Consider the following 71,024-nt stretch of genomic DNA (forward strand, 5'->3'; position numbering starts at 1 on the left):
AGGTTCTGCCCAAGTTCCTGAGGTCCTCAGCCGGGATAGGTAAGATGTCCACAACTTGGGATCTGAGAGTCTTAGAGGCACCTACAGGTGGATTCAGCCTTCAGTTTCCCATGGAAAACACTTGAAGGAGAACTACCCTGGATATTTGGATAGAAGCACAGTGGTGAAAGTACAGCCAGAATGAATGAGAGTTGACCAAGTCCCTGAAACAGAAGCCCTAGAGAAGTGTCTCTTAGCTAAGACTGTGAAACCAGACAAAACACAGAGGGCCTAGTGGCAGCTTCAGAGGGAACATCTATCCATAGAGATGCAAGAGTGCACAAGCAAGATTCCTGGGTGGGTGCCCAGACCTCTCATAAAGTCCTTTATAAGAAGTGCTGAGTGCGACTGACCTCACAGATCTTTTTCTTCCTCTCTCACAAAGCCAATCTACCATTACTATGGCTTAAATGTATTCTGGACTTGATCATCACAGTGGGTCTCCTTTCTGGTGAAGGCTCACCGAACACCTGGTGCATGATGGCCTCCCAGAAAGAGCAGAGCCTGGCCTTTTGGTCTTCTGGGCCCCACTCACAAAGTGAGGAACCTGCCCCTCCCCATCCGGACCACTAAAGTTGTCCCCAACAATTTTCAAAAATCCACCCAGCTGAAAACTCTTTCCTGAATTTGGGGGCCCCTGGTCAAAATTCAGGAGGGTCTGTGAATCTGGATGAGGAAAATAAACTTTATTTTCACTAACCTGTAGCTGAAAGTGTTTCCTTCTGCTAAGCAGAATTAGCAGAACCAGTGTCTTGGGCCCCAAAGGAAACCACAAATGTTTTTGAGTCACATGACAAGCGCAGACACTAATCCGCTAATCACTATTTTTGGGGGGGCGGGGGTAACCAGGGATTGAACTCAGGGGCACTCAACCACTGAACCACACCCCCAGCCCTATTTTGTATCTTATTTAGAGACAGGGTCTCACTGATTTGCTTAGCACCTTGATTTTGCTGAGGCTGGCTCTGAACTCCCAATCCTCCTGTCTTGGCCTCCCTGAGTGGCTGGGATTACAGGTGTGAGCCACCACGCTCAGCCGCCTCACTACTTTTAAATGGCATTAGCTGGATCTCATTTCAAAAGGTAGTGAAGCATGTAACCTTTATTTCTCAATTATCAATACTATTGGTTTCTTGTTTTACTTGGGATTCTATTCCCAAGGACCAACGGAGAGAAACGCAGAATGGAAGAACCTCGGGACTGTCCGCTGGGACAAGCCCGGCGGGCATTCTCCCCTATTCGACCATTGCTGGCCAGCTCCTGGCAGTCAACAAGCTGCGGGATTGGCCGCTGAAACGCAAGGGGGCGCTGCGGCGCTGAAACTCAAGCCCTGAGATGCCAGACTGTAGGGTTCCGCCCTCCAAGTGCTGAGCTTCCATGCTTCCGCTTATTTCGCCTGGGGCAGGTTCCGCGTTGGGACGTCACCTGTATTTCGCCTGCAGGCTTGGTGCCCCAAGGTCTTAGGAAGCATTCTGCCAGGACCCCCCTTCCAGCGGAGTGCGCGAAGCTGGAGGCCAAAGGCCAGCGAAGTCTCATGAGCGCACAAGTCGGGCTGGCGCCGTCGCTGCTGCTGCTGCTGCTGCTGCTGTCTGAGCTGGTGCCAGAGCGCGCAGCAGGTGAGAGATCAAGATCGAGACAGTTGAGGGAGAGGAGGGGGGGCTCAGGGCCGACCCCATGTTTTCCACCCGGGTTTGGGATAATGAAGACTTGGAGAACCCATCCCCAATCCGAGAGGAGGCAAGCAGCCCTGGGCTGGACCCGGCTCCTGTTTGACGCCTCCCACTCTAGCTTCGCTAGCCCAGAACAGCCCTGCGGGTAGGGCCGCGGGAGGCCGAGGAGGAGCGTAGAATAGGTGCTGACGGTGACCCCACAGAAGTGTGACCTAGCCCGGGGCATAACTTCCGTAGGCCCCTCCCAGACAACGCAGCAAGGGCTTCCACGGGGCCGGGTGCTCCTGGAAGACCCTGGGAAAGCTTTGTTGGGAGGAAGGGAGCTTGGATGTGAGGGCAGCCCGCACTTTCCCTGCCACCCGCCTGAAGCAAGGGGCGGTCCAGAGAGGGGCTTCCAGGGCCCCTGTCCGGAAATAGCCCTCCTTTGCTTTCCCTGGCGGGGCTGGAGAATGAGAAAGAACATCAGGGGTTTTTCTGACCTGGTCTAGAATTTCCATTCTTTCCTAGTTTCAGTTTTGTGCGCAGAGCTGGCCGACCCAGCGCGCAGGCATGACCACTTCCTGAGTTCCCTACCGCACCACAAGGCATACCCACCTCAACTGCACAGATACCACAGGCCCAAGAGAAGTCCTAGCTGGTGTCCTTTATGCCAGGATCTGTCCTAAGTACTTTACCTACAGGAAGCCATTTCTCTCTTAGAACATACATTCATCCCTCGATATTTTGAGGACGCCCAATACCAAAATCCATGGATGCTCAGGTCCCTTAAATAAAATAAGATAGTATTTGCGTATAACCTGACTTATACTTTAAATTATCTCTTGATTACCAATAACACCTAACATAATGATATGTTACGTAGTTATGCTTTATTGTTTAGAAATTGAAAATTTATGTATATACATATTTAGTATAGATGCGATTTTTTTTCCCCCAAATAGTTTCCATCTGTGGTTCCTTGGTCAAATCCCAGGAAGCAGAACCCTTTATTAGGAGGGCCGACTTGTCTCAGTTTGCAGATGACTAAAGAGAGGCCCAGTGCAGACGCTAGGTGGCAGCACTAGTATATGGAGTCGGAGTTTCTACCCGTTTCTGAAAGGTGGAACTTTTCTCAGGGAACGTTTTCGCGTTCAATATGTAACGTGAAATACACAGGATTTCGAAGGAACCCAATTACGTTGCAATAAAGCTATTTAGTATTTTAGTTAATAAGATAATTTTTAATTAAAAAGGTAAAAGTGTGATAAGTAATGCATATTCCTCTAAGTAAACACATTAAATAATGCATTAAATTAACAATTTCCACCATTTGGAAGCAGTGAGAGGGTGAAGCATATTTCTAGATGTATACAGTAACTGTTATTGATTCAAAAGCACTCTGGTTTCTACCCAAGACCAGTGCACAGGTTCTACTCACCCTACTGTGCTTTGTCTTCATTCACCATGAGAGGAAAGACTAAATTTTGACTAGAGGTTAGTGAAAACAAAAGGTTATCTTTTCCCATCCAAGCTTAGGCTCTAGAACTTAAGATTTCAAGTTAACAAAGCCCCAGAGATCCAGGATCCCTCTCTCTATGGTCCCTACCTGGGATGCACACTCAGGTGATGCCAGTCTGATTGGTCAGGACTAAGCTGTCCCAAATCAAGAAGGAGAAAAAGAGCAAAGATCTAAAACCAGCCTTGTGTCGAAGTGTGGAAGGGAGATGGGAAGGAAGTGGCCAGGGTTCCCATTAGGGACTCAGATGCCAGATCAGAAAGACCAGGCTTTTTTCTTCAGGAGGTAGGGAGTGAGGAAGTGACATGGGGGAGATCCGCAGAGTGGACAGTCTCATTAAGGGAGCAGATATCATGAGTACAGCATCAGGGAAGTTCTGAGCCTCACTCTGTGATAAGTATTTGGCTATTATTCCCATGGTGAGACGGGGACACTAAGGCTCAGAGATTAACTGTCTACCGGAGGCTGAACAATCACATAACTAATTAGGATATGGACTCTAGCAGACTGACTCAGGGTCCCTAGCTTCATTCTTTAATTAGGAAATATCAGAGTTACTTCATTGGATTGCACTGCAAATGCCATGAATCAATAAGGTAGTTCCCCTTTATCTGTGGTTTGCTTTTCATGGCTTTAGTTATCCATGGTCAACTGTAGTTCAAAAGTATCACATAGAAGATTACAGAAATACACCATAAGTTTTTAATTGTTAAATGTTCTGAGTGAGAGTGAAATCTTAGTTTTTTTCTGCCCAGGACAGTAATCATCTCTTTGTCCAATATACCTATGATATATATGCCACCCACCCATTACAGTTATCAGATTGACTGTCATGGTGTTACCAAAAGCTCTGTCCTTGTTCTCAATGTCAATCCAATCATGAAGACAAGGTTTTGAAAAAAAAAGAAAAAGAAGTTATAGTTCTTTCCTAGCAAAGGAGAAAAACAGGGACTCCTGTCCCAGAGGCTATTAATCTGACCATCAAAGAGAGGAATAAAGGGCTTTTAAATAGGCAATTCAAAAGCTACATTCCAGATGTGCCTTATCAGGGGTGGTAATTCACTTGATGCCATCCCTTAAATCTAATTATTTCATTCCTGTGGTATGTGTTTGCTCAAGGACAGATAACTTAGCCTAGGATGGGAAGAAGGGTAATTTTGTTTTCCCTAAGGCTAGGGAGTGGGAGAGGGAGAAGAGAAAGTTTTCAAATAAGTGGCAGTGGCAGAGTAGCAAGGGTTATGTTCAAAGTATGAAGTAGACTCCTGCTACAATGGCATCAGTATAATATTTAATTGTCCTATTTACTTTTAGTTATTGTTAGTCTCTTACTGTGCCTAATTTATAAATTCAAGCTTATAGGTAGATATATATGAGGAAACATATAGTATATATAGGGTTCAGTACTATCTACAGTTTTGAAGCCAGATTTAAAGTTAGGTAGTCAGTGTAGTTAGGTAAATCGGGTCTAATATCGAGTGAAATCTAAAATGGAGAGCATGCTGAGAATGACTCAGGGGAACGCAGGACAACTCATGGAATGTTAATGAAGTCCTTGAAAAGGCCCTAGGCCAAAGTCCATCCCAAAGAAGTGATAATGAAGTCCTTCCGGACCAGATTACTTCTTTGGCCCACCTGTGTCCCACCCCTCGGGCCTTTCAACCCACATTCCATCACCAAAACTATAAAAAGGGGAAACAACCGCACTTCCATGGATTCCACCTCTTGGGTCCCCTTCTTCCTCCGGGAGGGGAGAAGTCTTTTCTGCTGTCCTTTAATAAACTTCTAATTTCTACTCTGACCTTGCCTCGTCACTGGTCACTGGTCAACAGCGGTATCAGTTTCATGCATCCACTGGGGGCCTTGGAATGTATCCCTCAAAGATAAGGTGGGGATGGGGACTACTGTGCTTATAAAACACAAGAACAAGGTCTTGCACAGAAGCCCAGAACTCAGGCCTGTTAGCTTTGCAACTACATTAAGATGAAGTTTCCAGTCTTTCCTGTGGCAAGGCCCCAATTTCCCGCCTTCCTTGGGACATGTCTCTTGCTATTATCTCATACCATCTCTCCCAGAAATTAAGAATATTTATGTAGGATATTTATGCTTTGACATTTCCCCTACTCCCCCCTTGCAGAGAGTCCATGGGGGCTGCCAGTAATAGCGGATGGCCCAGCTTCCTTAGCAAAGGTGGTGATGGCAGAACTGTCCAGCTTGAAGTTTGAAGAAAAAACATGGCCTGGAGGTAAGCACCCTCTGCCTGCCCACTGAAGAAAGGGTAGGATTGCAGAAGCCAGGATCCTCCAGATTGCAGGAAAGTACATTGGTGGGGGAGGCTGCATTTGTGAGGGAGGTTCTATCGGATAGGGGACACAGAGACTAGAGCTTCTGAAAGGTACCATGGGCTGGATCCTAGCCTCCAGTGGGTTGGCTCCTTGCTCAAGCAGCTTTCCTCCCTCCAGCACTCCACTTCCCATACCTGCCTCTCCCTAAGAAGACTAGGATTAGTGATGTCTGCAGAGCCCCTCCTCCATACCCTTATTCATTTCTTATAATCATTACCTCAGTGTTTATAGAGCTATAGAGCAGATTGTTTAATTCCTCCCACTTAAGGATGAAAAAACAAGGCCTAAACCTTTAAATACTTGAGGCCACACAGCTAGAGAGTGGCAGTGCCAAATGAATCATGGGGAAGTGGGATAGATGTAAATCTCCAGAGAGCAGTGGAGAAGGGGTTGGACACCTCCATTCCCAACACATTGAGGGAAAAGGGAGACTGTGCTTAATGGGCATGGAACTTCCACTTGTTAGAGAGTTTGCCACAAGGCCCAGTGACCAGGAATGGGCACTGGAGAACTGTTGACCCAGAAGAAACTGAGGCATCAATGGGCAGATGAACTAAACAGACATTTCTCAAAAGAAAAATTATAGATGGCTAACAAATACATATAAAAACAAGGTCAACATCCCTAGCAATCAGAGAAATGCAAATCAAAACTACACTGAGATTTTATCTCACCTTGGTCAAAATGGCAATTTATCAAGAATAGAAATAATAATAAATGCTGGAGAGGATGTGGAGAGAAAAAGAACTCTTATGTTACCGCTGTTGACCGGTCCTTGCTTCCCCAGTGTTGAAGAATAACACCAGAGAAGCACAACGAGGCAAGGTCAGAGTAGAAATTAGAAGTTTATTAAAGGACAGCAGAAAAGACTTCCCCCCTCCCAGAGGAAGAAGGGGACCCAAGAGGTGGAATCCTCTTGTTTCCCCTTTTTATAGTTCTTTCAGTGATGGAATGTAGGTTGGAAGGCGCGAGGGGTGGGATACAGGTGGGCCTAAGAAGTAATCTGGGCAGGAAGGATTTCATTAACACTTCTTTGGGGTGGGCTATCTTCAAATCTGCCTGGGATGTTTATTAACATTTCTTTGGGATGGACTTTGGGCCTAGGGCTTTTCTTGGGACTTCATTAACATTTTAAGAGTTGCTCAACTCTTCTGGAAATTTATTCTCAACATGGCCTCCATATTAGACCCGATTTACCTAACTACACTGACTGCCTAATTTTAAATCTGGCTTCACTTACATGATATTGATGGGATTATACATTAGTACAGCCATTATGGAAATAAGTATGGAGTTTCCTCAAAAGACTAGAATTTGGAGCCACTATATGACCTTGCTATATCATCGCCCTGTATTTTATCCAGAAGACATAAAGTCAGCATAATATACCACTAAATACATGCCTATGTTTATAGCAACATAGTTGACAATAGCCAAACTATGGAACCAGCCTAGGTGTCCATCAACAAATGAAGTAAATATACACAATGGAGTTCTACTCAGCAATAAAAAAGAACAAAATTGTGTCATTTTTAGGAAAATAGATGGAACTGGAGAGCATCACCAAGTTAAGTGAAATAAGCCAGACTCAGAAAGTCAGGTGTTTTTTTTTTTTTTTTTTTTTCTCATAAATGGAAGCTAGAGAGAAAAAAAGAAGTCTCATGAAAATAGAAGAGAGCTCAATAGGATAAAGGAAGAGGATCAACAGGAGGGGAGTACAAGAGAAGGTCCTAGGGAATGAAATTGAAATTGAACCAATCATATGCACATATGAATATATAACAATGAATTCTCTATTATGCATAGTTATTATGCATCAATAATTTTTTAAAATTACATTGCAAGACTTCCCTTATTTACTTATTTTTAAATTTTTTGTGGAGATCCCAGAGCCCTGTACTTGTTAGGCAAGTGCTCAGCCACTGAATTACAATAGGGTTATATCCCAGTAAAACCATTGTAAATTGAGAATACATTGTCAAAATGCATTTAATGCCTTAAACTACTGAACATCATAGCTTGGCAACTCAATGCATTGTAGTGTCAGTGATTTCCCCTTCTGATCACATGACTGACCACAAATCGCTAGCCGAGGAAAATGTCAAATTTCAAAACTCCATATGTGATTTCTACTGAAATCGCATCCCTTTCACACCATTTTAAAGCCATTAAGTAGGTTGGGGACTGACTAGATTTGTGTACCTGCTACAATGGAACTACCATGTGTTGTTTCCTTCTTTACCAGGCCTGACCTTGGAATTATTTGCTCTTTCCTGCCTTTCCCACACCTGGGGGGAAGCACATTAGCTTCCTTATCTCCTCTTTGCTTCAGGGGTGGGAGGATCATGGTTGCGGGCTCCCCTACTCTGTATTTCTTAGGCTGTGTCTCTATGTTGGCTTGGAGGTCCTGGACTCACCACAGCTTCCAGAGCAGGTACTCTCCCAGACCATGTGTCCTCTCTCCCTGACTTCAGGGCAGCATCAAAGCTCTTGAGTTTGAAATGACCCTGAAATCCACTAGATACTGTTGCTTTAATATAATATTATGTGTATTCATTTCCTATTGCTGCCAAACCAATGATCACAACTTGGTGGCTTAGAACAACATACATTTATTCTCTTATAGTTCAGGGGTTCAGAAGTCCAAAATGGGTTTCCCCCTGGCAAGATCAAGGTGTTAGCAGAGCTGCACACCCTCTGGAGGCTGTAAGGGAGAATCCAATTCCTTGACTTCCATCTTCTAAAGTTTCATTCCTTGTTCTGTTATTGGAATTAAGGGTCCTTGCTGCTTACAGCTCCACTGAAAACTTGGGGAGACAGAAATTACAGGAAGAGAATAGGTTTATTCAAAGGCGACTTTGAAGAAGAAGATAGAGACATTTTTATCTCAAATCTTCATCTCCAGGTGGAAGAAAAGAGGGTATTTTGAGTCAGTGGGCAGGAAATTCACAATGTTAGGTGGGAGTCTTCCTCTTCAAAGTGTACCTTTGTACCTCTGTGGCTCTGTTGACTTTCTCCCTCCTCAGAACATCAAAAGGAAATTCAACCTCCTGGGGCCACATTCTGCAGTCTGTTTTCTTACAGAGTTCTTCCTTTAAGTCAATTCTTGAGTTAAGGAACTGAGGAGAGAAGAGGGCGTTACCAGAAGCCTCTCTTCATAATTCAGAATACCATGAGAAAGAGATGGGTTATTAAAAGATCTAGGGAAAAGGATTTTTTTGGGGGGATGGGTAACAATTGTTAAACATCTTACAAAGGGAATTGCTCTGTTTCAGTCTCAGCATTCCTCTCCTTTAGTGCCAGCAATCTCCTATCACAAAAGCCTTAAATTAATCACACCTGTAAAATCCCTGTTACCATATAAGGTAATAATCACAGTCTCCAGGGATAACTTGGAGGGGAGTCTTTATTCAACCTACCACACTATAGAACAGGAAACACAGAATGCATGGACATCTCACTGCTTGAGAGGTCCAGCAGCAAAGCAAGGACATTTGCTCTCCCGCCTACCCAGGGGAGGCAGAGCTGCTGTAGATAGGAAACAAGGAATGGAAGATCAAACTTACAGTATGATGACTACAGTTAGTAATACTGTATTGCAAACTTGAAATTTGCTAAGAGAGTAGATCTTAAAGTAAAAACTAAAGGTAACTATGAGAAATATGAGTATGTTAATTAGCTTGATTATGATAATCAGTTCCATGATGTGTGTGTGTACATACACACACACATATATATATATATATATATATATATATATATATATCAAAACATCACACTGTAATACTTATACAGTTTTTTTTTCAATAAATCTTGGGGGGGGCAGTGGACAAAGCAAAAATAAAAACAATTTAACGTGTGCATAGGATTAGGTCATCAAGGAAGAAAAAATAAAACAGGGGCTGTGAGTAACTCAGTGATAGAGCACTTGCCTAGCATGTGTGAAACCTGGGTTTAATCCCCAGCACTGCAAAAAAAAAAAAAAAACTGAAGAAATGGGTCATGGTGACCAAAAGCCCCAGCCTTGGTTCCTACCAAGGCCTATATGCCTGTTCACCAGGTGCATGATACACTAAGTTTGTTGGGGTTTTTTTTTTTTTTTTGGGGGGGGGGTGGGGGAGGCAGTTCTAGAGGATTGAACTCAGGGACACGCAACCACTGAGCCATATCCCCAGCCCAATTTTTTGTATTTTATTTATAGACAGGGTCTCACTGAGTTGCTTATTGCCTTGCAGTTGCTGAGGCTGGCTTTGAACTCCAAATGCTCCTGCCTCAGCCTCCTGAGCCACTGGGATTATAGGTGTGCACCACCATGCCCAGCTGACACACTGATCTAACTCTGTATTTTTTATTAAAACAGCACCATGAGATAGACCCCAGTCATTTTGTTACTAGAATCAAAAGTTTTGCTGCATGCTGCTCAAAGAAAGTTAGAGAAGCAGAAGTTGATACAGGAAAACATGTTTATTCAAAGCCAGACTTGAGGAAGATAGAGATCTTTTCTGTCTCAAATCTCCAAGGAAAGGTGGGGAGGTCAGTGAGGGAACAGCATTTATTTATTTTTTGATTAATTTTATTAATTCTACTCCACTTGTGTACAATGAATTGAAGAACTTTCTGCTGTTATGTTTAACTGATCAGTGGAGTAGAATTTTTCACTTCTCTGGTTGTATGTGAAAGAGAGTCACACCATTTGTGCAATCATGGTACTTAGGGTAATGATGTTCATCTCATTCCACCATCTTTCTTACCCCCATGCCTCCTCCCCCCTCCCTCATCCAAATTTCCTCCACTCATCCATGCACCCCCACCCATTATGAATTAGCATCTACTTATCAGAGAAAACATTTGGCCCCTGGTTTTTTGAGATTGGCATATTTCACTTAGCGTAACATTCTCCAACTCCATCCATTTACCTGCAAATGCCATAATTTTATTCTCTTTTAATGCTGAGTATTATGCCATTGTGTACATATACCACAGTTTTTTTTTTTTATCCATTCATCTATTAAAAGGCATCTAGGTTGGTTCCACAGTTTAGTTATTGGAAATTCTGCTGCTATAATCGTTGATGTGGCTGCGTCACTGTAGTGTATTTATTTTTAAGTCCTTTGGGAATAGAACGAGGAATGGGATAGCTGGGTCAAATGGTGGTTCCATTCCAAGTTTTCTAAGGAATCTCCATTCTGCTTTCCAGATTGGTTGTATCAATGTGCAGTCTGACAAGCAATGTGTGAGTGTGCCTTTTCCCCCACATCCTCATCAACACTTACTGTTGCTTGTATTCTTGATAACTGCCATTCTGACTATAGTGAAATGAAATCTTCGAGTAGTTTTGATTTGCATTTCTCTAATTACTAGAGACGTTGAACATTTTTTCATATATTTGTTGATCGATTCTATATCTTCCTCTGAGAAGTGTCTGTTCAGATCCTTAGACCATTTATTGATTAGATTTTTGTTATTTTGTTGTTAATTTTTTTTTTAGTTCTTTACATATCCTGGATATTAGTGCCCTAACTGATGTGTGTGGTAAAAATTTGCTCCCAAAATGTAGGCTCTCTCTTCACCTCATTGTTTCTTTTGCTAAGAAGAAGTTTTTTAGTTTGAATCCACCCCATTATTAAAACTGAATCAGGAGGACATACACAATTTAAACAGATCTATTTCAAGCAAGGAAATAGAAGATGCCACCAAAAGCCTACCAATCAAGCAAAGTCTGGGACCAGATAGATTCTCAGCCAAGTTCTATAAGACCTGCAAATAAGAATTAACACCAATACTCCTCAAATTATTCCATGAAATAGAAAAGGAGAGGACCCTTCCAAACTCATTCTATGAGGCTAGTATCATTGTGATACCAAAACTAGACAGAGACACATCAAGGAAATAAAATTTCAGACCACTATCCATGATGAACATAGATGCAAAAAGTCTCAATAAAATTTTGGCAAATCACATACAAAAAAACATATTTTAAAAAATAGTGCACCGTGATCAAGTAGAGTTCATTCCAGGGATGCAAGTTTGGTTCAACATATGGAAATCAATAAAGGTAATTCATCACATCAGTAGATTTAAAGATACAATCATATGATATAATTGATGCAGAGAAAGCATTTGACAAAATACAGCACCCTTTCATGTTCAAAACACTAAAAAAAACTAGGGATAGTAGGAACATACCTCAACATTTTAAAAGCTATCTATGCTAAGCCCCAGGCCAACATCATTCTAAATGAATAAAAATTGGAACAAGACAGGGCTGCCCTCTTTCACCACTTCTATTCAACATAGTCCATGAAACTGTAGCCAGAGCAATTAGAAAGATAAAAAAAATTAAAGGGATACTAATAGGAAAAGAAGAACTCAAGGGCTGGGGATGTGGCTCAAGTGGTCGCGTGCTTGCCTGGCATGCGTGCGGCCAGGGTTCGATCCTCAGCACCACATACAAACAAAGATGTTGTGTCTGCCGATAACTGAAAAATAAACATTAAAAAATTCTCTCTCTCTCTCTCTCTCTCTCTCTCTCTCAAAAAAAAAAAAACCCTTAAAAAAAGAAAAGAAAAGAAGAACTCAAACAATCATTATTTGCTTAGAGGATCCAAAAAATTCCACCAGATAACTTCTAGAATTAATAAATGAATTCAGCAAAGTAGCAGGTTATAAAATCAATACCCATAAATCAAATGCATTTCTATACATCAGTGATGAATCCTCTGAAAGAGAAATTAGGAAAACCACCCCATTCACAATAGCCTCAAAAAATAATAATAATAATAACTGAGAATCAATTTAACAAAAGAGGTGAAAACTACAGAACACTAAAGAAAGAAATTGAAGAAGACCTTAGAAGATGGAAAGATCTTCCATGCTCTTGAATAGTCAGAATTAATATTGTCAAAATGGCCATACTACCCAAAGCACTATACAGAGTCAATGAGATTCCAATTAAAATCCCAATGTCATTTTTTTTTTTTAAAGAGAGAGAGAGAGAGAATTTTTTTATTTTTTAGTTCTCGGCGGACACAACATCTTTGTTGGTATGTGATGCTGAGGATCGAACCCGGGTCGCACGCACACCAGGCGAGCGCGCTACCACTTGAGCCACATCCCCAGCCCCACCAATATCATTTATTTTTAAAAAATATTTTTTAATTGTTGATATATCTTTATTTTTTATTTATTTATATGTGGTGCTGAGGATCAAACCCAGTGCCTCACACATGCGAGGCAAGTGCTCTGCCACTGAGCCATGATCCCAGCCCCCCAATGTCATTTCTTATAGAAATAAAAATAAAACAATCATGAAATTCATTTGGAAAAATAAAGAAACCCAGAATAGCCAAAGCAATCCTTAGCAAGAAGAGTGAAACAGGAGGCATCACAATACCAGAACTTAAACTATAGTACAAAGCTATAGTAACAAATGACATGGTATTGGCACCAAAATAGACGTGTAGACCAATGGTACAGAATAGAAGACATAGAGACAAACCCACATAAATACAGTTATCTCATATTAAACAAAGGAGCCAAAAAACATACATTGGAGAAAAGATAACCTCCTCAACAAATGCTGCTGGGAAAAATGGAAATCCATATGCAGCAAAATGAAATTAAACCCCATCTCTCACCTTGCACAAAACTCAACTCAAAGTGGATCAAGGACCTAGGAATTAGACTAGAGACCCTATGCCTAATAGAAGAAAAAGTAGGCCCAAATCGTCATTGTGTCAGATTAGGCCCTGACTTCCTTAACAAGACTCCTAAAGTGTAAGAAATAAAATCAAGAATCAATAAATGGGAACAGCATTTATGAGGGAAGAAAAGGAGATACAATGGGACAAAAGGCAAGAAATCCCTGTGCTGGGTAGAGGTTGCCTACTTCTAAGAGTGTCATGTCTTTTAGCCTCTGTTCCCTCTTCATCACACCAAAGGGAACCTCCTGGAACCAGCATCTGGATTTCCTTTTCCAAAGAGGAGAGGGTATTACAGAGGGCTCTGTGTGTGTGTGTGTGTGTGTGTGTGTGTGTGTGTGTGTGTGTGTTGCTGGGGATTGAACCCAGGGCCTTGTGCATGAAAGGCAAGCACTCTACCAACTGAGCTATATCCCCAGCCTAAGGGCTCTATATAGAATTTAGAATAATATGTAAAATAGAAAGGTTATTAAAGATTTGAGAAAAAAGGGCTGTGGCTCAGCGGTAGCGCACTTACCTGGCATGTGTGAGGTACTGGGTTTGATTCTCAGCACCACATATGAAAAAAATAAAGGTCTATAACAACTAAAAATATATTTTAAAAAAAGATCTGGAAGAGATCAGGGGAAGGGGGAGGTTGGGAGGGAAGGAGGAAGAAATAGCCTTTTAAATCATATTCCTGAGGGAATTTGAGAAAATAATTCTGTTAAAAAAATGAACTGCTCTGAATGAAAATGAAATGAATGAAAATGAACTGAACCATGACCCCTCTCTGACCCCCATGAAGTTTCTCCTGCTCTGAGGAGGTAGTTCTTCTTTTCTCTGCTTACAAAAAGGCAGCAAGATCTAGGGAGAGAATCCAGGCACCACCCCACCTCTTTCTAGTACTGTCTTTTTGTAAGCAGTGGCAGCAAGACCACTTGAATTCTAGCAATTTGGGTTAGAAAAGAGAGACAAGAAGGGTTAAAACAAAGGTAACTTCATCTTGGCTGGAACATACCTGATTTGTCTTAAGGTAATATCAAAGAGTTATATGCACCCCTGTTTTACACAGCTGGGGCGTTCTGGGAAACTGAGGCAGTGTGAAGACCCCCCTTCCCAAACCCAGATTCTTGCAATCAAGTCAGAAAAGTTTTCAGACATGTTGTTCAGAGTAACAAGAATGAGTTTATTGAAGGGATAGGAAAAGGAAAGAGGACACTCTCAAGGGAGAAAATGGGTCCTCTCAGAGAGGAGAGAGACAACTTGTCTCTCCTGCATTCCAATTTTATTTGGGGGGTCCCAGGGAAGTTTCCAGAGTCCTGCGCAAGTCCGCCTCTTGACTTTTGACTGACAAAGCAGGGTGACAACAGACTTTTAAGTACTTATTGCCATGACAATGCTAGGTTCTCTTGGTCCATGCTGAGCAGTTCTAATTAGATTTTTTCTTAATCATTTTTTACAGGTTTTGTGATTAGGAGGAATTATCCTTATCTTCCAGAATCTGGTCTGTGAAAAGGGTCACAAATCTTTCTCCCTTCAAAGTACCTTTTTGAGTTCCTCTTATCAATGTTATTTCCTGCCTGCATTTTCTTGTAGATAACAGGAAGTTTTGTGACATACCCTGTCCATGTAGGCTGGCAGGGCAGCAGATAAATTGCTTTTTTGGCAAAGAAAGCATGTGGGGTGAAGAAAGTATGTGAAGGTCAGCACAGTGGTTCCATTTTATAGAATTATTATCTTAATCTCACTTTCCCACCATCCTCATCTGTTTGTCCCCTAACACTGGAGCCAGAGTCTGGTTGTAAACCCCTACATAGGACTCTTAATGGTTCTATCTATCTTCCTTCCTTCAGGAAAACCAATAGAGTTACTGAAAAGCAATCATGGATTATGAATCAAAGTGGCTGCAGTCATGAGAAACTGAATCGTAACAACTCAGCCTCAATTACCTCATCTGTAAGATGAAGCCAATCATACCATCCTCTTAAATTCATTGTGAAGATTGTGATAGTGAATATAAAGCAGAGCAGTGGGGGTTCTATCATTCTATCAAGGGCACGAGCTATCATTCAAAAATTAGCACTTGTGATTTTTGTCACTTCCATTTATGCCTTCTTTTCCCCCCACTTCAACAAATGCAGAAAATAAGTGCTCACTATGAGCCAAGCATGACTTAAGGGGAAACAGTAGATGTATTACCCACTGTTTACCCCAGGGGTACAAATGCCCCAAACATACTGATTACCAATCCCAAAGAAGGAAATTGGAGGACTCAACAGAGAGGTTTTGGACATTAGATTATTCAAGGTCTCCTTGGTGGCTGTAGGCTAGAGGGCCTACACACCTCCATGGGGTGCCACCCCACACCTCAAGCAAGAGTATATGGGATAGGTTGCATGCTTACTGAACAGATGGATTTCTTTAGATGTTTCTTTTTTTTTTTTTTTTTTTTTTTTTGAGAGGGGGATAGTGGGGAATAAACTCAGGGCCACTTGACCACTGAGTCACATCCCCAGCTCTATTTTGTGTATTATTTAGAGACAGGGTCTCACTGAGTTGCTTAGTACCTCTTCATTGCTGAAGCTCTTCAGATGTTTTTTTTTTTTTTTTAAAGAGAGAAGGAGAGAGAGAGAGAGAGAGAGAGAGAATTTTAATATTTATTTTTTAGTTATCGGCGGACACAACATCTTTGTTGGTATGTGGTGCTGAGAATCGAACCCGGGCCGCACGCATGCCAGGCGAGCGCGCTACCGCTTGAGCCACATCCCCAGCCCTCTTCAGATGTTTTACGAGTACATTGAATACACTGTTTTACTTTACAACCAAAGTCACTCTGCTTTGTTCCTCACCTAAAGATTGGAGACCAGGGAAATAGGCAGCTCCCCGGTTCATTTCCTTCATTATCACATTCCTTCATGTTTATTTTACTGCCCAGAGGAGGATCTTTCTCAGGTAAGGACTAGTGTTTACTCAAACACCCACTCTCATAGAGGCCACAATCTTTGCAGAGAGCACAGGACACTGTTAAGGCCTCTCTGAAGGTTGTCAGACTGGAATCAGTAGGGAGGGCTTCCTGAAGGAAAAGGACACTTGAGCTGTAAAGAGAAGGATGAAAAGAAATTGACTTAGGCAAGAGAGGGAGGAAAGTTCTTGAGATAGAAGGAATAGTATGTTCAAAGGGCTTGGATGGAGTTTGGTATGGCTAGAACATCACAAAGAGGTAGTAAACAGCCTACCTCTACAGTGGAGATGTGTCTGACTTCTTCCACATGTGACTGTTTAAACATGGGCACTGACTGTGTGCCCAGTGCTGTTCTTGACAAAAAGTAAGAGATTATAATGTCCTTGAGTAGCTGAGATTGCTGGGGAGAGCCTGGCCATTAACAAGATAAACAAAGTGCATTTTGTAGATAGGATTGTAGTTCTCTGAAGAAAAAATAATGCAGAGATGGGAGGATAAGTATTCAATATTCAATGGAGTAGGCAAGAAAGCCCTCACTGAGAAGGTGACATGCAAGTAAAAATCCTGCTTAATTAGGTAAGGGAATGAGCCATGGATATTTCTGAGAAAAAATGTGAATTTTCTTTTTTTACTTTTTTGGGTGAATTCTCATGCCTGCTAAGCATATGCTCTACCCTTGAGCTATACCTTCAGCCCAGTGCAGTGACTTTTTAAAAAGATACAGCATTATTTTAATAGGTGGAGTCAAGACTGGCTGCTAAATAGATTTCATCTCTAGAAACACTGAATGGTTGAATTGAGGCTTCTGGAGACATGGTACAGAGTAACCTTGAGGCAGCATTTGAATTTCAGAACAGATGGACTAGCAATGTCTGCTGTGGGAGAAGAAGAAAGCAGGGAGTGGAGATCAAGATGCCACCAACTTGAGCTGGGGATGTAGCTCACTGGTGGAGCCCCTGCCTAGTATGAGAGATGTCCTGGGTTTAATCCCCAGCACTGTTTTAAAAAATAATAAACCACCAACTTGGCAAGATGGCTCAAGAAAAGAATGATGGATGGACTTGATCAAATTTCTCTGGAGAGTGTTTAAATAAATTAAGGTTCCAAACAACCAAGATTTTAAAAACCATGTTCTTTTAAATTGTGAGATGATCATTACTTACAGAGATGACTGTAAGATCTGAATAACTAGACCATGAATGAGATGCTGAGAACTTTCTAGGAGTAAAGTCCATGAGCTTTAATGCATGAACTTTAGTTTAAGTGTTTAATTGATCGACTGCTTAAGCTATTTGGGTACCTTTTATTGTGATAAAATACATAACAGAAATTTTAGGTATATAGTTAACGTGGCATTAAATACATTCACATTATTGGATAACCATCGTCACCATCCATTTCTAGAATATTTTCATCTTCTTAATCTGAAACTCTATACCCACTAAATATAACTCCCCATTCCATTCCCCCATCCTTTCTTTTTTTAACTGAAATTTCCAGTTTTGCATTTTTGGGGTGTGAGTATGTATGTATGTGCTTTGCTGAGAATTTAACTGCAGGCCTCATGCTGGCTAGACAAGCACTCTACTACTAAGCTGCCCTTAAAATTCCCAGTTTTTAATCTTGCTGACAGAATATTTTTTGGGTAGGTTTCTACCCTTCACTCCATCCTGTTACAAACCTCATACAGGTCCCAGCTGTGTGTGTGAACTTGAGACCATTTTTGTGTTTCTACAGGGACCCATTCACTTCACTACCACTACCTAACCCTGTCAGAGCCAGGCCCAGGCCTCCCCAAGTTTCTGGCTGTGGGCTATGTGGACGACCAGCCCTTCATCCGGTATGACAGTCGCAGAGGGAAGGCTGAGCTTCAGGCCCCATGGATGGCACTAGTGGATCCCCAGTACTGGGAGACAGAAACCCAGAAACAGAGGGCCTGGGAGAAGGTGCAGCAGGTGGAGATGTGGACAGTGATGGGCTACCACAATCAGAGTGGCGGTATGTGGATAACCCTAGCTGCTCATGGGAATTCTCTGGGTAGCTTTTTTTTTTTTTAAATGCCAATGCCCACCCCACCATTTGGAGGGCCCATAGGTGGCAGGCTTCTCCCTGGCTCATTACTCTGGCCTTGTGGACTTCAATAACCAGGGCCTTTTGGCCTACATATACAGGTACACACAGTGCTCAGCGCATGTTTGGCTGTGAGATCCGGGAAGATGGCACGTCCAGCAGCTTCTGGCAATTTGGCTTCGATGGACAGGACCACCTGTCTCTGGACCTAGAGACACTGAGCTGGGTGTCAGCAGAGCCAGTAGCTGTGCGGACCAAGCGCTGGTGGGAGATGGAGCGCTGCTATGCAGAGTATGACAAGGCCTACCTGGAAAGCCTCTGCCTCATCTCCCTGCGCAGGTATCTGGAGCTGGGAAGCCAGAGCCTCACGCGGATAGGTAAGGCCCAGTCAGCAGCAGCCATGTAAAGAGTGAGCCATATACTCCCATTCACAAGAGCTGTCCCATTTGACAGAGAAGCCTGGGAGAGAAGAAGGGATAAGCTGTGTCCTCTTGGAAGAGCTCACCAAGACGACACAGCTTATCCCTCCCTCCAAAGGGAGGGCCAATTAGCCAACAGTTTCCTCACACAAAACTGAACCTTGATCCCTTGCTCCAGGTGTGATAGAGTAAGGAATTTTGGGCTCTCTACTGACCCACAGCATTGTCTTGAGCAATGAACACCCTGTCTGTAGGCATACCCTAATCCAATTCAGTTCTGATACTGTCTACTTTGAAATAGTGCCAGATCACAGGTTGAGGGCTCAGTCCCCAGGTCTACTTTCCCCACCCCTATTTTAGATGCCAGTCACAAATCCTATGTTGTTTTACTGACCAACCAGCTATAAATTGAGTTTCTCACAACCCACTCCTTGGGTTTCGTTAATTTGCTTTGGTGGTTCACAGAACTCAGGGAAACATTTATGTTTATGGGTTTATTATAAAGGATGTTAAAAAGGGTACAGATAAATACATGTTTAGAATGTGGAAAGAGAGAAGAGGTGTGGAGCTTCCATGCTGTCTCTGGGCCTGCCACTCTCCAGGAATCTATGTGTGTTCAACAATGTGGAATCCCTCCAAACCCTGTCCTTTAGGTTTGTATAGAGACTCCATTACATAGGCACTAATGATAATAGACTGGGGGGGGAAACCCCCTATGGCCTGCCTGCTGCAGCATTTTTCTGGCCTCTTTGTACAGCATTCTTCCATCCAGGATATGGGGAAGGCCCTTTCTGGAATGAGGATGGTCTTATCTATTGGACAAAGATAGGTCAGAGAATTTCTTTATGGTCAGCTTCAATACAGATGGAGAAAGATTAGAGCTTCTATAACCAGCCATGGGGAAAAGAAATTCTAGCACACAATCCAGGATGGGACCATGCTAGGATATTGGACCTTGGGCTTCTACCCATGAGACATCTCATTACAATCGTGGCTAGAAGAGCTGGCCCTGGAGGCTGAGCACATGGAGAAACGCCCCAGTGGAGATGTCTTGGGAAGGGAGTTATGAGCCAGGACATGCTATATTTCAGAATAGCATAGTAATAATGATGCCCACTTTCCAAAACTCCATATTATGGTATGTTACACAATGATTGTTAAATTCTCACTTTGCACAAGACATGGTCTACATCCTTTACCAAGATCATCTTATTTTGAACAACCCTGAAAAAAAAAAGAATGATTAATCCCCCATTAAGCTTTGAGAAAATGAAGAGTTAAAGGGCCTCCCTCAGGTCACCAAGCTGGAAAGAAGTCATGCGGGGCTTCAAACTCCTCCCCATCCTAGTTTTAAGGTGAGGAAAGTATTATCATCCTTGCCTTCCTTTAACAACCACTTGTTAGGTACCTACTATGTGCTGGAAGTCAAAGATTAGGTATATAAAGTCTCTGGGGGAAAAAAAATCCTAGGATCTGTGAGTGTAAAAGTGGTGGGTATGGCCACATAGGACCCTACTCAGAGGTTGGGAATAGGAAATCACATCCCCTTTGGAAATTTTCAGGGCACTGCCCCTTTAGGATGATTAATAATGGGTCAGCTATGCCTACAAAGTTCCAACATGAGTGCCTCCCCTAGAGAGATCCTGTCCCTACCTTCTTCCTGTCCTCCACACTTGGAAGATCTCCATGGAGATAAAGCATGAGGAATGAATGAGCAGAGTAGGTGCTCACCAGCATTGTTCTCTCCTTTTCCTGCAGAGCCTCCCATGGTGCAGGTGACAAAGCACACCACCCAGGATGGGACCACGCTGAGATGCTGGGCCTTCGGCTTCTACCCACCAGACATCTCACTGAGCTGGTGGCTGGGTAGGAAGGAGCTGGTCCTGGAGACTGAGCATGTGGAGACACGTCCCAGTGGGGATGGCACTTATCAGACATGGACATCAGTTCAGGTGCCAGCTGGGAAGGAGGCCTGGTATACCTGCCACGTGCAGCACCCTGGCCTGAAGCACACACTCACTGTGGCATGGGGTGAGGAGCTAACCTTGAGGAGGAGTCAAGATGGGGAAGAGGGGGGTGCCAGGACACCTGTAGACAACCCCATGGTCTTGGACTCTTTTTTTTTTTTTTTTTAAAGATAGAGGGGGGGGGAGAGAGAGAGAGAGAGAGAGAGAGAGAGAGAGAGAGAGAATTTTTTAATATTTATTTTTTAGTTCTCGGCGGACACAACATCTTTGTTGGTATGTGGTGCTGAGGATCGAACCCGGGCCGCACGCATGCCAGGCGAGCGCGCTACCACTTGAGCCACATCCCCAGCCCCGGTCTTGCACTCTTTTCTCTGCCTTCCTTAGACTCATCCTCTATTGGCAATGGCAGTGGCAATGGCATACTACTTGGTGGGATCACGGTCCTGGTCTTTGTTGGGCTGGTAGCTGTAATTGTGATACTGAAAAAGAAGTGTCTTCAAGGTAAGTGAGGAAGAAACAAAGGTGTGAGAGTCCTCCTGGCTGATGCAGCCCTATAAGGAAAAATGAGACCATTTAGTCTGATCTTGGAAAGGGCCCAGAAAGAGAGGCAGAGGGCAAAGGTGGGAATTCAGGACTACTTTGCTTCCCTTCTCCCACCCCTGCCCACCACCCACCTCATCTGTTTTGTGTTCTTTTTTCCCCACACCAGAGAGAAGTTTTACAGGAAAGCTCCAGTTTATTTGTAGGCTGGGTGGGTTATATGTGGAAAGGAAGCCCCAATACTCCCAAGCATGGCTAAGATGCCTTAGAACCAAAGATGGTAGAGGCATTGGGACAGGCACTTCCTGTCTCTAGCCCTGTCCTCAGCCCCTGATCCCTCCCACTATCTTAGACCATCCCTGGCAGGAGCCAGCAATTCCAAGCATTGGTAGGGAGAAAACAATCTGTCATTTCCCTCCTTCCTCCCTGCAGGTGGAGAAGATAATCTTAACTCCCAAAGCCCAGGAAGGACAGAAGCTGCTCAGACTCTCTGCTGATTAAAATTCCCCATTACGGGGCTGGGGATGTGGCTCAAGCGGTAGCGCGCTTGCCTGGTATGCGTGCGGCCCTCAGCACCACATACAAAGAAAGATGTTGTGTCCGCCGAGAACTAAAATAAATAAATAAATTCTCTCTCTCTCTCTCTCTCTCTCTCTCTCTCTCTCTCTCTCTCTCTCTCTCTCTCTCCCTCCCTCGCCTCTCTTTTTTTTTTTTTTTTTAAAGAAAATTCCCCATTACAAAATCAAGGAAGTATTTTGTAGGGGCATTTTGGGTCTCCTAGAGAAACCCTAAACTAACTGGCTGATAGCTGTGATCTGACCACAAAGAGTCCATCCTATCTTCTTATTTCTACCAGCCTCCTTATACATGATATCTGCAACTGATATGGTTTTTCCATTCCTGAAGTCCTTCTAAAAAAATCTAATCATTTCAGGGCTCAGGATGTAGTTTAATTGTAGAACATTTGCCTAGCATATATAAGACTATGGGCTCCATCCATCAGCACTGTAAAAAAAGAATAGCAAACAAAAAATCTTAACATTTCCTGTTGGGGGCGGATAGAAGGGCAGTAATAACAGTTCCTCAGATCTGTTTCCCACTTGACAATTTGCAGAATGATTTCATTATATATATATATATTACACTTGAGCCTCATGGGCATCCTGTGGATTTGGCTATATTATTCTTATCCCCACTTCCCTGACTTGGAAACTGAGGCTCCAATCAGTTAAGGGAAAACTGGAACAACAGTTAGGAGGAATTATAGGGACAATGTCTTGGCATCCATCTGTTAGTACTGAGAAGAAATTTATGAATATGTGCCTATTTTTAGAAATATGTTCTTGTATGTATACATGACCCCCTTTTGTAAAGAAAATAGAGTGGTCAAGGTGAGAGTGTCTTGTTTATGTGGAAAACTCAAAAGGACAGATGCCCAGGAGCCTATTATTTACCTGCAGGCAGCTGGAGGATGGGAAACAACACACAGTCCTATTTTATTTCCTGTCCTTTTGAATGGTTTGAGTTTTGACAGTGAACACAAGTTACTTTCTACAATAAGGGAAATATCTGTTTTTGCTGTGTCATATGGAAATGTTTAAGTGTGAAACTCAGGAAAGGCTCTCAGCCTCACCTACCAATAGGGCAAAACCCTTATGTCTCCTTTGATTATGCAACAATAGCTGGCTGTGAGAGCACACACCTGTCATTCCGGCTACTGGTAATGCCAACTACTCAGGAAGCTGAGATAGGAAGATCATAATTTCAAGGTCAGACTCTACACCTTAGTGAGATCCTGTCTCAAAATAATTTTTAAGAAGGGCTGAGGATATAGCTCAGTGGTAGAGCACTTGCCTAGTGTGCACAAGGCCCTGGGTTCCATCTCAAGTTCCAAGAAAACAAAAACAGTTATCGTCTCATAGGCTATGTGATATGCAAGGGGCTAGTGGGTTGGAATGGAGAGGAAACCAGGGACCCGGGCAAGTTAGTGTTCCACTGTTGTGGGGTTGTTGGATTTCAGTGGATAATGGACTCATGGAGGAGCCTCCTCTGCCTCTTCATCATGTTCGTCCTCTAGCTAGGAGCCTACCGGATCCACAGGACCCATGACAGAGCCTTCTTACAGGAACTTCTGAAACTTCTGTGTTCTACTTCTCTGGGAAACCAAAGCCCGAGAATGTGAAAGACTTTTAGATACTACAAAAAATTTTCCAGCCTGTGCTGTGGCCTGCAGGGCCTCAACAGTGAGCTAGTAATTTAGATCTTATTGAAGGATGGCACTTAAATGTCTGTCTCAGTGACACCAAGGTTTTCTATGTGTATTATCAAGCAAGGTTCTAAGCACTTTACTTTCATTAAGCTGTTTAATCCTCCTAACATGCGTATGTGGAAGAATAATCGTGTGCTGTGGGTGAAAAACCTGAGGTCCAGAGAGGGTGAGCCATAGGCAGAGCTGTAATGAGACCAGGCAATCTGACTGCCATCTGTGTGATTCACCACTGCACCAAGTCTCAACGACAACTATGCTGTTCTGTAAATGTGCAGTTAAGTACAGATCTCCAATCCTTTACTTGCAATTCTAACATGCAAAAACATCCAAAAGCCAAGGGTTTTTTCCTAATTTGGGCATCAAACCTGACCCGAACTGAAGTGAGATCATTTATACCCTTAATTTCTTCTAGTGTGCCTTTTTGCAATTCTCTACAGAAATGCTAGTACATTCAACATCTGCCAGATAGAATCCTTTCTAATATGCAAGGAATTGTAAATACATTTGACCCAAAGGTTTCAGGTAAGGGATTATGGACCTGTATTAATAAAGTTTTACAGTAATAAACATGTTTTATTTTCACTGATAAAAACAGAGTTCTCTGGCTGGATGGTTGGAGTGGAGTCTAGCTGAAAGGCGAGTCTGGGCATGAGTGCCTAGGTACACCCAACCCTTCTTCCCTGAGTAGAAGGGGTGGCGGAAGTAGGCTGGAGGAAGCTGCTGGCTGTCCAGTCTTATTTCACATTGATACAGCTGTTTCACCTTTCTGTGCCTCTCTCCCAAGACTTCAGACTCCTCTGGATCCCCAGATCTACAGCTGATTTAATCTACCCAAAAACCCTACCCACTCAAAGTTAGATCCTTTATGGGTAAGGATAGGACTTAGGCTGGCGTCTTACATGGTTTCTTTCAGTACAGGGGGTTTATAGAAGGTCGGGGAGCTTTTAGACTGAGGTGGGCCTGTCCCTCTAGGATTGGTTTACATAAGTGAGAGCCCTGGGAATAAGGACATGGAAGTTCCTATCTAGATCTGTACTTTTCCATGTCCAGGACCCTAAATGCCTCTAGTGCTGAGGGCTTATAGGACCTTCTCTTCCAATGAGGAAAAAGGGCAGAGAGGCCATGGTCTGTACAGTCCCATGATAGCCTCCAGAGGATAGCAGCAGACCTCAGGCTGTGTACCACTATAAGGATAAGGTCACTTCAGTCTTCCTAATGGCCTTATTGGCTACTTATTTTAAAAACTGCCTGAACACATCTACAACTATCCTGGATATCTATCAGCAACCCTTGCTTTGGTACCTCACTGCCTTTTTATGCTGGCTTTCCCCACTTTGGTGGTCAGTGCAGGCCCCTCAGCTCACATGGTCTTCTCACCTAGGCATGACACCTGCATGGAAGCCACAGGACCTTAAGGGCAGGGGGATGGTGGACAGAAGAGCTCTGACTAGAAGGAGAGTAGATAGCTACTGTAGTGGCCTCCTGGCCTAAAGGACTTTCTTCCACTTAATCTTCAGTCTTATCCTCCCACTTCTGGAGCATCCCTCATCCTAACTTCTTGTTCTCAAGAGTCCCCCAAGGCACCCCAGACAACATCTGCCAGATAGAATCCACCATTCCTGCGCTAAGGGAACTGCTGTCCTGAGCTTCAGGCAGTGTCTACTACCTAACTGGATTATGAGACCCTTGGCAACTGGACATGACTTTGACTATTTTTTTTAATTGTATTTTACTTAGAGGTTAGTTCAGTGTTTTACCCATGGACCTATAAATACATTTTGGAATTTGAGGGATCCTAAAGCATCTCTATAAGCTTCTGATAACTTTGCACACTGATCCCCCACAACTTCTACCCAATTATCATGCTGCCTCCCTCCCATAGATTTTGCAGCTTTTCTCTGTGTTTTAGTCAGCTTTCCCTCACTGGGAAAATACTTGAGAAAGACAACTTAAAAGGAGGATTTTTGGGGGGCTTGTGGTTCCAGAGGTTTCAGCCATAGTCACTTGGCCCCATTGTTTTGAGACCTATGGCATAGCAGAATATCACAGTGGAGGAAACCTCATGGCAGCCAGGAGGCAAAAAAGAGGAAAGGACTGGGGTCCTAATGCCTGCCCCCAGGTGCACACACCCAGTCACCTAACTTCTTTCCACTAGGCCTCACATCCTAAAGTTCCACCACTTTCCAGCAACACCATAGACTGGCTACTACGCTTTCAAAACGTAGGTTTTTGAGGGACAGCCTCAAAAACCATAATATTATGTAAACATGTCCCTGCAGGGATGTTCTAAGACCCTAGCTTGAACATCAGCTTGCTGGGGGAATACCTGCTGCTGACCTGGTCACAGAACGTTCAAGGTACTCTGTGACTTTTGGTCAGGGTGTGGAAAGAAAGTGGAGAAAACTAGAGGACACTGCAGGACCCCCAAAATATATATAATTTTAGGAATGGGAGGTGAAGGGCAAGTGAGGAGGGCTCTGAGCACCTTTGGAAGCAGAGAAAAGGCCTGCAAATCTGGCAAGGTCATGATGAAAGCTTTGCAGTTTCTTCCCCCAGATCACAGACCCCTAAGAAAAATAGCCTTCCCACCCAGCAGGGCACATTGATTTAAGTGTCCTGAGGGTACCACCACTGGCCACTGCTGGCACTGCTTCCCTCCCTGTGCCCAGACTGGACTGGCCTTGGGATCTCGCTGTAGGAAGACAGGGGATCTCCCCAACTAGTGGAGTGCCAAGTTCTTGGACAGCCCTGAGATCTACCCCCTATTGGTACAAATCTCTCCTGCTAACCACTCGGGAGTTTAGTTTCAAAACAGCAACCGTTTGGGCCATCAGTATTCAGAGAAGTTTCTGGCTGCTCTGGTAGCTGGATGCTTTGTGATTATGTAAATGAATAATTGAATTTATTTTTTTAATTTTTTATTCTTTTTAGTTATATATGACAGTAGACTGTATAACTTCCCATTTCTATGGCTGTACATGATGTGGAGTTACACTGGTTGTGTATTCATATATGAACATAGGAAAATGTCTGATTTATTCTATTGTCAATGACTTTATTCATTACTGTCTTAATGAATTTATTCATGAACAATAGTGAATTCTAGACATTCAATGGATAATATCAAAATCCATATACACCAAATGGAAGCCTTTCTTATATCCCTACTGTTCCCTGACTTGGAACAAACACCTGTCCACCCTGTGGCCTTCTGGAATTCTCCAAGTCAGTTTCTTGCTCTTCCAAGATTCTCATGTGGTCTTTCTGGATATCCCTACTGTGAGATTCTCCATTGTCCATAACCACGTCTTCCATGGGGCCATCATGAACCTACCACCCAAGTCAGACAATGAAATCAGGGCCTAGGCCAAGCAGAGAGACAAGCACAAAGGCCAGCAGAATTCCTAAGCTTGTCTTTTTTTTCTCCTCTTAACTTCTTAGAAAAGCTCCAAGACCATGGTGAAAATGGAAGAGTAACTGAGGATGCAGGCTGTCTCACCTGTGTCTTTTTATTCTCTTTGCTACTGTACCAGCCCGACACCAAATACAATTGGCCCTCAATAATCACAAGTTCCACATCCATGGATTCAACCCACCACAGATCTAATATTCAGGAGGGAAATGCATTGGTGCTGAATATGTACAGATTTTTTTCTGGTCTTTAATCCCTAAACAATATAGTACAACAATTATTTGCCTAACATTTATAATGTATTAGGTATTAACAGCAATGTAGAGTTGATTTAAATTATCTGGAAGTATATACTTAAGTTATATGCAAATGCTATGCCATTTCATATAGAGGACTTGAGCATCTAACAATTTTGGTATAAGTGAGTAGTCCTGGAACCAATTCCCCATGGATACAGAGGGATGACTGTAGTAAGATCCAGAACAGAGCTCCAGAGCCTCACCTCAAGGTAAACAGCTGGGGAGAAGGAAGTCAGCTTTCCAGCTGCCCACACTTAAGGTTGAACTCCCTAGCCAGGTCTCTTTCAACCCTCTTCCTCCACAATAATGGAACTACATATTACAGCCTGTGCATTTCCCACAGTTTGTCCCTAGTAATGTGCATAATTATCAACTGGAGATTGATCTACACCCTCTCTCTCTCTCTCTCTCTCTCTCTCTCTCTCTCTCTCTCTCACACACACACACACACACACACACAAGACGGTAATTCTGAAACCGAACCAACCACTGACCAAGTCTGAGCATCAGGCACAAACACTTTCCAGCCTTCCTTTCTCTCCATGCCTCCAACTCCAGGTGCCCCAGGATCTAGTGGGGTAACCATACTACCAGAGTATCTTAAGTCTTCTCTTTGAAGGACGGATGCACACACACACACAGAGTGACACTTATGTGAGAAGTGTGCCATCCCCACATATCTTGTCAACTTCTGTTTTCTAGCTGTTCTATCCATAGCCTGCCAAATAAGAAGTCCTCAAACCTAACACCTAAGGGAGTTTTAAGGGTCTTACCAAAGGGAAGCACATTAGAAAAACAACTAAGATGAGGAATGGACCTTTCTTCTAGGCAGTTCCCTAAACCCACAACTAAAGATATAGACAAAACAGATAGCCAGTACCATTCTTTGGAAGAGACACTAAACATCATCTTCATATCCTCCTCCTCATCCCAGCAACTAGGATAAAAGTCCTCCTATTTTTATTTTCTTCCAGCCCTCCTTCCTCTCAGTGCCTCCAACTCCATGCTGGGGATTGAACCGAGGGCCTTATACATTCTAGGCAAGCACTTAACCACTGAGCTATATCCCAGCCCCTAGCCTTTCTCATTGTGAGCTGTCTTACATTGAGCAAACATGACAAGAAAAGCTAATGCTTATATAGTACTAGCATGTGAAACTGTAAAAAGTTCTTTTCATATTAACTCATCTCACATTCACAACAATTTGGTAAATATATTCTTATTCCTATTTTAGGATGAGGCAACTACAAGAGAGAGTTGCCATAGGGCTGGGTGTGTAGCTCAATGGTAGATTGCTGTCCTAGCATAAACAAAACCCTGGATTTGATTCCCAGCACTGCTGAGAGAGAGAGGAGGGAGAGAGAGACACATAGAAAGAGACATAAGCGCATGCCCAAAGTCCCACAGCTAGGGAGCATCAAGGCAGACAGCTAAGGTTGCTCCCCAGTGTCTCAGAACCTTGGTAGAAAACATTAGGTGCTCAAAACATGATAGCCAAGATATATAAATAATATAGATGAGAGGAAGAAACAGAAATAAATGGGTGAGTTGATGTCTACATATTTAAATACATAAAGGTCCCAAAGCATCTATGTAACCTCTCAGGGTTCCAGATCCCAGTTCTGTCACCTATCTGATCGTGTGACTAACCATTTTGTTTCTCAGTTTCTATATCTGTAAGATGGAGTAATAATATTATAAAGTTATGTGAGGATTATATGCCTTAATACCCATATGCAAAAGTGCCTAAAAGTTTTTTACACATAGCAAGGGCTATATGAATATGTAATTTAAAAATACATTTTATCATTGGAAATAAAGTTATATAGAGAGGTTTTTCTACTAGGAATAAAATGTGGTGGGTGACCTGGGCACTGTGGCACATGTATGTAATCCCAGTGGCTTGGGAGGCTAAGGTAGGAGGATCGTGAGTTCAAAGCCAGCCTCAGCAACTTAGTGCGCCCCTTAGCAAATTGGCAAGACTCTGTCTCTAATAAAATTTTAAAAAGAAAAAAAAAAAAGGTCTGGGGATGTGGCTCAGTGGTTAAGCACTTCTGGGTTCAATCCCCAGAACCAAAAAAGAAAAAAAATGTGGTGGGTGAACTACCACTTTCAGCCAAGATGAACCAACAGATAAGATTTACCTTCCCACTTGAAAAGAACAAAAAACTTTTTTTTAAAGATACTTGGCATCAAGCAAGGAAAACTGATCTGAGACAGGAAACAAGGCAAGCCCTATAATTGCCTCAACTTAGAGCCTCAAACAAGTGCAGGAAGGGGAAACCCAGGCAGAATCAGGTAGGCCCCTGAGTTGAGATGTAGCTCAGATTTCAGGCTGACCAAGACAGCTGGAGTTCATAGGACAGGATAACAGGAAAAGGCTATAGGATTCAGGGAATCTGCAGAGGGCACTGAACTTTAGTCCTGAATGCATCTCACTGCTGTTTCTTTCCCAGTGCCTCTTGGATAGTGGGCACATGTGGCCCTACGTGTGCCAGATGTACTTTAAGGGCCTGCTCCAAGAGCATCCTCAGCAGAGCTCCCAGCTGGGTTCAGGAGAAGGCTAACAGTCCTCCTGTGAATAGGACAGCTGCCTGATTGAAGAAATGGCAAGGTTGTGAGAGAATTGAAAAATAAGCCCCCCTTCGACCCTGGAAAATATCATCTCCCAAATTTGTGAGGGAATCTAAATGAAATCCCTCTTAAGCTGCCACTCAGATCTGGGCAGCGGGTGGGGGTCTTAGTTCTTTTTCTATAACAAAATAGTTGGTATGAGGTAATTTATAAAGAAAATATTTTGATTGGTTCATGGCTCTGGAGGCTGGAAAGTTCACAAGCACAAGCCAGGATCTGCTCAGCATCTGGTGAGGAGGGCCTTCTTGCTGTATCATAAATGGTGGAAGCCGTCACACAAACAAGGAGCAAGAAAGCCAAAGAAAGCTCACTTTTTTCCTATTGGTGCATTATAATTATAGAAAATAGTGGGATTCATTATGCCATATTCATATATACACATAATATAATTTGCTCAGTCTCCTTCACCAGTACTTTCCTTTCCCTCCCCTTTTCCCTTGCCCTGATCTACTTGCTCTGCTGCTCTCAAGATAACCCATTAACCATTAATCAATGAATGGGGTTCATCTAGAGCCCTCATAGCCCAATCACCTCCCAAAATCTTCCCACAAATCAACATTGCTATATTGAGGACCATGTTTCCAATAAATGCACTTTTGGGGGGACACATTTGAACCATAGGAGGTAGTAATTTCCAAGTGAAAGCAAGATGAAAAATGTATGCACTAAACTTTACAGATGCTCATTTGCCTAGGAATTCTTGAGAATGAATGTTTAAGTTCCATTTAGGCCCGTCTATCTTCTATTCTTATGCTTTCTCTATCCATCTTCTTCAAGTCCACCTTCTTGCTCTTTCCTTCAGTTATCCTTCTTCCTTCCTGAGCTCAGCACCTGTCTCTTCCCTCAGTCTTCTTCCTAACTCCTTCTCCCACTTCACTAACCTCACCCTTTTTGTGAAAAGCAGAAGTTGAATTAAGGTATAGGTGTAGAATTCTAGTTTGTTTTTTTTTAACCCTGGCGACTGAACCCAGGTTACTTTACCACTGAGATACATTCCCAAAATCTTTTATTTTGAAACAGGGTCTTGCTAAGTTGTTTAAGGATTGCTAAATTGCCGAGGCTGGCCTCAAACTTGCAATCCTCCTACCTCAGGCTCCCAAGTTGCTGAGATTATAGGCATGCTCCACCACACCTTGCTCAGTTTCAATTCTTGTTGTTCAGGTATCCCCCCACTTCACCTCATGGCTACTTGGGCTCAATCCTGATCTCCAGGAAGGCTCCCAGATTACATAATAGAAATTAAAAATAAAACAACATGAATAGGTGTTCCATTTTAGGCAGGTCAAGCCTGAGTTTTAATTCCTTTCTTTCCAGATATAAGGCCCTCAGAACCACTAAAATGACATGTGGTGAGCTATATATTACCACAATTTCCTTATCACTTCACTCTATTCTAAGTGGGAGTCTCTGAAGCCAATTTGTTACAGAAAAAGAAGACAGCTAGGTCATGAGAATATAGAGATAAGTCCAGAGGGCACTGTTCCACTTTATAGATGTCAATTAACCCTACTGCACAACAACCCATGAGGTGTGTGCTACAATCATCTTTTATTTGACACACAGGAAAACTACAGAACAGAGATGTTAAGAAATTAAGCCAAAGTCACGCATAGAGCAAGTGATAGAGTTAAGATCTGAACACAGCCTGGTACCAGCCTCAGGAAGAGTCTCCTTTAGGAGTCTATGTCTGGGCAGAGCTGAAGAATAATTAGCAATATCCAGGTGAAGTAGTGAGACAAGAGTCTTCTAGGTGGGAGAATGTTATAGTTTGGATCTTAAATGCCCCCCACTGAAATCCTCTGAATTGAAGGCTTATTCTCCAACCCATGATACCATAGGGAGGTGGTAAAACGTTTAGGAGGTGGGGCCTAGTGACAGGAATTTAGGCTCTTGGGAGCATGCCCATGAAGGGATATTGGGACCCCCCTTTCCTGCTTCTTTTTTGCCTCCCAGTCACCATAAGATGAGCAGCTTTGCTTTACTGACTACTCCCTGCCATGACATTCTGCTTCAACAAAGTAGTGACACCAGAGTGGGTACTGTCAGTGATAAAGGAGAGGGACAAGTTCCCTGGTAGTCGATGATAGACATGGAGGTTTGCTACTCTGATCTTCCTTCAAAAATTTGCCATTCACATTCAGGGGACTGAAGTGAGCCATTGGGATCAGCTCAGGGACTGCAGGATTTCGAGTAGAGTCGATATTCTCCCCACGTAGCTCTCAGCCAAAGACTAAGATTTTTATACTTTGAGTCCTTTTGTTCCAACAAAATCTCAGACAGAGCCTATTTTATAATGCAGATAAATCTGTTCTGATTGAAGTAAGAGTGGAAGACCCAGGATTCAACTTCCTATGTTCACAGCACTCCAAGGTTATTCAAGGTAAAGCTGGGGAAATGATTGCGAGCCACTGAAGGAATTTTTTTAAAGACTCTGAAGTAGTCAGACTTTAAGGTGAATGGTTCTGCTGCCTACAGAATGGACTTACATGAGAAGACGTGACTTTAGGAAATTTTTTGTGCAGTCTGAAACTCATGAAGTCAAACCTAGAATGATAAGAAGAAAACTGTAGCTCAATTTTATTTAGAGATGGGGTCTCACTGAGTTGCTTAGCGCCTTGCTTTTGCTGAGGCTGGCTTTGAACTCACAGCCTCCAAAGCCACTGGGATTACAATGGTACCACCACACCCAGCTGCTTGGCTCAGGCCCAGAGATAGAGAGGACGGGTTTCAGGGTGTGTTGAACAGTTCATTTGGGCAGGTAGCATTCCTTAACCCAAACAGTGATCAATTAGTGAGGGAAGCAATCAATCTAACTGGTCTAAATAGCATTTTACTGAAATCAAATGGAAAAATTTCAGAAGACTTAGATGCCTAAGGAGGTGGGGGGGAGTTTTCAGGAATTTTATTTCTGTTTGTGTGTTTACTAAATTAATATATAAAATACATTTCTTACTGAGATAAGAAGTAAAGGGAAGTGAAAAAACAAAGGGAAAAATCTTGTAAAACTTTGGGTGAAGGATGATCCTTAAAGTGACAAACCATGTTTCAACTCATTTTTGTGTTTCTATTCTGTGGAGAGATAGAAGTGGATGAATAAGTGGATGGACAGGTTCTGCTGATATGCTCGAGTTTGAGACCCCCAAAAGACCACCAGAGACCAAGCAAAGAGGCGTTTATTGTGAGCTAACTCAGTCCTCTGTACACACACCAACTGGTGACGCTGAGAGGCCCGGAGCCCAGGGTTTGCAGCAGTTTTATACACTCTTTGGGGAAGGCAGGGACTTCACATACATCACCGAATCTCTTAGCAAATCATCACACACGGCAGGAAAATCATAAAACAATTCTAAAACATGATTAGCACATTCACTGGCGGGAACAAGTTGGGTAGGGGTGATTGGTTAGTACAAGAGGGAGATTCGTTTGAACTGATTGGTTTAACCCATGGGGGTATAGGTGCTGAACTACATAGTTTCCCAACATGTTATCAACCACTGTAAACTACTGGGAGGGTCATCTGGCATCCCAGGTATTTTCCCTGTCTCATGCTGATTGGTGGTTGCTAGAGTGCTGCTATGGGTCCTCACCTAGCCTGACTGAGTCAGGGACACCTGGCGCCACAGATCTCTCCTATTATTTGCAGACAAACAACTCAGCAGGGTGGGTATGTGCCTAGGAGTGCTCTGTTGGTTTTTCCAAGGACAAGGGCCACCCCTCTTCCTTGGACAGGCTTTGCTCTGAGTTAGAGGCTGGTTTCTCAAAAATGGAGTCACATCAGTTTCTCGATCTCAATGAGTAGGCCCTGGATGACTATTTAGGTTCCCTCCCAAAGCCTTCCCACAGACTGTTTTTAAGTGTGCAGCCAAGTTCACAAACACTCTGATTCAGCATACATACTCAAGGATAAACATTTGTTTATGAGCATGCGCCCACTGATGTAACCTGCTGGCAATGTGCCTTCTCTGCTCTGCAATATAAAAAGGCCTATGAGGGCTAAATGGAACTCGTTGGGGGTGGGAGGTGAAATCTGGAACTGGAGGCTGCTTAAAGGCTGCTGCCCTCTCTAAATAAAGCATGTCTACTATCCCAGCTGCATTTTGCATCTTCTTCCACCTGCCCAGATCCTGAATCTACTCCCCAGGATCTGAGCCTCGCAGGACAAATGTGTATGATGTGTGAACAGATTACAAATGAATGGGATGGGACTGTAGCTCAATGGAAGAGTGTGTCTCCTGAATGCACCAGGCTCTGGGTTCAATCCCCAGTACTGGAAGAAAAAAAAGCATGGGTGGTTGGGTAGATAGGTTCTGAATGAAGAAATAGATGAAAAATGAATGGAAGAATTATGAATGCAAGGAGGTGAAAAGGTTTACAGAAGTCGGTGTAGGGTATGCTGAATTTGCTGTTTCCAAGCTGTGTATGGGCAGTGGAAATGGACACAGATGTCAAGGTCGCAAGAAAGGTCAATGTTAGAAGACCGAGGCTCCTCCGGTAGCAAGAAAAGAGGAGACGGAGAAAAGTTGGAGGCGCAAGATCCTTCAGCATCACGGCCTACTCTGCCCATTTCGAGTCCCACCGCCTCATTTCTGCAGGCCCAGCCGGTTTCCTGCAGACCCCGCCCGCGAGCTTGGCCGCCTTTCACCCAAGTCCTCCCACAAAGTCCTCAGGCCTTCTTCCTAAAAGAGTCAAGTAACGTAAAAAGCCCCCCACTAGAGCTTGACCGCAGTGAACGCCACCCTTTGGGGTCGGTTTACATACACCACCTCTGGCGCGGCCTCTTGCTCTCGGTGTCTAGCAGGCTACAATGTACTTTACGTGGTCGGTGACTTAAGTGGATTCTGCGCCTCCGCCCGTTCCCACCAACCAGTCTTTCCAATCAGTTGTGGCTTGATGGACTGCAGGAATTTCAGCCAAGGTCGTCTCCTGGAATGCCACGGAGCTGCGGTCCTCCGACCATCTACCCCACCCCCTCTTAAGTGAGGCGGGATTGGCTTACGTCATTTCCGGTTGCCTGGGTTGGAGTGAGGAGCTGTGGTTGTGCAAATCCCCAGAGCCAGGAGACCGGATTTGAGACTTTACACTGAGATTCGAATGGAGCTGCGGGTTCCAGGCTTGTTTCGTCCCTGCTAATCTCAGCATGGTCGTGGACCTGTGGTTCTGATTGTGGACCTGAACAGCGCAGAGCCTGAGAAAGGAGATCAGGGTTAAGGAGGAAAACTAGGGTTGAGTCACAGCGTCAGGTCACAAAGTAAATCAGAGGCAGGCTTACAGGCAAGTCCCTGCTCCTCAGCTTTCAGTTGTTGCAGGGCTCAGCTCTATAAAATGGCTGGTTATGCCAATACTCCCAACACTATGCAGACACGTAAGGAAAAAGCGGAATGTGGCATCTGCCTAGAACACTTCAATAATCCTATGTCCATCAGCTATGGGCACAACTTTCCGCCGACCGTGTGTGACCCAGCTGTGGGGCTTGAAAGATGAGGCAGATTAAGATGAGAAGAGGAGGAGGCAGTGGCGGGTGTTCGGTCGATGGGTCGACTCCATTCGGGAGGTCTTATATCAGGGGAATGCTTTTTGTTCCAAAACCGAGAGGATGATTGAACTCATTGTTGGTGACGATGGTACCAGGAATAGGGACAATGAGGACTATGTGTAAGACCAGGAGGAAGAAGAGGAAGTTTGGAACTATTACCTTAGGATTGGGACATGACCTGAGAATTGATGTCTATCCAGAAGAGATAACTAGAAGAATATGATGAAGACCACGAAGAGCTGTATCCTGTCACCCACTCGCTTTCCCTACTCCCTCCACCGCAGTTAACCTGTCCCGATGCCAAAAGAGCTTTACAGTCGCAGCTTTCTTCCTACCTTACAGCTGGCCAACATAGTCCATGTAATTTGCCAAATGTGCCCCACTCTTTATGAACGAAGTAGGGGGAATGAGCTCCAAACACCAAGAAGCCTTGAAACTCTTCTATGAATTGGACAAAGAATCGATTTATGTGGTGTGCTGAGAATCAAGGAGCCACAAACAGCACAGCCTGGTGCCACTGGATGGAGTGGCTCAGGAGTAAAAGGTGAGAATAAGAAGACAATGGGGGAGGGGGGTGGCAAGGAAAGAAGGGAACTTGTTAATAGTGGCATCCCTTCCCCACACTGCCAGGTACTTGAAAGTTGAACTTTTCTATATTTGGAGGGGAAGGGAGCACAATGAAGAGAGACGGGCATTGTGTGGAGAAAGGAGATAAAATCATGAAGGCTGGAGCTGGCTTCCTCAGAAGAAACTGAGCAAACATATGGCAGTCATCAGAAACCACTAATGTTGATACTTTCAGTTTACCTAAGAGTAAAGGGTATGGGTAACAGATATTTAGTGCTTGATTTCCCTGTAATATAAGTCTTGAACAAGTATAATTTGAATAACTTGACTAAGTCTCAAAGACCCTCACAGACAGGAATAAAAGACCACAGTACATAGTAGATGTTTGGAACCTCAGAGCACAAACAATGTCAAAACAAATGTTTAGTATTGATAGACAAAAATGCCAGGTGGGAATCTTGAACTAATAGGAGCAACTGGCCATGCCTCACTCCCAAAATCTGGAGTTGCTTCCCTACCTTCTGTATAGTCCTTTTTCTTCTGGAGAAAGGCAGAAGACATAAACATCTTTGATAGATCACAGTGAATCTCATGTCCTGACCACTTTTCCTTTCCTGGCATTTTATCACAGTGGAAGGAGGAAGGCTTAGATAACATCTCTGCCACTTACTGTCTAATCTTGGGCAGGTCTCAACCTCTTTGAGCTTCTCTTTCCCCCTAGATTAGAGAACATGTATCTGAAAGTATTTTATAAATCAAATCACTAAACAGATATTTGCTTTTTTATTTAGCTTCTAATTAGCCTTCCTTTCCCTGGGTGCTGATATGGTTAATGTCTGCCAGTCCTGATCTCCCTAAGCATTAGAGAATTGTCTTAATAGTCAGCAGGAGTACTATTTCCTTACCAAGTCTTGGTGAATTTGACCCCTACTGGTAGTATCCAAGGAAGAAGAGGTAGTCTGTAGGCCAATAAAGTTCTTAACTAGCTATTTAGTAGCAATTGCTTACAGCTCAGTAGTGTTTTACAGTTTATAAAATGTATTTATTTCCTTATGTTTTCCTACAACAGTGGTTTTCAAACAGTGTTTTTTTGACCAGTTAGGGGGTTTTATAATGAATGGGTCATGCCCAGCATTACTTTAAAATGAAATAAGAGAAAATAATGAAGCACATGGAGAATAGTAAAGGTAAGCACTCCTTTATGGAACTTTTATGTGTGTGTGTGTGTGTGTGTGTGTGTGTGTGTGTGTGTTTATGCTTCATTTTAGAAAAATGGACTTATTCTAGGTTGCATTGAAAACAAACACAGAACACTGCCCTATAAGCATCATATATTAAATATTATGATCATCCTTATTTCACAAATTTAGCTACAAAATTCACTGCTACCTTTATCAAATCCTAGCACCATCACTTCCTCAGGGTAATAATTAAGTTTGCTCATGGAAGAAACTATGTCCTGTGCTTCTGGGTTTTACTACACTGAAGCTAAGAAGGAAAACTTCCATTCTTCTTCTAGAATTTTCTGGAGAAGATTTTGAAATTAAAATTTTAATGGAAAGCTAACTTAAGAAAAAATAAATTATTCCTTTACTGGGGAGACCAAATGATTCTTCAAACCAGAGAAGTTCATTATATAGCATATCAGTAAATATAAACAAACATCAAAACTAAAAGAAATAAATTAAGATAACCCCTTTCTTAAATAATAGGATATTGAAAAATAAATACTAGAGGTATAGCTCAGTGGTAGAGTGCTTGCCCAGCATGCACAAGACTCTGAATTCCATACCCAGAAAAAAAAATGTACAGTAAAAGTACACTTTTATTTCAAACATACCAGAATTTAAATGATGGTGGTGCTAAATACAGGAATCATACTTACCAGGTAAAAATTTCTATTGTATGTAAGATATATATATATATATATATATATATATATATATATATATATATATATATAAACTGATAGTAATTGACATGTTCTCTTTCATTAAACAGTTCATAGTTTGTCACTTCCTTTCATTGGTGATCACACAAATTATAATAGCATGATTTAGAATTTGACTTAACTCATAATAGTTAACATTATAAAGAACTATTTTTGTATGATGGTCTACTTAGTGTGTATACATTGGAACTACCAGCCAGGTGTGGCTACATAGAATTCTCTCTTGCTAGTTACTAATTCAGCACAGATTTTTTTGTCTACTTTGGAAATAATCAAGCTTTTCAGTTTTAGGAGCATTGTGGAGAGAAGTTGTTATTAATAGACTTAAGAATGTCAAGTGATTTTCAGGAATAGGAGAAAAAGGCACTTCTCCCACACAATTGATATTAGCACTGCAGGGTATGGAGACAATAAAAGTTTATAAAATATTTATTGTTGTAATGTTTAAAAGAAAAAATGATTAATTTTCCATAATGTAGGAAATAAGTTTGGAAAGAATTCCTCGGCTGCTAAGTCTACAAAGGAGACAGAGTAAGAAAGTACTGAGTAAGGCCTATATGTAATCAATAAGGAATATTGGTCGGGTAGCCATATATGTTCACTGTGGGCATGGTATCATTTATACAGCTATTTCTCTTGCATATGCAGTACAAATGTTTTGTTTTGAGGTTCATGTTCTTTTTTTTTTTTTTTTTTTTAGTACTGGGGATTGAACCCAGGGGCGTTTAACCACTGAGCCACATCCCCAGCCCTTTTTTGTATTTTATTTAGAGACAGGTTCTCACTGAGTTGCTAAGTGTCTCACTAAGTTGCTGAGGCTGGCTTTGAACTCTTAATCCTCCTGCCTCAGCCTCCTAACCCACTGGGATTACAGACATGCATCATCACGCCCTGCTGAGGTCCATGTTCTTTTAAATATTTACTTTGTATAAGAAGAGGCTTTTTAGCTGTAAAAAGCTTACTTATTTACATCTTCCTTTTAGACTGTCCTGTAATGTAGAGCTCATCTTGACTCTGCAAGCTAGAATCAGGAGTATGAAAGGAAAATCATTTAAATTGAGTGGTGTACACTTCTGTAATCCCAGCTATTGGGGAAGCTGAAGCAGGAGAATCAAAAGTTCCAGGCCAACCTGGCCAACTTAGTTCTATCCTGTCTCAAAAATAAATAAATAAATAAATAAATAAATAAATAAATAAATAAATAAATAAATAAAAAGAAAGAAAGTAAGATCATTTACATTTGACCATGGGCATGATTAGCTGGTCAATGAACAAAGATTTTCATTTCCTGAGGCGGAACTGGATGCCTTTATTGCTCTGCCACCCTGCCGCTCCAATAAAATCATTCCTCACTCTGCAAGAGGGACCAGATGATTCCATCACAATACTCCTTGTTTTCTGTTTTCTCCTTTAAGGTAGCTAAAAAAGGCAGCCTCCCTAAAATCTTTTTGAGGCTTTTAATCAAGCATATATTCACGTTACAATGCAGAAGACAGGGTTAACTTCTTAATTTGATTTATCTGACACCATGCCAGACACTTAAAACGGGAGCGTTCTGCAAAGTGTAATTTTCAGCAACTGTAGGACTGAATAGTACTGGAATATTAACAGGAATCTTCAAAGACCATGAAAGTAGCTAGTTGCAGTGGCGCATACCTATAATCCCAGCAGCTCTGGAGTCTGAGGCAGGAGGATTGCAAGTTCAAAGCCTTAGCAATTTAGGAAGGGAGGGGAGGGGAGGGGAGGGGAGGGGAGGAGATGTAGCTCAGTGGTTAAGCACCAGGTTCAATCTCTGGTACCAAAAAAAAAGAAAAGCCCATGAATGAAAGCATAATATAAAATAGCTCTTTTAATTACAAAGAAGAAAATGAAGAAACTTATGATGCTTCACATTCCAAGTTCTACCACAACTTTGAAAGAAAATTAAGGAATCCCAGAATGTCTTCATCTACTTCAGTATTAGCTCTGAATTAATGACTAAGTTTATCAAACTTCAGGTCATCCTTTGTTGCTTTTAGTTGAAATTATCTACTAATGACAAAACCTACTTTGCTGACATTACAAATAAGATTCTCAGGGCTGGGGATATAGCTCAGTTGGCAGAGTGTTTGCCTCACATGCACAAGGCCCTGGGTTCAATCCCCAACATCAAAAATAATAATATTCTCAAAACTATGGATGTGCTATTTTCACAAGCCTTATACTTGACCACTAAAGTACATTATTTTTGAAGCTGTATCAAATGAACTGATTTGGGGAAAATTTTATAGGAGTCTATGCTTATGGTCTACAGCAAGGCCATGTTTTAGATCTGGAATATTGTCAAAAACTGAAGAAACCTGGTGTTCAAGAAGTACTTCAGCAGTTATCACCACGTCTATCAATTAACTACTAGAAATCTTTCAACTTTGCTATCACCATGAACCATTGTAGAGGATAGTACATTCCATCCCAGTTTGCTTTAGAAGGTCTGAATATAATTCAAGAGTTTTCTGTTATATACTGAAGTTACTTGATCAAAGAGAACTATATTCATCCAAGCTTATGGACAGAAGAGCCCCAACATGAAATAATAGTGAAAAAGAATGTGTACTTTTAAGATTTTAAACATTAAAACTTTTAGCAGTTCTAACAAACTGGAGTATAAAATACATTGAACCTGAAATATCAATGGGCAAACACCAACATTATTTATTATAAAATATTTCAAGCAAAAATATAGCACATACATGTATATATGAGCAAATGCTAAAAGTGTCTAATTTTCTTGGCCAAGGACCAAATTTGAGAACCAAATTCATGAATATTATTTCAAGGAAAAAAGTGAAATATTCAGAATTACTCTGGGTGATGTGTTCCTGAATTATAACCTACCTATGGTAGTTTGGAAGAGAATTGTGTTTCATTCCAGTGTTCAGTTCTCATTGGAAAAGTTTTAAGCGTTTGTAGAATTCAAAGAAGCTTTGACTAGAAATTTCCAGATGAATACTCTAGAGAAACTTGGTATAAAAGGTCTAAACAGATGAGATGTCTTTATTCCATTCCATTCATTATTCTACTTTGTCATTACATCTTAAAAGATTTTTTATTATTTTATTAATATAGATAATGTTAAAAGTAATTTGTATTTTGTTGCATCTTCGATATGACCCAGGAAAGAAAAGTTTAGGATTGAAACAGTGACATGGTTATCATATCACCTGAATAAATTTTTTTCCTTCTAAAATTGGCATTGCTTTATTGATTTAGTCATGCTTAATTTAAATTTTTTATGAAAATTAGGGTTATAGTACAAAAACACTGAAAAAAAAACCCAGCATAACCAATATGCACTTCTTTTTAATGAATGTCTTCCCTGTCAACTGATGTATTACAAATCAGACTTTTAATTTATTTTGATACCAGGATTGGACCCAGGGACACTTAACCACTGAGCTACATCCTCAGTCCTTTTTATTTTGATTTTGGAATGGTCTCACTAAGTTGCTGAGGCTGGCCTTGAACTTGTGATCCTCCTGCCTTCTAAGGCATGCATCACCAAACTCAGTCAGACAACTTGGTCCTCTCTACTCCTGTGACTATTCCAGACCGCATCTTCAGACAGATTTACTGCACATCTGAAATCTTCAACTGCAACTGCACTGTGACCTTAGCTCTTAAGTACACTTAATCATCAATTACTCCTGCTCTCTAGCTTTATGGAGCCCACTATTCCATGAACTCCATATGTTTTGTTTTGTTTTGTTTTGTTACTGGGGATTGAACCCAGGGGCACTTAACCAGTGAACCACATCGCAACCCCAAAACCCCGCATTTTTATTTTATTTTTTTTATACCAGGGATTGAACCCGGGTGTATTTAACCACTGAGCCATATCCCTGGCCCTTTTTACTCTTTGAGACAGGGTTTCACTAAGTTGCTTAGAGCCATGCTAAACTTCTGAGGCTGGCTTTGAACTTGCAATCTTCCTGCCCTGGCTTCCTGAGCCGCTGGATTACAGGCAACACCCCACCCAGCTATGAGGATTTTTCTATATCAGCATTATTGATGTATTGAGTAACATCATTATTGGGGTAGGGGAGTATAAAATACTTAACAGTATCCCTGGACTCTGTCCAGTAGATGCAAGTAAGCACCCTACCACCATTGTGAAAACCATAAAAGTCTCCAGACACTGCAAACTGTCCCCCTGTGGGGTCACTGAAAAATTATCCCCAGTGGAGAACTTCTAATCTAGATTTAAAATGTGATCATACCCAGTGCATGGCCAGGTGTTCAAATGTGTTCAGTAGAATGACAATCTGACCTAGCTGATACCTTATTAACAATAGATTTAGCATCAGTGGATTAATAAGTGTAATGCACTCTTCTTCCAGTTCTTGGAATGGATGTGGCAAAGTCAGCAAACTTTTTTTAAATGTTAGAGCTGTTCATGTCACTTCCATTTGAGAAAACGAAAACCGACAGATAAAGCAGTATACAAAAATTAAGATCTAGAAACTAAGAGTAATAAAAGGTAATTGCTTCAGATACTCCTCAATTTCAGTAGGACTATAGGGCATTCTTTAGTTCTTTTTTGTTGTTTAAATATTATGCAGAGGGCTGGGGATGTGGCTCAAGCGGTAGCGCGCTCGCCTGGCATGCGTGCGACCCGGGTTCGATCCTCAGCACCACATACCAACAAAGATGTTGTGTCTGCCGAGAAGTAAAAAATAAATATTAAAAATTCTCTCTCTCTCTCTCTCTCTCTCTCTCTCTCCTCTCTTTAAAAAAATAAATAAATAAATATTATGCAGAACCAATAAGACCATAGCCTCCCTGCTTTTGTCATAGTGGGACTGAAACATACATCAGCCCTAAAGCTCTTCCTTAAAACCTAAGGCTCTGGAAAGCAGCAGAATAGAATAGACAATATGATTGATGTATGTACATTCCATGTATGTATTATATGTCAAAATACATTCTTCTGTTATGTATGACTAAAAAAAAATAAAAATAAATCGTATGGTTAAAAAAAAACAAAAAACCTAAGGCTCCTCTGTTATACCTCCTGAAATCCCTATAGTTTGGGTGTGTTTATTTTTTTGTTTTGTTTTGTTTTTGTTACTGGTGGGGAACAAACTTAGGACCTTGTTCATGATAGGCAAGCACTTTGCCATTGAGGTCTATCCCCAGCCTTGCCCCACTTCTTTTTTGACTAGATCTCAGTTGGCCCAAACTGGCCTTAAACTCCTAGGCTTAAATGACACTCCTGCTTCAGCTTCCTGGGAAACTGGGATTATAGGCATGCATAATTATGCCTGGTTTAAGCATTGACTCTAAGCTGTTTCCCACCCCCAAGCATTGATCCCTTCCTTAAAATTTTTCCCATAACAGTGAAATTATTATTTATTGGCTGGTAAAATGAGGTTACAAGAAGGAGAAACAAGGACACTAGCCTTCTATATTAAATCTAATAGGACTTTCTGTAATAGTAAACCAGGTTAGTGGTACACACTGGTAATCCCAGTGAACTGGGAGGCTGAAGCAGGAGGATCACAAATTCAAGGCTAGCCTGGGCAATTTAGCAAGACCTCTCTCAAAAAATAAAATTTAAGAAAAAGACAGTGGTAGGGTAGAGCAGGGTGGCTCAGTGGTAAAGTGCACCTGGGTCCAATCTCCAGTACCAAAAAAAAAAAAAGAAACTTTCTCCAGTGATCGAAGTGTTCTATATCTATGCTGTACAGTATAGTAGGTACCACTAGCTACTGGCTATATATGATTATTGAGCTAGTGAAAATCAGGAATTGAACTTACTTTTTTTTTTTTTTTTTTTTGGTACGGGGATTGAACTCAGGGTACTTGGACAGGGTCTCAATGTTGCTTAGCGTCTCACCACTGCTGAGGCTGGCTTTGAACTCAGGATTCTCCTGTCTAAACCTCCCAAGTCTCTGGGATTATAGGCATGTACCATGGTGTCCTGCTAGGAATTGGATTTTTAATTGTATGTAATTTTGAGTAGCCACATGATGCTAGTAGCTATCAAATCATACTAAATAGTACAATTCTATGCCAACAAGGTAGGTTGGACTCTGGTTCTTCTTAGGACCCTCAGTAATTGAGCTCCTGGGTATGGAGAAATTAGCTCACCTCTACATTGAGAAGTGCAGGAGATGTAACAAGGTTTGTTATTGGTGGATATGCAAAAAAGGAATAAAATGGGCCTTAAAACCTGTGTTCCCATTCCAAAGAAGGTAAAAAAAAAATGGATGTCTTAGGGATTTGAATTAGAAATAGTCCTAAAAAACAAGGAGGCTCACCCCTAGAATGTTATCTCCCCTGCTGAGTTTCACACTTAGGCCTTCCCATCCTTTCCTTCATCTTAGAGGACTGGGATCCAAATGGGGGATTCAAGTAGCATAGAAAAAGATTCCTAGAGATCACATGCCCCTATTTTTTTCTGCCATTTTCTTCCTCTCTCCCTCCCCTACATCGAAGGATAAATTTCTCAGCAGATCCTGGCTGTTTAACCTAAGTGTGAGCAAAGAAGACTGGGTATAAGGACTTTTCAGCCCTATACTCTTATAGTAGGCTAGACAGCCTCAAGGTTCCATTTTGGTATACACTCTGCACCCTCGTTCAATAAGAAATTCTAAGTCTGGGGAAGAAAGCTGAGGAAAAGAATCCTGGGTCATCTTTTGTTTCTCTACCACCTAATGCTGCTTTTTAAAATCCTTTTGCAAAAAACCCCACAAATTTGCCTTTTCCCCACATTTCTCATAGTCTTGTTTAGACTATACCCACCTGACTGGACTAGCCCCATTTTTCCAGCTTCAGATTATACATCTGCTATGGTACCTCAGCTAATCCCATAGTTTATCTCCTAAGGAAGATCCAATAGAATGCCTTAGGATCTGCTTTCTCAGAGGCTGTTAGACCTCATATTTCTAAAATATGTAATACTGAGAAAAACTAAAGTTGTGTTTTTCCTGTACTTACAACAACCAACTGAATATATCTATGATCTCTGGTCACAAAACTGGGGATTTCTCCCACCAGCAACCACTTAATTCAGCAGCAGATTCTCCACTAGACACCAGCTAGTTAGTGTCTCCAATTGAATTCTGATACTAACTACCTGGAGATAATGCCAGATCCCACAGGTTGAAGCTAAGTCCCAAAAGACCTTCCCAACTTCAGACACCAATCACCAAGTACCAAGTAAGTCATCACCTATACTTCTGACAGGCTACAAATGAGGGTCCCATAAGCCCTTCCTTATGTTCAATTAATTTGCTAAAGTTGCTCATAGAACTCAAGGAAATATATTTATGGGTTTATTATAAAGGATATTACATGGGATGTAAATGAACAGTCAAATAGAGGAGATGCATAGAGTAAGGTATGTGTGAAGGGGTAAGGACCTGTCATGTCCTCTCCTCATTTAGGCTTTTCTACCCTTTTCTTCATTTTATTTTTTTTTAATATTTTTTATTTTGTTTATTCATTTTTTATGTGGTACCCAGTGCCTCACATGTATGAGGCAAGCGCTCTGCCACTAAGCCACAACCCCAGTCCCTTTCCTTCATTTGAGAGAAATGGAATCCAAACTTCATCAGGGCCACCTTCTAGAATCTCTATGTGTTTGGATATCCAAAATTCAGTCAGTCCTTTCCGGTCTTAATGAAAGTTTCATTACACAGATATGATAGATTAAATCATTGGCCACAGGTTTATCAACTCAACCTTCAGCCCCTCTTCCCTGTGGGATGGGAGGGGAACACCAGACAACTGAAAATTCCAACCAATCACAAGGTTGTTTTCTCTGGCAACTAGTCACCATCCTAAAGCTATCTGGGGGCACCCCAGTCATCAGTCATCTCTAGCATACAAAAGACACTCATCACCCTGGAGATTCCAAGGATTTTAGGACCTCTATGTCAGGAAATATGGACAACACCACATTTCACAATACATATTTCACAATATCACAGATATTACCAAGAGACAGACAATAGCATCTGATCTCTTCACAAGATCTGTTCTAGGAACTGATCTGATGCCACATCTCACCTCTCATTAGGAGGTATGGAATAGCACCTATATAATTGTACTCCCATGTTTCCTTGTCTTCAGCCTTTCTGTGTTTAATTCTTTGGGACTCAAACATCAGTTTTTACAGAAAGAGATCAATTCTAGATACTGCAGTAAAGTTGGTATAATAGGGATGAGAGAGATGGATTCAAAGAGATGTTCAACCCTTTAATTATAATGCTTTTAGTAAGTACTCAGTCTCTACCTTAGTGCAGGTGAGTAGGACTCCTGCAGCCTTCCCAAAGATCCTCTTGTCCTCAGCTCTTGGCTGGACTTGCTTCTTGCCTTGATTACTACACTAGGTTTTGTTTTTGTTGTTGTTGTTTTAGTACTGGGGAATGAACCTGGGGCTCTTTAACACTGAGCTACATGCCAACACTATTTTTTATTTTGAGACAGGGTCTTGCTTGTTGAGGCTGGCAATCCTGCCTTAGCTTCTGAGTTGTTGGGATTATAGGCATGCACCACCATGCCCAGCTCTCCTGCAGTAGCTTCATAACTCTGTTTATTTCTAGTCTTATTCCTCCAATCTAGCCTTCACTTTAACAACATGGTAAAATCAAGTCTAGGCCAGGGAACGACAAGACCAAAACACTAAAGAGACTGCCCAAAGCTTCAGGACAAAATCCAAAGTCCTTAGGAGCAAATGCCTTCCTGATCTCTACCTAATCTCTCAAAGTCAAAAACCTGAACCCTTGGTGATTCCTCTGCTTGGAATGCTCTGCCTTTAACTACTTGCCCTTTACTTTGTAAGGGCTGGCTATCAAGATTAAAATCTTCCAGAACCCAAACCCCAAATAGGGTGCTGAAAATGCAATACAGGAGCAGAAACAAACCAGTCCTGATCTCATTGTACTCAGAGCCCAGAGGAACTCAACTGTGCAGAGCAGAGGCCAGTGACACTATAATCACAGTTATAAAAGCATGTAACTAGGAAACCTGATCTAGACCTGAGGTTCACAGAGGGTTTCCCAGAAGAGGCAACCTGAACTGAAACTCCAAGAAAGCTTAGATTTAACTAAGAGGAGGAGGGTGGGATATGGTAGGCCTTCCAGAATAATGTATATAAAAAGTATGAGAGGGCGCCGCTCGGGCGCTTCCGGGAAACGCGCAGGGCCGCGCGGGAGTCCGAGCCCCGGGCGCGCCCGCCAGGTTCCAGCGCCTGCCGGGGCCGCTGGGGACTGGCGAAGGCTGCGCGCCCGGCGCCCCCGCGCGCTGCGTGGCCCTGGCAGAGCCCGGCCGCCCCGAGCCGCGCCGCTCGCCCGAGCGATGCTTCTGGCGCGCGGGGCCGGGGCCTGGGTCCAGGCGCGTGGGGACGCGCAGGCCTCGGTTGCCCTTCCCGCCGTGAAGCCCCGCACCTCGGTGTCTGCCTGCTCCCTCTTCCCGGTGTGGCCGCTCCCGGAGCCCCTAGTTGTCTGCGAAAGGATAGGGCGCAGACTGCCCCGCTGCACCCACGGGACCGGGGACGCCGCGGCAGGGACGACCCGCCGGGAGCAGTGTGCCCTGCGCTGCGGGCCTCGTGACTGCTCCGTAGATTCCGCGGCCCTGCTCCTTTCGCGCGGACCGTTCCGATCGCCCCTTTTGCGAATGGCCCCGCATCTTCGCACGACTGGGCCGCAGCCTTCGCTGTGCCACAGCCACTGCCCTACCTGGGGTGCTGGTGACCGGCCTTGGCGCAGCTCGAGGGCCCGGGCAGGAGCTCACAGGGGAGCAGCAAGGTGGCTCGCATCCTATCAAGAGTACAAGGCTTTAAAAGCAACCGGTCCAGCAACCGGTAAATAAACTGCAACCTGCCCTCCTACCTTGACGTCTTATTGTGAAAGTGTGTTTCCTAACGACAAAACCCTCAAGTATCCATAAAGGGATGAGGTTTTCCTGTTGATACCGCTGGCGATGAAAATCGGGACCGAGTTCGGCTTCCTCCAATGTTTAAGTTTGAAATCAGAGAAGCCTCGAGGCAAGCATAGAAAGCTAGTTTTATTTGAATAATAATAGACTTCTCCCGTGAAGGAGAAGGGGGCTTTGGACATTTTAGGCTTTCTTTGTTCTCCTGCCCTCTTCCCCCTTATCTCTCCTTCCTGGTTATGTGATGAGAAGCAGATGCCAGGCAAAGGGCCCTACGGAGTAATCCAGGCAGGTGGCAGCCCAGGAGGCATTAATTAACATATATAACTCCTGGCAGCGAGGGACAAGTTACCTTAGCCACAGGTTGGAGCAGGAGTAGGTTATCTTGCTAAGGGCTCTGGAGGCATTAACACTGCAGTCCTCCACGGGTGCCTTCAACTTGCCTTCAACTCCCCAGACCCAAACCGTCCTCCATCTTTACCGCCGGAACTCCATACCTGTCTACACTGGCGGCCTGTCTTCAATTCTTGCTTCAGTACAACTGAGGGCCCACAGAGCTTCAGCAACGGTAGAGTTTTCTTTGTAGTGCACATGTCGGGCTCTGGTGAGGGTTTGGCAGTGCTGTTCATACAGATGTCAGTTGAGGCCCTCACAAGCAAGCACACTGGCTGAGGAGTGGGGCCTCCAGGGACAGCTGTCAACCTTGTACATGGAAGTGGAGGACTTGTCCTCTGGGGAAATGAAGCAGTCTCTAAAAAAGCCTCCTACAGAACTGGAAGAAAAGAAAGACATCATGATTTGTCTCCATTCCAGAAAATTTTAGCGTTTTACTCTATATTTCAGTAAAATTACTAATTGTTATTATAATGAAAAGTCACATAATTTGTATTCTGAACAAGACAATAATTAGTTTTTTTTTTGCTGTTGTTTTTTCTTTCTGGTACTGGGGATTGAACCCAGGGGTGCTCTACTACTGACCTACATCCTTAGCCTTTTTTATTTATCGTTTTGAGACAGCGTTAGAAATACTAGGGTGCTTCAAGGAATCAAAGGCATGCTCCAAAGTAGCTCAGGAAGGCAAAGAGAAAACCTTACTTCTGCAGAGTGTGCTGTAAGCAAGCACACTGGTGGAGGGAGCTTCTCATTTTGTTCCTAATGGAGCACTGCCCCTTGCTCTGATAGGAGGAGGACAGGAGGAGCTGGGGTGACAATCTATGCATTTGCTAATTTTAAATTTGGGGAGGGCAAGGGGAAGGGCTGTAGTTACAATAGCTAGGATTGGATCATACATCCCAAAGAAGGCTAAAGACTATATTCTGAAAATGGACAACTGGACTTTCTATTCTTAAAACAGGTTCTCCCTAGGTTGCCCAGGTTGGACTGAAACGTGCAATCCTGCCTCAGCCTCCTAAGTTGCTGGGATTACATGCATGCACCTCTGTGCCAAGCTAGACAGTCTTTCTTAACTCATGGTACTTCTTTTTTCTTTATTTTAAAAATTTGGTTCAGTTTGTAGAATTTTTCTCTATCAAGGCAGTAGCATTTGAAAGTGTCAATAAAATCCAAAAAAGTAAAAAAAAAAAAAAAAAAAAAAAAGTATGAGAGAGAACTGATAAAATGGAGGAATAGGGCAGGTCCAGCATGGCCACAAAACAGTACAAGTTGCCAGAATCAGTCATACTGATTCTGCAGTATGACAGTAAAGATTTTGGTCATTATCTTAAAATACATGGGAAAGCCACCTGCCCTGGTCTTTAGGTAACTCCAATGGAAATGAAAGGATGGGAGCTAGGTGGTGAGCAAGTAGCAGCTTAGCAGCTGCTCTACCTATCCTATCTCCAACACCCAAAGCTACAAGTGAAGTGGTGTGCAGGGTTAGGAAGACTCACTCCTCAGCTCACAATTGTCCTCCCTCAAAGGGAGGTGAAGGAGCTGGAGGAAAACTCTGAAAGGAAAGCCTGAATCCTTTAGATTGTCTGGAAAGTCCGTATCTTTCCATTTCTCCCTCTCCTCTAGCTAACACTGCCAACTCAATTCAGGTGGGCTACAGGACAAAACCTGCATTCCCCACTTGGCCTCACAGGAGGGGATGCAGCAACAAATGTGACTTACAAAGGGATGGGTACCAGAACAGAAGGCATCTGAGGTCTCAGATGAGCAGAGAGGAAAGAGATCCAGACCTGGAGGGACCTGGGAGGACAAGGCCAAGATAGATAGGATTCCATGGGCCAGATGTGAGCCAAAGGAAAGCCAGCCACCTTGGGAACTTCCAGCTCCAGAAAGGGGACCTGAAGTCCTTGAGCTTACATGTTGAACTTGGAGAAAGAAGTTCATTTTGAACCCAGACTCTGAGTGGTACCTCAGTAACAACAATTCCAAGGGGCTCCCAAAATTTCAAGAAAAAGCAAGCAGAACTATTAATTGTATTATCCAGGTCCTTGGCCCCAACAAAGAATTAAGCAAGACACAGAAGTAACAGGCAAAGTGCAGATGTACTGTTTTGTGGCCATGCTGGTAAACATGGAAATAGCATTCTGCAAGTTACAACTGAGAGGGCAGAGTAAGAGAGAGGCTCAAGGCCCCTGTGTCTGGGAATTAGTGTTTTATATGCTGAGCTCTGGGGCACTTTCTTCCTTATGACCTGATTGAAAACCTTACCCCATTTGTTCCCATATGCTACCTGATTAGAATAGTATTCAATTTTCCCCCATTGGTTACTTCAAAAAAACTTAATTAGAACACTGTCCGTACTACCTCCACTGACTATTTTAGAATATCCAACCTGGACAGAATTTATCATGGGCCTTGAGTCCTCAGTGGTGGGAGTTGTCAAGGTAATGGGACTTATGGTAGGTAAACAGGGACTTGATGACTCATTTCCCTGTCTTGCCCTCTAGTGGCTATTTCTTATACCCTGCCTCTGCCATTTTGGCATCCCTGAACTCCTACCCAACAAAATGAGGGTTCTCAAAATTTAAAAAAAAAAAAAAACCTGGAATAATATAACTGCTCAAGGGGTGGAGGAACACAGTTCTTGAGGGCTGCTCATAAGCAGACAGGAAATCTCTTGGGAATAGCTCAGTCTACACAGGTTGGTGAGTGTGGTCCTTGACTTTTCTTTTTAGATTGAGTGCCCAGGGAGCCAGGGAAGTGTTAGTGTGATCTGGGTCCTGGGCAGCAAACTGGTTATGGGGTGGATGGAGACAGGGGCCTTCCACCACCAGAGAAAAAACACAGGGGTTGAGGTAGCATTAAGTATGGAAAAGTGAAAAGACAGCTATTTGGGAATGTCAAGGAGGCAGGTGATGTCCAAGTCTGGGCCCAAAGAGCACAGTCATCAAAACTGTGCAGGAGCACTGCCAGGACTGCGCAATAGGAGAGCCCAAAAGAGACTGACAGTAAAACAGGAAAGTTTGCAGCCAACCAGGAGAACAAGCAGTCTTCCTGGAGGGATCCTGGCATACTCTGCAAGCCTGGGCAGCCAGGCTTGAAGCTTTGCCAGGGTCATTGGCCTAACTTATGCTTTCCTGCCCCTAGGCACTCCAGTATGTGTTTTCTATGTGGAGTGTCCCCTACCTCCATCTCATGCTCAGTCCTCTGATACACCAGTGCAGAATATTTGCACTGGAACATTATTCCCCCCATATACACACAGGGCTGTCTCACATCTGCATGTCTTAAATGCCAATCTTCCCCCTATAATCCTGCCCTTGTTTCCTCCTCAGGAAACTGTGCAAAAGCAAAGAAAACCCATCCCCCCCCACCCCACCACTTTTGTTCATAACTGTATCCACAAGCCTTAAAACAGCCCAGTACCCAAAAGGTGCTCCCTAAATTCTGAAACACTGCCAGGCATTTTTGGGGATGTAGGTACTAATATTATTTCCAATTTCATTTCACAGATGAGAAACCAAAGTTAACTTTCCATCTTACAAAGAGAAAAGTAAATACTTATGTATAAATTCCACCCCTTTATTTTACATAGATATCAGTGGTTGCAAACTTAACGATATATGCCACTCTTTAAAAAAATATTTGGAGCCAGGCACTGTGGTGTGTTCCTGCAATCCCACCTGCTCCGGATGCTGAGGCAGAAGGATTGCGAATTCAAAGCCAGTCTCAGAAACTAAGCGAGGCCCTAAGCAACTGAACAAGACCCAATCTCAAAAAATAAAAAAGGGCTGGGGATGTGGCTCAGAGGTTAAGTGCCCAGGGTTCAATTCCCAGGACACTCCCCCGCGAGCCCCCGCCCTCGCCCCCCCAAAAAAAAATTGGGCGCAGCTGTCTGTTAAAGATACAGATGCGTGACAATGGGAGACTACATTTTTAAGAAAGCTTGCTTGAGTGTAAGGCCAACTGGTAGTTAGATACGTATTCCACCGCTTCCCTTCCAAGCACGGAACTCGCAGGCTTTTCTGTGAAGTGGCCAGACCCACAAAGGGCTTCGGATTAGTCCGGAAGTTAAACCCACCACTTGCTCTCCAGGCCTTTAGAGTCTACAAGATCTCTCCGCATTCCGACCTAGGCCGGAACAGGGTGGCGGTCTAGTACCACATAGGCCAATTTTTAGTTCACACAGGGCTTTCTGCTCCGTAATCCTCTCCGGCCTTAATCCTGCATAGAATAGACGTGGAACGCCCCAGCTAACACCCTCAGCATAAAGCTCAGGGCATAAAGCTCTTGGGATAAGAGCCGCCACTCCCCCGCGCATGGAAATCTATTAAGCATGGTTTAAAACAAACAAAAGTTTAAGTGCCGTATTTTTCACTCTCCCTGTTTACAATGGCAAACTCAAACTCCCTCAGCTTTGCCTTCAATGGAACCAAGCGGAAGGGGCGGAGCTCGAGCTACGCCACGTAGGAGCTGAGAAGTAGCTAGGATAGCCTTATGGGAATAGCCGTACACTTCCCCTTTTTTGCTTGTATATAGCGTTCTAATCATAGTTTTAGAAGCTTTTTAATAGATAATGATGTTGTCTGTTTCAGAACTATTGGTATAGCGCTATTGCGTGGCGGAAGACACCACGATGAATGATTGAGCCTCGTTCTTCCTACTACTGGATGTCGCCATCTTGAGTAGAACTGAACCATGGGGGCCGCCATTTTGCTGGACCGGGCGGGTATTTCCGGTTCCGGCGGGGGAAAGCGCTCTCTTTTCCTTTGCAGGGCTGCGGCGCGGTGGCCGCAGTGCTTGTCTCTCTGAGCTATCCGGTGCCATCCTCGTCGCTGCGGCGACATCTCCACCCGCCGCTGCCATGACTGAACAGATGACCCTTCGTGGTACCCTCAAGGGCCACAACGGATGGGTAACCCAGATCGCTACTACTCCGCAGTTCCCGGACATGATACTGTCCGCCTCTCGAGGTACATGCTAAGGTGTTGGGCGAGACTGGGTGATGGGGGTAGGGGTGTTGCGCTTGTCGTGGGACTGGGCGGGTGGCGCGCGAATTTGCAGGCCGAGCAAGATCTGTCACCGACTGTGAGTTGGTGAGTACAAACCCGATCCTAGGCCTCAACCGAGACGAACAATTTTACAGATGAGCACGAGTCATAGTCCGTCATTGCCAGGAATGGTTGAAGACTTTTTAAATCTCTGGCCCACTTCTCAGTTGTGGTTAAATATTCCCAGGGACCACCTGGCTGGGCGGAGCGGTGATGACACCAACATGCCATCTGAATGCCATGTGCTGAAAAACAGAGGCTGTTTCTGAGCTGCCGCCCGGCCCTGGGTTCAGTGGGAATTGGGTAGACCCCAGAGGGGCCTTGTGACCCACATCTCCCAGCCTGCACTTTCGGCCCTCTCTCACTCTTGTACCTAATAGAGCTTAGAAAGGTCTTGTGCTTTACCTTAGCTGCCACAGAATGAAAAATCGCCTAAGTAATCACAGGAAGTCCCCAGTTACTCATCCCACACCCAAGCTGCTGTCTTTCCACATTCAGAGAAGATGCAAAATAAATGTTTTATTATATGAATCTCAGGAAAAAGTATCCATAGTCTCTGACACATGAGTTAGGGTCTTGTGGCATATCTAGCTTTAAAACTGCCTGTCTCTCTATCTGCAATAGTGGGTCATTCAGTCCAGGATAGTAACTGCTCTCATAGCCTACAGTTCCCCTGGCCACATAAATGTTCTCAACTTTATTCTCTTTAACCCACCCACAACCCTGAGACGCCTTGTTATACATTAGCAAGTGGGCTGAGTAGGGTCCTCATGGATTTTTCTTCTCCTGTTTTACCTCCTTTTAGATAAGACCATCATTATGTGGAAGCTGACCAGAGATGAGACCAACTATGGTATCCCACAGCGTGCTCTGCGGGGTCACTCCCACTTTGTTAGTGATGTGGTCATCTCCTCAGATGGCCAGTTTGCCCTCTCAGGCTCCTGGGATGGAACCCTGCGCCTCTGGGATCTGACAACGCAAGTAGCTGCTCTGGGACCTTGGGGAAAATATGGGCGGAAATGAATAGATGCCATCAGAATATGGTTTCCCAAGGGAAATTGGTCCATCTGGGAAGGATGAGGCTAAAATACCTACAGAAAATAGTTGCAGTTGTTTGGCCTCCTTCCTTGATTTAATTGAGTTAGCTACTTGAAGTTGCTGAGGACTGATCTAATTGAAAAGTTTTGCTGGGTACATTAGTTTGGAGTTGGCAACCATTTAAATATGTTTGAAAGGTGGTTAGGCACTTGACAGGTATAATGGAGGATCCTGGTGATGACAGATGACATTGTCACCCAATCCCCACAAGGAAATGAGGACATGTCCTGCAATTCTGAGTGGATTCTCTAGCATATATGCAGCCAAGAACTTGCTGTAATCCAAGCCACATCTAGGTTAAGTGAATAACATAACCACTGGGTCAGGAACAAGGCAAGTAAAAAGATTTGGCTATGGAAGGAAAAAGTTTGCAAAGTCTGTCTAGAGAGTGACCAAGTTCTTCCTCCCAGGGGCACCACCACAAGACGATTTGTAGGCCATACTAAGGATGTGCTGAGTGTGGCCTTTTCTTCTGACAACCGGCAGATTGTCTCTGGATCCCGAGACAAAACCATAAAGTTATGGAATACTCTGGGTGTTTGCAAATACACTGTCCAGGTAAAGTGAGGGCAACATCAGAGAGCACGTGTTCAAGACTCCTACCCTTACTCTTAACCTTTCTTTCTGTGGTGATTTTAACTCCTGTCTGGAGTCTGTAGAGGTTCAGTTTCTGGGGATGTGAATGCAGTGCTGCCAACATTGATCCTACTGATGAGGGGTGGTATATAGCATTTCTTGGGACAGGACTGTTTCCCCTTATTTCTTTCCTTCCTCTGTAGGATGAGAGTCACTCGGAGTGGGTGTCTTGTGTCCGCTTCTCACCCAACAGCAGCAACCCTATTATTGTCTCCTGTGGCTGGGATAAGCTGGTCAAGGTGAGCTTCCAAACAGGGTGCAGGACCTTTACAGGCCAAAATGTATGCTTTGCCTCCCACATAGTCATAGGCTTTAACTTTGAACATTTTTATAGATTATCTCAGTTGACTTTTTGCTCTTCTTGATATTTTTTCAGTACAGAACATTAATTTTTGACATTCAATCTGAAGTAGCTAATTATCTCACAGCATTTGCCACCTGTTTTGGTCTCAGTTGATCTTAATTCACTTTGTCCCATAGTCCTAATAGATGGGGTTGTGTGGCTCAGTGGTAGAGTGCTTGCCTGGCACGTGTGAGGCACTGGGTTCGGTCCTCAGCATCACATTAAAAAATAATTATTAATAAATAATACTCATACGTAAGTAATGTATAAACTCAGATTATGGTTTCCAAACTATTTTAATGCACTTGTGTCACTTTGTGAAATATTTGCAGAATTGAAAATTTGGAACTTAATGAGTTAAGTGACTGAGACAAGTTTGTGTTGGTTTGCATTTTCATTTTTATTACTGGTAGAATGATAAATGGCTGTTATGCCAAGGAATGCTTTTAAATAATGTCTCCTTACCCTGCCCAATCTCGAACTAGATTGTTCATCCATGAGCCCTTGTCTTTGTAGGTGTGGAATTTGGCTAATTGCAAGCTGAAGACGAACCACATTGGCCACACCGGCTATCTGAATACTGTGACTGTCTCTCCAGATGGATCCCTCTGTGCTTCTGGAGGCAAGGTATTTTGGGACTAGGCATCTTCTATTCGTTGAGGAAAGGTGTCTCAGAAAGAACACTTTGTCTTTGACATAAATTGACAGCTGAAAGATTAGCTAGGTTTTTCAATATATGTTCCTGAGGACAATATTTTCCAGAAATATACTGTTTGTCTCCTCAAAGCAGTACATGAGATTAAGTTGTCAGAGGCTCTTGATACAGTTGGTGAGGTGCTATTCAATAAAGGAAAGATTTAAAGAAATAATGAAATTTTGCCAGGCACAGTGGCACACACCTTGTAATCCCAGCACTTCAGGAGGCTGAGGCAGGAGGATCTCAACTTCAAAGCCATCCTCAGCAACTTAGTGAGATCCTGTCTCAAAAGGACTGGGGATGTGGTTAAGCATACTCCTGGGTTAAGTCCCTGGTGACAATAATAGTAATAATGGTATTTGAGCTTTCAGGAAGTCAGGGTCCTAGGGGAATTGAGTCTGACAAAATCTTGAGATGAAAGGGGCTGACATCTGGAAGAGGTCACATTGCCCTAACTCATCTTTCATGTCTGCCCAGGATGGCCAAGCCATGCTGTGGGATCTCAACGAAGGCAAGCACCTTTATACACTAGATGGTGGGGACATCATCAATGCCCTGTGCTTCAGTCCGAACCGTTACTGGCTCTGTGCTGCTACAGGCCCCAGCATTAAGATCTGGGTGAGTATGGGCTACATTACATACTGAGTTCTTGGATGCACTGTCTCCACCTCCTCGCTTCCTCCCCAGCAATGCTGTGATTTACTGTGTGCCATTTTCTGACAGCAGGAAGACATTTGTTGCCTACCAAAAGGGATGACCATGTGTACCAGCTTTCTCAACTTTAGCATAATTGCTGTTGTAGTCGAGATATTGGGGGAGGGCTGTTCTGAGCATTTTATCATGTTATCCCTTGTATTTACCCACTAGATAGTATTAGCAAAACAAAATCTCATGGATTTAAAAAAAATGCAGTGGTATAAGTGTTCTCTATGCTCTGGTTTTGACGTGTTCCCCAGGACTTGGAGGGCAAGATCATTGTAGATGAACTGAAGCAAGAAGTTATCAGTACCAGCAGCAAGGCAGAGCCACCCCAGTGCACCTCTCTGGCCTGGTCCGCTGATGGCCAGGTAAGTGGGTCTGTCCTGGCTTTTGAAGAGGGAGCACATTCTGAGACTGTTTTTATTTCTGGGGGCACTATTCCATGGAACATTCTATCCAAAAAAGGGCAACAGATGGGTGTGATCCAACCCCATCTGGGGACAGTCACTCCTGGAACAGTACCTTGGACGTAAAGTCCATATTGCATTGCAGTGGGTGCACTACCAGTTCAGTGCCTCGTTACTCAGGACTTAAAAGGTGTACATTAGCTTCTGTCCAAAGAGGCTTCTCCTGCTTCAGCCTCCCCAGTTACTAGGATTATACACCTGGCTGTTTTTTGCTCTAGGAGTACTTAATGGATTATCGGCACCTGCACTATGGTAATTGAAAGAGGGTTTTAATGTGGTACTGAGGATCAAACCCAGGGCCTTGCACATGCTAGACAAGCACTCTACCACACCACAGCCTTTCTTAAAGGAAAGGCTATCTTTGGGACTGTAGTTTGTGGCTAGACCTTGACCTGTCTGTTTTTTCCCCTTATAGACCCTGTTTGCTGGCTACACAGACAACCTTGTACGAGTATGGCAGGTGACCATTGGCACTCGCTAGAAATTTTATGAGCTTCATAAATAAAAAGAAAAAAAAACTGGCTTTCTACAACTGACTGCAGTTCTTTTAGGAAGTATTTTTCTCTAATAAGTGAAAAAAGCTACTTACAGGTTAAAATAGATTTAGTTAATAGTAATGTAAAACTGGAAGCAGAATCATGAAACTTTTGAACCAAGTAAACGTAACTATGGGAAAGAGGTATGTCAGTTTTTAAGTTCCCTCTCGTATTGGGTTGGCATTAGATGTAACATATGGGATAGTACATAGGGTAGCTTCCCAAATATTCCCCCAATAAGGCTTACCTTAGGCCTAGAGAAACTTTGTGAGTTGAAAGGAACAGATTATTTCAAAACGGTTGCAGTTGATTTAGGAATACCAAGTTTCCTTACGTTTTCTCTCATTTCCTCCAAAGATATATTCAAGAAACTTTGAAACCTCAGATTATCGTATCTCCATTAGTTTGGGTCCTTGGTTAAATTGGAGGAATGGGTTGTGCTGGGGATTGAACTCAGAGGCACTCAACCACTGAGCCACATTCCCCAACTGTATTTTTGTATTTATTTTATTTAGAGACATACACGTTTTCTTAGTGCCTCACTGTTGCTTAGGCTGGCTTTGAACCCACGATCCTCCTATTACAGCCTCCCCAGCCACTGGGATTATAGGCATATGCCACTGTGCCTACAATTTTTTTTTTTAACTAGGCAGCATCAGAAAGTCTTTAAACCCAGAGACATTATACCACTGAGCTGCATGCCCAGTTTTTTAAGACAGGATCTTGAAATTGCTAACACTGGCCTTGAATAAGTAGCGGGGTAATATATGTATATTTTTTAGTTGTAGGTAGGTACAATACCTGTGTATTCATATGGTGCTGAGGATCAAATCCGTGCCTCATGCCTGCTAGGCAAGTGCCCTACCACTGAGCCACAACCCCAGTCTTGGATTAGGATGCCTCTAACCTCAAACTTAACTTGGTGTGCTCGTATATAACCTTGAATTAGTTTCCACAAAAATAGTCACTTGAATTTTGTGGAGATTCCCAGGGGAAGCTTTATTCTATTGACCCTCAGTATGGTAGTACAAGGTAACAAATGATCTTTACATATAGATTTTGAATGCTGTGCCAATAAATAGGGGCGTTAGAATAGGAAATTTTTATCCCAATCTTTGCTGGAACAGGAAAGAAGCACTTAGCCAGTTTTACAACTTATATCTACTCAAGAGATGGACTCCACAAAAGAAGCAAATAAACATTTTTATTTCTGCAACACAATCCACCTTCCCATTCCCCCCAAGAACATGAATTGTCCTCAGCCATCAAAGCAGAGGACAAAAGCTGACAAGTGACAGAAGGCAAGGGGTTACTAGAAAAATAGATTATACCCAAGGCTCTCCTTCCCAGGGATCCAAACCCCTGTCCCTGTCCCCAGGCTCCCCATCAGACTTTGCCAAGTGGAAGGAAATAAAGTCATGGGGAAAGGCTGGAAACTGAGGAAAGCAACTCCACTGAACAAAGGGTTAAAGAAGCCTGGCAGTGAAAAGACGGGTAGGGTGGGGTGAGCTTTGCTCCTAGATTCAGTGTTGGAAAAGGGAGAAAATAATTTATTGGGTGATGTAATGGTATGTAGTTTCAATCATGTTGACCATCCCAGATCTCTCACTGAAGCTAAATTCTGGCCGGTCTATGGAGGTAGAAATTGGGGATGGAAGGAAAGTTTTAGAATCCCTCCTATTTCCCCAGGAGAGTAGACATTTCTTTACCCAGCTCTACCCTTTTGCCCAGCCTGCCTTCCCAAAACAACTTCCAAATCCTTAGCTAAAAATTGCACCATAAGATGGAATTGGAATGGGGATGTTATGAGTCTTGCCCAAACCCTCCAGCCTCAGAACTGACAAGGTTTAAGAGTAGGGGTGGGGAAAAAGGTTAAGGGATGAAATTACAATCTCTTCTCATCCCCTACTCAAAAGTTAGACCCCAGGGCTGGGCTGAACTGGGCTAGGCAGACAGGAAGGGAAGACCAGGCAGGCAGGCAGCTGTTCTCATTATCAGGGACCCATGCAGACCTGTTGGACAGACAGTAGGTGAGAGTAGGCCGAGCTGGAGGCCAGGAAGGTTCTTTAGGCTCCTAGAGGGAGAAGCAGGGGCCTGGGGTCAAGGGGGAGCAGGAAGCAACGCAGTAACAAACGTGGGAGGAGCCTTTCAGCCCCCAAACTTACGGGCCATCATCCACCACCACCCGCCCCCCCAGTGCGGACCAGAGGGGCCCCTGCGGGTGGTAGGCTGATCAAGGGCAAAGCTTGATGCGGGTACCCTTGGATAGCACCCGAAAGAAAGGGAAGACACGCTCGCCCAGGAAGGCAGCTGAGAATGTATGCACGTGGGCTAGAGTCTCCGCATTGTAGAAGCCCAAGCGCCCAGCCTCATAGTCCAGGTATACGCCAAAGCGCCGTGGTTTCTCACTTGGACTCAGCAGTGTCTGCTCTGTTGAGCTCTGTGCCTGGTACCGTTTGCCATTGGTACCCACACACCACACTTCCCGCTGAAGCAGGGGCTGCTGGGGCAGATGGAGCCGGCGGCGGCGATGGTGATGGCGTGAGGAGCTGGCATCCCCGCTGCCCACAGAGGACCCCCCGGAGCCCACCTTTTCTTTATGATGGGTTGATTCACGGGCAGCGCCCACCGCCCAGCCCCGCCGCCCGCCCACCTCTACCTCCCAGTAGTGCCGGCCAGAGCGGAAGCCCTGGGCCCCCAGTACGCAGCAGTCAGCCGAGAAGCGCTTGGGATGGTCAGCAACCTCTTGCCGCCGTTCTGCCAGGCGGACCCCCCGGCGGTCAGGGGACAGCATCAGGGCTGGGTGAGCCGTGTCAGGATCCAGCGTCAGGTCCACTTGGGAGGGAGGACAAATACGCCAGGGCTGGAACACTATTCCCCATCAGAAGCCAACTCCAAAGGTTCAGTCTTTCCTGCTGTACCTTCCTTGTCCCCCAACCCCCATCGACCCCATCTAGCTCTCCTCAGCTCCTCCCCATACCAGTTTACAGGACAGGCTCAGGTTCCTATGAGTTCCACCCCTTTCTCCAATCTTGTTCCCAGGACACCTGATAGCCATTCCCCAGTCCCCTGACTGTTCTTGCCACCTCATCCATCCTGTCCCTACCCCCCCCCCCCACAACCTACCTGAGCTATGACAGAAGCTATTTACTAGGCTTGAATTTTCAGTGTGGTCTACCTATAGCCTGAGCCACCTTAGCCCCCTGCACTACCCCCATGGCCCAACTTCCCTCAGAACCCAATCTCAGGTCTTTGAAGGGAAAGGCAAAGGAAGGTCATACAGGTGACCTCCCTACCTCTCGCAGCCTGACAGAACATCCGGCTCATTTTCCTCACGATGGCATCTGTCAGGAAGTCATGGCTATGGGGTTGGCACGGGTCAGGGGACCAGATCTCTGGGGGCTGCAGCTGTACCTCTTCACACCTGGAGGAAGGGGACCGGGCAGGGGGTGGGACCATGATATTCCCGGAGGGAAGAGTAGAAGCTGAGGGGAAGGAGAGGAGGGTCCAGGAGGCAGAAACTCAGGTCCTGGGGAAGGAAGGAGAGGAGAGGGATACCCAAGAGAGGCAGGGATGGGGAACCAGATATCACTGGGTCACAAAGGGTAAAATGGGAACACACCTATTGAAAGTCTCCTTGATGTCCTGGGAATAACAGAAACAAAAAGAGGGAGAGGGAGAAAGAGACAAAGAGAATGTCAGCTGCACAGAGACCATTGCTTTCTCCCAATCTCCAGCCAGAGAAAGGTCTGCACTTGAACAGGAAGGGAGAAGCAGGACCTCAAGGCCCTTAATAAACATGCATGTGTCATCATACATCCCTATGTCTGACTATATCTAACATCTCATCCAGCTGAAAGCCCAGTAACAGAATTTCATAATATGATTTGGTCACCTTTTAAAAAAATTCATTCCTCAACTCTCACTCATCCTCCTTCTAGATCTAATTCTTCCTTCTTTTCATTGGGTAGAACTGTTACACACACCACATTCAACATTGTCTCCAGCCTCAAAAACCATTTTTGGTGTTCAGGTTAAAAACTGTTGTGAGTTCTTCCGGAGAGAAGAGGTAGCTCTGGGCAGAGGTAATGGTGAACACAGCCTAACAGGGCAAATAGGGAGCTGGGGAGATGACAAGCAGGGTAGAAAGGAGCATAGTGCTCACCTGTAGTAGTCGCAGGCCCCCCTGCTGACTCCGTTCCTGGGCCTCAGCCAGCAGGCGGCTCAGCTGGGCAGCCTGTTCCGCAAGGCGGCTGGCCACTGTTCCGGCACGTTCCAACTGAGCTTCATGCATCTCTCGGAGGCGCCGCTCCAGCCCTGCCTGCTCTTCAGCCAGAAACCGTGTGAGCCGCCCAAACTCTGAAGCCACAGCAGCCAGCTCTGCCTTCATCTGGCTCTGGAATGATGCAAAGGGGATGGGTGATATCACTGAATGTATAGGAAGGTAAATCTCCTGTTTTCCAACTGCTGTCTCTCAATCCAAGGCAAAGGAGCCCTACATTCCTCAAATCCAAGAAGAATCACAGTTCCTTCTCCTTCCTACACATACTTCCCTGGCAACTGGTCCCAATGGCACTGCCTGGAAGGCTTCTCTCTACCTTGTCTACCTAACTTGACTTGCCCTTCAGTCTAAGCTTACATATTCTGAGAAGCTTTTTCTCCCTTCCAAATCTAATCAGCACCATCTCCATAAATATCACTGTTATCTTTCCATGGCATATACAGTATTGGAAATGCTGTTTAAGTAAGAAAATTCAGGAATCAAGACATTAACTTAGGGTCCTCACTATGTTGCTATTCAGTGACCTTAGAAAAGTTACCTAAGTGCTCTAGATCAATAATCAGCAAGCTTCTTCAGTAAAGATTGGTTAGTATTTTGCACTTCATGGGCCAAGAAGCAAAATCAATGATATTAGAAGGTACAGTTGTCCCAAGGTATTCAAGTGGAATTGGTTCTAGGATTCCCCAAGTTTCAAGGGCCCTTACATAAAATAGTATTTGCATATAACCTAAACATACACTCTCATATCCTTTAAACATCTCTAGATTATTTATATTACCTAATATAAATGCTATGCAAATAATTGTTCTACTATATTGTTTAGGGAAAAATGACAAAGGAAAAATATCATGCATGTTCAGTATAGATGTAATTTTTTCCCAAATATTTTTTCCTTTTTCCACATATTTTCAATTCAACGTTGGATATGGAATGCACAGATACAAAGGGCCAACTGTACTTAATATCCTACAACAACAACAACAAAAAAAACCCTGCTTAGTCCTACCCCATTTGCCTGTACTGGGACCATCCTGGGTGATAGGCATACTTTTCACCCATGACTATCAATCAGTGGGAGACATTCTCTGGGTAAAAATAACTGGCTAGAGTAGGGAGGGGATACCAGCAAGCCAACTGGGTGAGGGAAGCAGCCATCAGTTTTACCTTCTGCTTCAAAGATACTCAGGTCCTGGCCCCCCATCCCAGAGATCCCCAAAGTTATCAATATGGACAGAGGCAAGGTGGATCTTTAACTCCCAGACTCAGATTCTGTATTTGCCAGCAGCAGAATCTCTAAAGTATAGGCAGCGATGAGTACGGTTCTGGGAAGTGACAAGGCCCACACTCTGGTTGGGGAAGTTACATACTAGGAGGGAAGGGAAGAGGGACAGAAGATGTCCTAGCTTGGTTTTTGAATCTCACAGTGCTAGTCCATTCCAACAGGACTTGCTGCCCTCATAAAAACAGGCAGAGGGTCAGGAAGTAGCAAGTAAGTGGAAAATATCAAAAAAGACTCTTTGGGGAAGGGTGAGCAATGATGAAAAAGGGCAAGAAACACTGGACAAGGAGATATATCAGTTCTGCAATGCTAATATTCAGTAATTCCTCCCTTCCCTTACATACCTTGGTCTTCTTCCGAGACAAGCCTCCCAGGACCACATCCCTCTCACCATCAGGGATGCTCTGTCTACTATCTACATCTATGCTAGGACTGAGACTTCTCTCATAGCTGCTGTGCGGGCTTTTCCCCCTTTTGCCCTCTATGCCATCCAGTGCTGAGTTAGGTTTCTTGGTAGAAAGCTTTGCTCTGTAGCCTTGAGCCAGGTGCCCAGCCTTACCAAGCCAGGCATTAGTTTTCACTCCATTTTAGAATCAAGAAAGGAACGTGTCTCCTCACAGCACCTCGTGCCCCCAACCCCCGATCACCTTACATCCCTGGGAAAATATTTACACCTCTCCCATATTTGGCTGTCCTATGTTCAGGGGATCTCGTTATCACCTGTGAGCATAAGCAGGCTTATCTTCCTTGCCCTGACCATAGAACCAGTCAGCCTACTCAAGGACATATACACACCTTCAGCTCTGTCACCCGCCTCTCCTCCTTGGCCTTCATCTTCTGCACAGCCTCCAGGTGCTTCCTAAGGGGTTCCACATGCCCCTGCAGTTTGGTCTGAGGGAATGGGAAAGAGAAGGTTAAAGGTGGGGGTTGTACTTCAGAGCCTGATATCCCCACCTCAGGTTCAAGTAAATCCTTCCTCCTGTCTTCCCTCACATGATGATAAAGTCTCCAATCCTCCCCTGAACTCATGTACATTTTCTAAAGATGAGGTTCTATGATTACAGAGGTTCAAAACCAATAGTTGGGGTGGACAAGCCTTGAGCCTCTACCACATGGAAGTCTTTGCATGAGTATTCCTGATTTTGGTCCTTTCCACCTTATAAATGTTCTTCATCTTTTAATACTTTTCTGATGATTTTATACCCATGTTAAGAATCTTTTGGTGGGGGGCTGGGGATGTGGCTCAAGCGGTAGCGCACTCGACTGGCATGCGTGCGGCCCGGGTTCGATCCTCAGCACCACATACCAACAAAGATGTTGTGTCCGCCGAGAACTAAAAAATAAATATTAAAAATTCTCTCTCTCTCTCTCCCCTCTCTCACTCTCTCTAAAAAAAAAAAAAAAAAAAAAAAGAATCTTTTGGTGATCTCCCACCATTTCCAGTGATCTGACCCTACATTGCTATCCTCACTTCATCCTTTCTATAGTCTTTCATTTAGTCACATAAAAGTACTTGTCTTTTCCTATTTTCTTTCTTTCTTTTTTTTTTTTTTTTTTTTTTGGTACAAGGGATTGACCCAGAAGTACTTAACTACTGAGCTACATTCCCAGCCCTTTTTATTTTGAGACAGGGTCTCCTAAGTTGCTTAGGGCCTTGATAAGTTGCTGAGGCTGGCTTTGAACTCACAAGCCTCCTACTTCAGCCTCCCAACCCCAGGCTGAGTATAATTTCTTGCTGTTCCCCCTGCCTGGGATTATCCTTCCCCACCTAGCCTAAGGCATTCTTACTTTAAAACCCAGCTCCCTAACCTGATTCTTCCTGCCCTCAATCTCCTCTGTGATCCCAAAGGATCTGGAGTAAAACCTTTATATTACTTCCCACAAGTGTGCCTCTCCACCAGATATTGCATGGTCCCCTCCCCACTTAATTTCTGTGCTTATGTTTTCTCTAACAGTCAATTACTTGCTAAATGGAAAGCAAAAATCCCTTCTTCCCTAAAGTTATTAACTTTCACAGCAATTAGGCACATTAACTTTTGTGGTCTAACAGTTTATAAGTGAGTATTTTCCTTCTCCTGCCCCATCTCTTCCATATTGGGGATTGAACCCAGGGGTACTCTATCACTGAGCTAAAGAGGTCCCCTCCCACCTCTTTTCTTGAGACAGGTTCTCACAACCTGGTCTCCTGCATCAGCCTCCTCAGTAGCTGGGATTACAGGTGTGCACCACCATGCCTGGCTCTGAGTCTATATTTAAAGGGCTGTTAGAGACACCAGAATGGGTAAGTCCAATCTATTAGCTCTTTACTTTTTTTTTTTTTTTAATGTCTTCTATTTCTGCCTTGCTCCCTCCTTTTCCGTAGGGGAAAATACTGGATAGAAAACCTTAAGCCTAGACACTAACCAGGACCTGAATGCACTTGGGTGATCTGAGGCAAGCCACAATTCCAGTTTCCTCAGCTTAAAAACGGGGATAGAATCTACCCCATGAATAGTGATGCTGAGAGCCATAGCCAAGTAGGAATGACGCATGGCATTGGGTTGAAAGGTGATCCTGCTGGGATTAGGGTGGCTCCGGGTTTAGGGTGGATCCTGCTGGAATAGGGTGGCTCCAGGTTTAGGGCGGATCCTGCTGGGATTAGGGCATATCCTGCTGCCTCAGGTGCCCGCTCCTTGAGTTCCGGTTGAGTTCTCACGGGGTTCTGAGAGAATTGGTACGCAGAACACGGTGGAGGGAGTGTATTTTCCCAGAACGTGCATGTAGAGTGCTGTGAGAGTTCAGGAATAAAGAGTTGCTGTTGGAATCTACAAGGCTTGTGTGGCGGCTCGGTTATTTTGTGCCCAGACAGACTGCGGCAAGTATACTTAGCACAGTATCTGGCATGTGGCAAAGACCTGCAAATGCTATCTAGTATTTGCTATCTAAGTTGTCAGCTGCCAGTAATATCCTAGTAATGACCCTTGCACTAAAAGGGTTATTGACCCAGATTACAAAAGGCAGTTGTTGCACAAGTGAAGAAAAAATTACAGTAACAATAAAATGGCAGTCGTTCTATAACATGAAAATAGTAAAAGCCACACAAAATTTTGCATTTTGATATTACCACTACCGACACACACATCCATAATGGGGATTAAACCCAGGAACATTCTACATACTGAGCTATGTCCCCCACCGTTTTCCTATTTTGAGACAGTGTTTAAATTACCAAAGCTGGCCTCTAATTTTTGATCCTTCTGCCTCAGCCTCCCAGTAGCTGAAATTACAGACATGACCACATCCAGCTTAATATTATTTTATATTTCTCCACTGTACAATCAGTATTTCTACTCCATTAATTTGGAATTCATATGCACCATTATGCCTGGCTCTGAGTCTATCTTTAAAGGGCTGTTAGAGATACCACAATGGGTAAGTCCAACCTATTTACTCCTTCCTTTTTTTTTTTTTTTAACGTCTTCTATTTTTGCCTTGCTCCCTCCAATATTTTTCAATATTTTTCCTAAATCACTGACAAAAAAAATTCTTAAGCACAAACCCAAATAGAGTACTATTTAAGAGAAAATTTCAAGGACATTTCAGCTTTTAGGGGCTTTACTTATGCATCATTTGTTACTACTATCCGTTCAATAAATATTTCTACAAAACAACAGTGTGCTGAGTTAATGCACATGTACATATAAGAATAAACTACCCATCTATTAAAAAAAAGTCTCTAAATCAGAAAAGGAATCACTTGAATTAGATTTACATAATAAAGCATGTATCTACATTTGCTGATTAGTCAATGTCATATTAAATGTGTTTATCTGGCTTCCAAAACTGTTGGGCCTGGTAAACCGATCAAGGAAAAGGATTATGATTTCTTTCAACTCCTCATCCACTTCAGAACCTAGTAAAAGAATTTTTGGCAGTAGCAGACATTCAACAGCTGTGGTTAATATAAATTAACAAAGTGACCACACATTGTATTATGGGTTCACCTAATTAGGAGCTGAGAGGATATAAAAGAGAAGGACAGGCGTGAGTATGGTGGTACATGACTATAATCCCAGCTACTTGAAAGGCTGAGGTTAAACATAAAAAGGGCTAGGCTAGGACTATAGCTCAGTGGTAGAGCACTTGCCTCGAATGTGTGAGGCACTGGTGTTCGATCCTCAGCACCACATAAAAAATAAATTGATACATGCCGGTAATCCCAGTGGAATGGGAGGCTGAGACAAGAGGACCCAAAGTTCAAAGCCAGGGCTGGGGATGTGACTCAAGTGGTTGCACGCTGGCCTGGCATGCATGCGGCCCGGGTTCGATCCTCAGCACCACATACAAACAAAGATGTTGTGTCCACTGATAACTAAAAAATAAAAAAATAAAAAATAAAAAAAAAGTTCAAAGCCAGCCTCAGCAATGGTGAGGCGCTAAGCAACTCAGTGAGATCGTGTCTCTAAATAAAATATAAAATAGGACCGGGGATGTGGCTCAGAGGTTAAGTGCCCATGAGTTCAATCCCTAGTACCAAAAAAGGAGGGAAAAAAAAAAAAAAGACTGGGCTTAAGGGGCAGCAATTCCCCGCTAGGCTGAGCTTTCTAAAGCTATTCTCCTTATTAATTCAGAGTCTCTGTCTTGTTTTTTGATACTGCGGATTGAACCCAGGGATGATTTACCACTGAGCTATAACCCTAACTTTTTATTTATTTATTTTTTTAAAGAGAGAGTGAGAGAGGAGAGAGAGAGAGAGAATTTTTAATATTTATTTTTTAGTTCTCGGCGGACACAACATCTTTGTTGGTATGTGGTGCTGAGGATCGAACCCGGGTCGCACGCATGCCAGGCGAGCGCGCTACCTCTTGAGCCACATCCCCAGCCCCCTAACTTTTTATTTTTTATTCTAAGACAGGGTTCCAAGTTGCTTAAGACCTCAATAAGTTGCTAAGGTTGGCCTCAAACTTGCAATCCTTCTGCCTCAGTCTCCTGGGATTACAAGTGTGTACCACTGTACCCTACCTGATTCAGAATCTCTAGTGGTAGAAGCTACTTTATTAATTATTATTATCATTATTATTATTACTATTATTATTGAATTACTAGAAATTAAATCAAGTTGCCCTCTATCACAGAGTTATATACTTAGTTTTTATTTTTAGACAGGATCTCACTAAATTACCAAGAGTAACCTCCACCCTGCAATCCTTGTGCCTGGGATTATGATCATGGACCACCATGCCTTGCCCACTGTACTTTTGAAAACTTCCTCCAGTAACTCTAATAATCAGGCAGGTTTGACAATCATTGTGTGCAAGGAGATGAGGTCCTCCTTCAATGGCAGCATGCTGTGTTATTTATGGTTCCTGGAGATGAGGCAATGTAGGTTTGTCTTTTTTTTTTTTTTTCAGGTTTATCTTAGCTGTACCACTCTGAGTTACTACTCTAAAAGTGAGGATAATAACCCCTAAATAAAGTTACTGAAGAAATCAGGAGAAGGGGTAAAACAGTCATAAAACAAACAAAAAAATTTCTGTGCAGACTACACAGAAGCTACCCTGCCTTCCTTCTGATCTCACTGCTTCAAATCCACCCAGACCATTACAAAGTAATGCTATTTGGCCTGGCACAGTATTGTATGCCTATAATCCAACAACTTGGAAGGCTGAGACAGGAGGATCATAAGTTTGAAGTCAGCCTCAGCAACTTGCTAGAGTCCTAAGCAAGTTAGCAAGAATCCTGTTTCAAAAAATAAAAAGGGCTAGGGATATAGCTCAATGGTAAAGCAGCCCTTGGTTCAACCTCAGAGCCAAAAAAAAGAAAAGAAAAAAGTAATGTTATTTGTGCTGGCTATCTCTCAGAAAAATCTTTTTTTTTTTTAACCTAAAAATTAAATTGGAGGTAGGGAGCAAGACCTTAATCAAACTAAAATCAGACTACAAGAAGAAAGTTCACATGACAGAAAAGTCAAACTAAAAACAAACATACAAATGGTGGTGACACTGTTACAGGTATACCCCAGGGAGAGGGACAGCCATAACCAAGTCCACAATTTACTAAAGCTTCGTGGCCCATGGTACAGTATTTACACCTTTCTGACTGTTCCCCATATTGTAAAATGAAACTGGAAAATATATCAACTTATAGAATGGTTTTAAATTTTAAATGATAACCCATGAAAAGTGCCCAATTTACATAATAAGTGCCCAGTAAATATTAACTATCAATTCTGGAGAAATTAAAGTTCAAAGATACTCAGATACTTGAGCAAGATTTGATAGTAAGGCAGAACTAGGTCTTCTGCCTTAAAAGCCACTCTCTTTTCCAGTCAGTACAACAGACCTGTACAGAGTAGACCAAAGACCTTGAGGTGGGAACCAAGCCATACCACAGGGTGGTATGGAACCCATTAGGAGGCAAGTGCAGTACATTTGGATATGATACTAGCATTTCTATATTCCTGTTTCATTCAAAGTCCTTTCTTGTTCTTTGAAATCCCCATTTCTTTCTACCCCAAGGGACTTAGTCAAGAACGGACTTAAGATTAACCCAAAAGAAAATGAGAGTGCTAGTACAGCCTTGGAGACCTGTCACTTGCACCCCTACACTTAGCAACAATGGAGGTGTGAAAAGCAGTGTCCTGCTTCCCAGAAGACAAAGCCCACTGATCTGACATCACTCACTTTGCCCTATTTACTTCCCAGGTCTGCTTCATTGTATCTGCTTTGTGTACAGGATTCTTCTCATTCAAACCCACCCTGGTGCCAATGCTTGGAGAAGGAAAATCAGTTCGCCAGAACATGAGGTACTCTGAGAAGTACAGATGTTTCCTTTTCCCAGTTCCCCTTAATAGTTCTCTAACCCCACTAAACTCTATCTGCACTTTTTACTTGTCTCACCTTGTATTCCTGTACCACCTCCTCCAATGGCACCACACTGTGCTGTTTGTGGCTCCTGGATTCTCGGCACACCACACAGATAGCTTCTTCATCCACCTCACAGAACAGCTTCAGAGCTTCTTGGTGTTTGGGACAGATGCCCTGCTCATTCACACGGCTCCCTCGACCAGGGGTTGGGTGCATTTGCCGAATCACCTGAACCATGTTGGCCAGCTGCAGGTTGGGGCGGAAGCTCCGCCGAGGAAAGCTCTTTCGGCACTGGGGACAGGTGAAGCACCTCCGAGGGGCTGGAGGTGGGGGCAGTGGGGTGACGGGGTCTAGCTCCTCTTCCTCGTCCTCCTCCAGCACTTCCTCCTCCTCATCCTCGTCCTCCCCCCTCAGGTCCTCCATGTCCCCCAAATAGTAGTGCAGGTCTTCCTCCTCGTCCTCCTCCTCCCACACGTAGTCCATGTTGTCCCAGTTGGACCCACCCATGCCACTGGTCCAGAACACACCCTCCTCTTCCTCCTCGACCTCCTCCTCCATTTCGCCCTCATAATCTTCTTCCCGCATGGGGGTGTCCCACCCGCCGCCGGCCCCCACAGCCTCCACTTCCTCCTCCTCTCCGTCCTCCTCCTCCTCCTCCCGGTCCAACTCATCCCTGTCCTCCTCATCCTCCCCACCCCACAACTGGGTTACACACACTCGGCAGAAGTTGTGCCCGCAGCCGATGGACACCGGGTCCGTGAAGTAATCGAGGCAGATGGCGCACACCGCCTCCTCCTGAAGGGTCTGCACAGGGTTGGGTGTCATGGCAACGGCAGCCATCTTAGTGTCCAGTCAGCCAGTGTAGATGTGCGGTGGGGGGGTCGGGGGGGGCGGGGGGTCTTCCCTCTCAGACGCCCTGGCGACCCGGCCCC

At 43.6% G+C, this 71,024-nt stretch overlaps 3 protein-coding genes across 4 annotated transcripts in view; 2 read left to right on the forward strand and 1 right to left on the reverse strand.

Moving 5' to 3' along the window:
* Positions 1 to 1,419: 1,419 nt before the first annotated feature.
* Positions 1,420 to 23,274, forward strand: LOC308641029 (H-2 class I histocompatibility antigen, Q10 alpha chain-like). Its single transcript, XM_081279151.1, has 8 exons — positions 1,420 to 1,655; positions 5,339 to 5,446; positions 17,928 to 18,188; positions 18,362 to 18,637; positions 20,438 to 20,710; positions 21,031 to 21,147; positions 21,619 to 21,685; positions 21,910 to 23,274. The coding sequence occupies exons 1-7, from the start codon at positions 1,574 to 1,576 to the stop codon at positions 21,681 to 21,683; spliced, it is 1,182 nt and encodes a 393-aa protein (XP_081135277.1). The 5' UTR covers positions 1,420 to 1,573; the 3' UTR covers positions 21,684 to 21,685; positions 21,910 to 23,274.
* A 29,633-nt stretch (positions 23,275 to 52,907) lies between these two features.
* Positions 52,908 to 57,682, forward strand: RACK1 (receptor for activated C kinase 1). The gene is made up of 8 exons (XM_081305267.1): positions 52,908 to 53,132; positions 54,016 to 54,187; positions 54,719 to 54,866; positions 55,088 to 55,183; positions 55,804 to 55,914; positions 56,462 to 56,602; positions 56,941 to 57,051; positions 57,566 to 57,682. Exons 1-8 carry the CDS (start codon positions 53,024 to 53,026, stop codon positions 57,629 to 57,631), a joined length of 954 nt encoding a protein of 317 aa, XP_081161393.1. The 5' UTR covers positions 52,908 to 53,023; the 3' UTR covers positions 57,632 to 57,682.
* A 1,190-nt stretch (positions 57,683 to 58,872) lies between these two features.
* Positions 58,873 to 71,024, reverse strand: part of TRIM41 (tripartite motif containing 41) — a 12,833-nt gene continuing 681 nt past the window's right edge. Inside the window, exons 1-6 of one of the 2 annotated variants that reach the window (XM_081307559.1) lie at positions 70,126 to 71,024; positions 64,043 to 64,138; positions 61,852 to 62,082; positions 61,309 to 61,331; positions 60,983 to 61,110; positions 58,873 to 60,521 (exon numbers count right to left, since the gene is read on the reverse strand). The exon at positions 70,126 to 71,024 is cut by the window's right edge and continues 678 nt beyond it. In XM_081307559.1, the coding sequence (XP_081163685.1) occupies positions 59,920 to 60,521; positions 60,983 to 61,110; positions 61,309 to 61,331; positions 61,852 to 62,082; positions 64,043 to 64,138; positions 70,126 to 70,932 (1,887 nt within the window). In that variant the 5' untranslated portion in view covers positions 70,933 to 71,024 and the 3' untranslated portion in view covers positions 58,873 to 59,919. Of the gene's footprint in view, positions 60,522 to 60,982; positions 61,216 to 61,308; positions 61,332 to 61,851; positions 62,083 to 64,042; positions 64,139 to 70,125 lie in introns of those variants that run through there. The other variant, XM_081307560.1, reaches the window with a different exon arrangement.

This window comes from Spermophilus citellus (assembly GCF_964194105.1).
Source record: "Spermophilus citellus genome assembly, chromosome: 1".
NCBI lineage: Eukaryota > Metazoa > Chordata > Mammalia > Rodentia > Sciuridae > Spermophilus > Spermophilus citellus.

Coding starts and splice junctions, on each gene's coding strand:
- LOC308641029 (XM_081279151.1), top strand. CDS start 1,574: ATGAGCGCACAAGTCGGGCTGGCGCCGTCGCTGCTGCTGCTGCTGCTG. Junction 20,711..21,030: donor CACACTCACTGTGGCATGGG/GTGAGGAGCTAA, acceptor TGCCTTCCTTAG/ACTCATCCTCTATTGGCAAT. Junction 21,148..21,618: donor GAAAAAGAAGTGTCTTCAAG/GTAAGTGAGGAA, acceptor TCCTCCCTGCAG/GTGGAGAAGATAATCTTAAC.
- RACK1 (XM_081305267.1), top strand. CDS start 53,024: ATGACTGAACAGATGACCCTTCGTGGTACCCTCAAGGGCCACAACGGA. Junction 54,867..55,087: donor TTTGCAAATACACTGTCCAG/GTAAAGTGAGGG, acceptor CTTCCTCTGTAG/GATGAGAGTCACTCGGAGTG. Junction 57,052..57,565: donor CCTGGTCCGCTGATGGCCAG/GTAAGTGGGTCT, acceptor TTCCCCTTATAG/ACCCTGTTTGCTGGCTACAC.